This window comes from Neomonachus schauinslandi, chromosome 13 (assembly GCF_002201575.2).
Source record: "Neomonachus schauinslandi chromosome 13, ASM220157v2, whole genome shotgun sequence".
NCBI lineage: Eukaryota > Metazoa > Chordata > Mammalia > Carnivora > Phocidae > Neomonachus > Neomonachus schauinslandi.
In genome coordinates, this window is record NC_058415.1 from 72,031,713 (window position 1) to 72,092,660 (window position 60,948).

At 41.1% G+C, this 60,948-nt stretch overlaps 3 protein-coding genes across 3 annotated transcripts in view; 2 read left to right on the top strand and 1 right to left on the bottom strand.

Moving 5' to 3' along the window:
- Positions 1-4,052, bottom strand: part of PTGR1 (prostaglandin reductase 1) — a 27,108-nt gene extending 23,056 nt beyond the window's left edge. The window contains 3 exon segments of the mRNA XM_021691393.1: positions 176-221; positions 1,854-1,969; positions 4,020-4,052. Coding sequence (XP_021547068.1) covers positions 176-221; positions 1,854-1,959 — 152 coding nt within the window. The 5' untranslated portion in view covers positions 1,960-1,969; positions 4,020-4,052.
- Positions 4,053-22,391: 18,339 nt separating this feature from the next.
- LOC110581441 (dnaJ homolog subfamily C member 25) lies at positions 22,392-44,542 on the top strand. The gene is made up of 4 exons (XM_021691290.1): positions 22,392-22,800; positions 38,748-38,900; positions 40,573-41,043; positions 42,889-44,542. The coding sequence occupies exons 1-4, from the start codon at positions 22,468-22,470 to the stop codon at positions 43,009-43,011; spliced, it is 1,080 nt and encodes a 359-aa protein (XP_021546965.1). The 5' UTR covers positions 22,392-22,467; the 3' UTR covers positions 43,012-44,542.
- Positions 44,543-53,592: 9,050 nt separating this feature from the next.
- Positions 53,593-60,357, top strand: GNG10 (G protein subunit gamma 10). Its single transcript, XM_021691292.1, has 3 exons — positions 53,593-53,749; positions 58,356-58,487; positions 59,510-60,357. The coding sequence occupies exons 1-2, from the start codon at positions 53,669-53,671 to the stop codon at positions 58,479-58,481; spliced, it is 207 nt and encodes a 68-aa protein (XP_021546967.1). The 5' UTR covers positions 53,593-53,668; the 3' UTR covers positions 58,482-58,487; positions 59,510-60,357.
- The last annotated feature ends 591 nt before the right edge of the window (positions 60,358-60,948 follow it).

Sequence of the window (60,948 nt, forward strand, 5' to 3'; positions counted from 1 at the left end):
CCTCATCAAACTTCTCAAACCTTTGCTGGCAAAGATGAGCAACCATGAATCTTAATGCTGATATTATACTGGGACAACTGGGGGAAGAGACAATCAGTTGGATATTTTAAAAGATGGACTATTTCAAAACAGGATCCAAAGCACAACACATGAATTTTTAGGAGGAAAATCATACCTCATATAAGGATCCACAGTAAGGAACAGAGCTTCCAGCAGGACCTCTATAAAATAAAGCATTCCATAGGCAATTAGAAACTCAAGGCTTGATGCCTTCCTTGACTTTGGCATTCTAAATAAGCACTCAAAATTAACATTCTAAATAAGATTATCTTTCTGCTTCACGGTTGCCCTTCTGCGCTTGCTATTAAAGAGACAGACAACAAGAGGGGTCCAGCCCCGATTATCATCATCCTCACCATCACCATCATCATCATGTTATGTACTTAGAACTCACTCCATGCTTTACATGGATTATTTCACATGATATTCCCAACAACTATTGTTTCCATTTTACTTAGGCTTAGGTTAAGGAACTTGCTCAGGGCCACATTTGTAATCACTATATTACAGTGCTCATATAAGGTTTCACTGACAGCCCCCATTAGTATTAAAGAATATATATTTTGCTGGAGTGATCCTCATGCACACATTCTCTGGAATTTTGAACCGGACTCCTGGCTGTCTATCCCAACTTAGATGGGACTGAACTTGGCCAAGCTCTTTGACTGCATGCCCCTTTCTCAAAGCCTGCCTTCCTACCTGAAAATACCCCATATGGTCTGCTCTACAAAGCTAATCTCCAAACACGTTACAGTGGTGCCGCTGTTTCTCTCCCCTAGATTTCCTTAGGGGTTGCCTTGTCCTTCCACTTCCCCCCATGGGATGGGAGACTCCTCAACAAAGGAGGAGACTTTTTCCCTCCTGTCTGTGCACAGGATAATCTGAAATCTGCACACAGCTGCTAGGCCCTGCTTACCCCCTTGCTTACCCCATCACCAGGCTTGCCAGGACAGAGAGGAAATCCTCCCCAGCATTTGTCAAAGTCAGGAACAATGTACCATTTCAATTATGAAAGAAATCAGAGGGATCCTCCTCCCACATGACATCAAGGCTTCAAACAGAAAACCTTGAAAAAGTCTCTGTGGAAGATTGCAAAATTGTCACAAATACCTCCCATCGCTGTGTGGGGCCTCCTTGCCACTCCTCCCATCAAGAAGTCTATGTCTCCGGGGCGCCTGTGTGGCTCAGTCATTAAGCGTCTGCCTTCAGCTTAGGTCATGATTCCAGAGTCCTGGGATCGAGCCCCCCATCGGGCTCCCTGCTTAGCAGGAAGGCTGCTTCTCCCTCTCCCACTCCCCCTGCTTGTGTTCCTGTTCTCGCTGTGTGTCTCTCTGTCAAATAAATAAATAAAACCTTTAAAAAAAAAAAAAAAAGAAGTCTATGTTCTCACTCCTTGAACCCGGACTTGGCTATGTGACTTGCTTTGCATATTAGCAAACATGATATAAGTAGAGGCTTGAAAAGTACTTGCCAACACCTACTGTTCTAGATCAGTGGGACCACTGCAAAGACAGATCTCACAGCCTGCTAGAAAGGCCACCCAGAGGACTGAGACATGCACCTCTGCAGAGAGCTTGCTAACCACCAGACAAATGAGTGAGGTCCAACCTAGATTAAACGGTCAACCCAGATGAAACCTACAGTTACCACCAACTTAACCCAGCCCAAATTGCTAACCCACAGAACTGTAAGCCAGTAAATGATTGCTGTTAGATGTCATTGTTGTTTGAGGTAGTTTATTATGCAGCAAAGGCTAACTGATAGTCTTTTCCAGCTGAAATCTTATGACTTACCTCCATTTTTTAAGGATGGGAGTTCAACTGTCTTTAACTCAAAGTTACTATGAGTAGGGCTGCCTTCAAAGTGCTTCTTCAGGGTCCAGCTCTTAGCATGAACCATCCTGAAGTTTCTGGAACACAGTAAACATGTAGTCAACTGCCATGACGTAACTGGATTATTATGACTTCCTAGACCCCGCGAGGAAGCCAGGCAGCAGGGTCCACTCACCATCTACTTCTCTTCATGATCATTTAACGCCAACACATTTATTGGGTATTTACTACCTTTCTATTCCTGTGCTAAGCACTTCATATGCACTATCTCATTTTACCCTCATAAATTTTAAGATAGGCATTATTATCATTGCCAGTGTACAGGGTACAAATGAGGAAACTGAGGCTTCCTCAGAAATCTCTAAGACAAGGAAAAATATTAAAACCGACATCGAAATTCTTCCCAGCCACCACTGGGGTTTCACAAGGGCACTGGACAGCTCCGTGGTGTGTGAATATTCCCTTCCTCACCTCACATAAAGCGAATCCTGAGAGAGCGTCAAACACAAAGAACCGCATAGAAGTGCACGCACACCTTTCAGACGGATTTAACAACTTTCTAAGGCAAACAGTCTCAGCCTCCTGAACGCCCCGGCGTGGCGCTACTGCTCAGCTCAGTGGCGAGTTGACTTTGGCACTAAATGGGAAATCCAGGGTTTAAACTTGCCTCCACAGGAAACCAAAATAGATGATTCAGACAGCCCTGAGCTTTGGGATCAGGACATTTTCTTGGACAGATCTCCCCTGCATCATGAGGGAGCCGCTCCTTCCCCACGTCCAGCAGACGGGTCTGCAGTCGCTGGCAATTTCAACGGTCCCACAGCAGTGTAAGCAGAAAAGAGTTAGGGGTCCCCCGAAAAAGAAAACTGAGACATAGATTTCCGGCCACAGGAGAAGTCATTTTAGGCCGTCAGCTATTCTTGTGACCTACGCCCTACTGACTCTACTTGCCCTCGCTCCCTTCCTGCAGAACTTCCTCTAGGTGTTAAAATTACAAAGGAATGCAAGAACCTCCTTAGTTTAGGATTTTATGGAAACAAAGGGAATGCAAAAACTAATCGCTTTGACGGGGCCGATAATAGCCCAACAATATCAGAGGCAACAAATCAGTGGTAAAACTCCCAGCGCTGTTTTAAAAGCAAAGACTGATCTCACGAACGTTCTTCGGCTGTTTGAGCACTCAAACCCCGGGGGAACTGGTCAGGGAGCTGATGATGCCCACCCTTGCTGGCTCTCAAGACTTCAATCAACTAGGACCTGGACTCTGTTGATTTCGGATGACCTTTGCCCCAGTTCCATACTGAACTTTCTTTTGCGAACCCCCTCATGAATATGCACGTACCCTTAGCTTAAAACTTCCCCAATTTTGTTTTTCGGGGTGACACTACGTTGGGAAATATCCCTGGTGTTCTCCTTTACTCTTGCAAGTAAAACCCTTCCTTTTCTTATGCTTTGGCTTGGTTGTGTCTTTTGACTGGACACCCACCGAGAGGCGACCCCAGTTGGGGGTAACAGCAGTGCCCTGGACACTTTTGCATTGCAAATGGAGCGTTCCCGACGGTCGGATCCTCAGCCGGGTTTTTCTACTTGTCTCTTTTCCCAAAAAGGCAGCCAAGGGCGAATTCCAACCTCGCTGGAAGTCCAGAAGCTCCCCCCCACCAAAGGACATGGCCTCGGGCAACCGAAGTTCAGGGAGAGTCCCACCCACCAGAAGATGTCCGGGTGCACTGCCCCCAGGCACACTTGCCCCTGGCTCCCATCTCCTCTCCCTGCACACACCCGTGTCTAACCGAATTCCGACCCCTGTCTTTCATCTCCTTCCACACTTGTTCCAGTTTTGCAGTCCTGAAAGTTTCCTGGCCAGCCGCCGCCCCGGCTAAGGCAGCTATGCCGTGCACCCGAATGCAGACAGGCCATGCCCTTCCTTCCAGCATATCTCCGAACTCTCCAAGAACAAGCAGGGTCCGGTAGGCATCGATCGGGACATCTGGCTTTCACTTTCTTCGTAGTGCAAGACTCAGAAGTTATTAAGCAAGAGGAGACGGGGGAGCAACGCGCAAACGTTCTACAATAGGGAATTCTAGGAACTCAACAGGAAAAAAGAGTGGGACGGAGATGTTTACTTACCCCAGCCCGCAGGTTCCACTACCTACACAGAGAATGTGGTTGGGACTGTGCGGCAGAGCTCCCACCGCCTGCATTTAAGGCCGTCCAGGAGAGGGTGGAGTTCCCCCTCCCCCCAGGGGCGGAGCTGCGCGGGCGCGGGCGCGTGCGCGTGCGCGTAACTATACCTGCACCAGCTTCCTAACTGGGAACTGGGTGCAAAGATGGTGTGTGGGAGAACCAGCCGCTCAGGCAGGAAGGAGACAAATGCAGGGTCCCTGAGCAGAGCTCAGAGTTTTCTACTTTTTATTTATTTATTTGAGAGAGAGAGAGCGCGCGAGCGTGCACGCGTACGGGGCAGGGGCTGAAGGAGGGAGAGACAGAATCTCAAGCAGACTCCCCACTGAGTTCTGATCCAGCCTGGGACTAATAAGCCTAATATATTACCGGTAATTTCTAAAAATTTCTAAAAATATAGCAGCAATTTACATTCCTACCATCAATGTAGGTGAGTTTTTGTTACCTAAAGCCAACATCAAAACTGGTATTATTGTTGTATTCACTTTTTGCCAATCTGATCAGTGCAAATGAATTTATGCCCCCCAAGGGATGAGATCTGACTTTATTAAGATTTATACGCTGTACCTACCTGTATCATTTAGAATGGTTTTTTTTTTTTCCAAGTTACATAAGACTCATATTGGCTTAAAAAATAAGACATTTACTGGTTCACGTGACTGGAAAGTCCAGAAGTAGGATGGGCTTCAGGGTTGGTCTGAATCAAGATCCGGCATATTTCATCCTTACATACAAGGCTTGCTTCCCTCATGCTGACAATGGCAGCCATAGCTCTACTAACCTAAAGCAAAGAAAAATATCCATGTCACAAAATTCCTAGCAAGACTCCTCTACCTCTCATTGGTTGAAATGTCTCTAAACCAATCAGTGGCCAATTAAAGACTGAAAAGCTTGGGCCTGGGTTACCTAAACCAATCATGTGTCATCAGGGGTAGGATTCCAGTCTTCTCTTTGCTAGGCTTTCAATTTACAAGGCACTGAGTGAAAGATTCAGAACTCCAAGAGACAGACTTCTCAGCTTTCAACATAAAATAGCATTAAGTAATAATCAGATGTAAGCTGTATAGTATTGTCAGTTTTGCAGGAAAGCTGGTTTGTTTGGTGGCTTGAAAAGCTTTCAACAGAAGAGTTGAAAAAAAATCTGGGTGTCTCTGAGAACGTATATTGGATTGTTATGGCTGCCATAACAAAATACCATAGGTTGGGTAGCTTAAACAACAGAAATTTTAAGTTTCTCGTGGTTATGGAGGCTGGAAGTCCAGATTAAAGTGTTGGCAAGTTTGGCTTCTCCTGAGCCCAAGCTTCTTGGCTTGCTGATGGCCACCTTCTTTCTGTGTCCTCACGTGGTTTTCTCTGTGCATGCACATCCCTGGTATTATCTCTCTTCTTTAAGCCCCACCTAACAGTCTCCATTGAATTAGTCATCTTTTTGAAGGCTGTCTCCAAATACAATCATGTCGATTAGAGCTCACCCATTCATGACCTCATTTAACTTCAGTTACCTCTTTAAAGGTCATTTCTCTGGGCATCTGGATGCCTCAGTTGGTTAAGCCAACTGCCTTCAGCTCAGGTCATGATCCCAGGGTCCTGGGATCCAGCCCTACATCGGTCCCTGCTCAGCAGGGAGCCTGCTTCTCCTTCTCCCTCTGCCTCTTCCATCTGCTTATGCTCTCTCTCTCAAATAAATAAAATATTTTTTTAAAAAAGAATTATATCAGACACTAACCAAGTGCATAGGAGGGTAGGAAGAGGGACTAAGAGGGGAAACCAGGATGAGAGAGTGACATTCCAAGACATACAGTATATTTGTCCAAAATAACATTATTAATAGTTGTTTACAGAGGTCCCATAAGTGTGACCTTTCCTAAATTTGTTCTTACCTACAAAAGGAACCCATCTCACCTATATTGGGAGATAAAATGGAACAGTGAAAAGTGCAGGGCTTTGGAGAATGTTAACTTGGATTCAAATCTCAACCCTCCTACTGACTAACTCTGTGATCTTGTCTAATTGATTTCACCTCTTGAACTTCAGATCCCTTAGGCTCTGAGGAAGATAATAGTAATATTTGCTTCCCTGAGCTGTTGTGAGGCTTAGAAATTAGGTACTAAGGACTCCTAGTTGGTGCTGCACCGGCCACACTTCACTGTGCTGTGGGAAGAGGCATAATCATTCTCTCTCCAAATGTAGTATCTTACATGTATTAAAGGATTCTTTCAATTATGAGAATAATATTCTATCCAGTTCTATAATTATTTCACAAGCATTATCTCACCAGATCAATGCAATGGAAGTTGTAGAAAAGAAAGGAAAGAAGGTCTATTTTTAAAGTACATTGCCATAGAAAAGCATCAGAAGTAATTTCCACCAAACAGATAACAATGACTTTTGCTTTTAACGCTGTACACATCTGTATTATCTGAATTATTTGACGAGATACATTATCTTATTACTTGCATGATTGTATTGTTTTAAGTGAAGTGCTCCCTCAACTTGCTAGATCAGAGCTCTTTGAAACCTAAGGTCAGAGCACTGAATTGAATAAGATTTTGGCTTAGAGCTAAGTAAAGGAAAAATCTTCTTCCTTGATCCTCTAATCCATATTCTAACTGACTCTGTGTGATGATGCAACAGCCAAGATTGAGCTTTATCATCATGACAGTTCCTTTCAGTCATTAAGCCTGAGTCACAATGACTGCCTGGGAAAGAGATCCTGAGTGACCCGGCATGGTCACATCTTTTTTTTTTTAAGATTTTATTTATTTATTTGAGAGAGAGAGAGCTCGTGGGAGAGAGAGCATGAGCAGGAGGGAGGGGCAGAGGGAGAGGGAGAAGCAGGCTCCCCACTGAGCATAGAGCCTGATGCAGGACTCAACACAGAGCTCCATCTCAGGACACTGCTCAGGAAGAAACCAGACACCTTTTCTCTTCTGCTGCCATCTGTAGTGAAAGGCTTTCTTCCATGGTTACAAAATGTTTATTGTACCACTGGGTAGCATCTCCACTTTCCAGGCAGGAAGAAAGACAAAGGACAAAAGATACATGTCTAGGGGTGCCCGGCTGGCTCAGTTGGTAGAGCACGTGACTCTTGATCTTGGGGTTGTGAGTTTAAGCCCCACACTGGGCTTAGAGCTTACAAAAAAAAGATGCATGTCTATTAAGTTTGTTCCTCTTCATTTTATTTTTTTATTTTATTTTTTTAAAGATTTTATTTATTTATTTCACAGAGAGAGACAGCGAGAGAGGGAACACAAGCAGGGGGAGTGGGAGAGGGAGAAGCAGGCTTCCCGCCGAGCAGGGAGCCCGATGTGGGGCTCGATCCCAGGACCCTGGGATCATGACCTGAGCCGAAGGCAGAGGCTTAACGACTGAGCCACCCAGGTGTCCCTGTCCCTCTTCATTTTAACCAGGAAAACAATAACTTTCCTAAAAGCCCTACCCATTAGATTTCTGCCTATATCTTATTGACCAGAATTGTGTCTCCATCTGCAGAGGGGTCTAGAAAGCAGAGTTCTTTAACTGGGCACCCTGCTACCGTGAACAAAATTGGGATATGTATGTAGGAAAGATGAAGGGGAAAGTGGATATTGGACAGGCAATCAGCACGGTCTGCCTCTAGATATACCAAGCATGAAATCTTTTTCAAAGTCTTTATATCTGGCTCTCTGCCATTAATTGTACCTGCTTGTTACTTTGGTTACTTTGCAGTATTTCCATTAGATAGTAGAGAAAACCACAAACTCTCTGTGCCCCAAATAGAAAAGGAAATGTTGCAATTGGATGTCATCATGTGGGCCAAATATCTCAGATTAAAAAGAGGGATATAAGGGGCACCTGGGTGGCTCAGTCGTTAAGTGTCTGCCTTAGACTCAGGTCATGATCCCAGGGTCATGGGATCGAGTCCCGCATTGGGCTCCCTGTTCAGCGGGAAGCCTGGTTCTCCTTCTCGCATTCCCCCTGCTTGTGTTCCTGATCTCACTCTCTCTGTCAAATAAATAAATAAAATATTTTTTAAAAAAAAGAGGGACAAAAGAGGGACATAGGTTGTCTTGTGTCCATGGAGCTGGACTGTAGCAAAAGCTTTCTGTCACCCTGCTAAGAAAGGTGTCATGGTTTCTTCACTGTTCATATTTGATTTTGGATCTCAGGGCCAGAGGGTTGAGTTCTTCATACTCATAATTTATGGTGTATTATCACCACTGGTCTGCCAAAAATTCTCCATCAATAATTTATGTGCTTAAAAAAAAGCCCCATTCACTACTCTTCTCTTCCTGCTACTATAGACAACTGTTGTGATGTGTTTAATGTATAGTTTATCTTTTTTGTAAATGTTCTTGCACAGTGTGCACTGGGGGATATCTATTTATTTATTTCGAGATTTTTAAAAAAATATTTTTATTTATTTATTTGAGAGGGAGGGGAGAGAGAGAGAGAGCATGAGCAGGGGGGAGGGGCAGAGGGAGAAGCAGGCCCCCTGCTGAGCAAGGGGCCTGATGTGGGACCCAATCCCAGGACCCTGGGATCATGACCTGAGCCGAAGGCAGATGCTTAACTGACTGAGCCACCCCGGCTCCCCTGGATTCAGAGACATTTCAAATCTGTTTTAGGTTCTCATTATCATAGAATAAAATCTGACTCAAAGCTTCTTTTGTTTGCTTTAAACCAAAAGAATTTTGGGTGAGGGCAAATTATTTTTACAATGTTGTTGCTATTCAAGTCAAAGTTACTGGTGCTATAGAACTCATGAATTATACAGTAACAATTTGGCTTTTTCTTATTATAACATTAAAAATAATACAAGTAGGTGTAGTATTTTTGTGACTAGGCATTTGCGGAATGAAAGGAAGGTAAATTTACTGCCACCCTGCCGTTCTGGTCAAGTTAGCAGCCTCTCTGACTTGGCAATTTTCTGTGAAAGAAACTCATTTAGGGGAATGAATAAGGAATTCATTGGTTATTATTTGGTTAACCCTAACCAAAAGTTTTTTTTTTTTTAACTACCCCTGCCTTCTTAATTTGCTTCTTTTAAATTGCTTCATTTGTATCACAGGATGATACATGTTTATGTACCTGACAGAACTGTGACATAGTGTACTTGAAAACAATTTCCAACCTCAAAGGACTATACAAGTAAGGGTTATAATTATTAATATAGGGACCAAAGTGCTCTGCGATAGGAACAAGCAATTGAAAACACTAACGTTCAAGGAGAGACAGGTGCAACTCTATTTGATTTTCTCCATTTGCCGTCCAGATCCACTCTCCACCCTGTTTTTCACAAATCATACCCCCTTCCCTCAAACTTCTGCTTGGTTTTGGTGGGTCTGGTGTTGATTCTCCCTGTCAGGTTACTTTGGCCTTGTTAAAAAGCATACCTCCTGGGGGCGCCTGGGTGGCTCAGATGGTTGAGCATCTCCCTCCGGCTCAGGTCATGATCCCAGGGTCCTGGGATCGAGTCCCGCATCGGGCTCCCTGCTAGGCGGGGAGCCTGCTTCTGCTTCTGCCTCTGCCTCTCTCTCTCTCTGACTTTCATGAATAAATAAAAATAAAAACATTAAAAAAAAAAAAAAAGCATACCTCCTTCAGGCAGCCTCTGGGCATACCTCTGTCCCCTGACCCCTTCAGGCTCAAGTAGGAGGGTGTCTTCACAGGCACCATTGGTTTTTCCCTTTCCCCTGCATACTGCCCTTTGGGTGGGTGTGCCCTCTGTCTCCTGATAGGAGACTGCTCAGTCTAATTAACATATGTAATTATTGTTTTAAAAAAACAGATATGAAAGTACATGGACTTTGAAAGAGAAAGTAAATTTCAAAGGAATTTTAGACAAATGGTTTAAATTAATAAAAATTGGAAAAAGGACATGCACACTCCCAAAGGTATATGGAAGCAAATGACACCCTCTCCTGGTAAATATGCATATCACATCTCTCAGTCCTGTAGAGAAAGCTTCGCACTCCGAAATGTAAACAAAAAGAAAAACAGGGTCATCACCCTACATACTTTTTTTTTTACCCTGCATACTTCTAGTCCCCAAAATGAATGAAACTTGAATTTTTCCTGTAAGTCATTTACTTACTAACATAATTCCATCCCTGACATTTTCAATACTGATCTTTTATGGATTTGCGACATTTGTGGCTATCGTAATCATGTGAGAAAGTATGTTTTTCCACCAAGAACTTGGAAATGTTGGCAATTTTTTTCTTTTCTTTTCTTTTAAATACATGTTGTATTTTAAATTTAATGAGCCAGTCCTTTTAAAGTCTGTACTTTCTCTAAACATCTTCATTGGAAAGAAATTGGTTTCATTTCTTTTGGTTCTAAGTCTTCCTTATACAGCAAGAACTCAAAAATCCTGTGTTTTAAGTAAAAGGAAAAAAATTGTTGGCTTTATTAGGTAGGCATAAATTTAGAAAGGAATAGAAAGTTTTGCTAAATATTTAAGGGAATTAGATGATGCTTGGGGCGCCCAGGTGGCTCAGTTGTTAGGCAGCTGCCTTCGGCTCAGGTCATGATCCCAGGGTCCTGGGATCAAGCCCCACATTGGGCTCCCTGCTCAGTGGGGAGTCTGCTTCTCCCCTGCCTGCCATTCCCCCTGCTTGTGCCCTCTCTCTTCCTCTCTTTCTCTCTCTGTGTCAAATAAATAAAATATTTATAAAAAAAGAAAGATGATGCTTATCTTTATTTTATTTTTAAGTAATCTCTACACCCAACCTGGGCCTTGAACTCACAACCCTGAGATCAAGAGTCTCACACTCCAGCCAGCCAGGCATGATGCTTATCCTTGATTCTCAAGCTTTGGTGTCTATCAGAATCACCTGTGGGCTTATTAAAATTAAACATCATGTTGGGGCACCTGGGTGGATCAGGAGGTTAGGTGGCTGACTCTTGATCTCAGCTCAGGTTCCGATCCGAGGGTAGTGAGTTCAGGTGCTGCCTTGGACTCCATGCTGGGGGTGGAGCCTACTTTAAAAACAAACAAACAAACATCAAACATCATGCCCCTTTCAGGCCTTAGGACGTCAGAGTCTCTGGTGATCTAAATCATTACAGACTCTCTACCTTCTGTATTATTACAAAATTCCATTTTCTCATTTGTGAAAGGAGGGATAACCTCATAAAATTGTTGTGAGGATTAAGTGACATAGTGTATACAAAGCACTAAAGTGCTTAGAACGGTTCCTAACGCACAGTAAGCACTATATAAATGTAACTACTATTATTTTTGTCAGGAGACAATTCTCCTTGTTTCTTCATGCTTGTGAGCAGGGGCACTGACCACTTGTGTTCTGGACTATTTTCTCCAGAGTATTTGTACGGCAAACAGCCTGGGAAGACATAAGGTCTCCCTCCAGAACAGAGGGCAAGTTTGTTTTCTGTCTAGTATAATGTCTCCCCTTGGTGCGAGTATCTATTATAAAAGATTTGGGTTCCCTAAGCTCAGAGTTCCTCAGCTGTGATGCAAATCCACTTCATGCCCAGCATTCACCTGGGCTCCCCTATGTTACCTCCTGTGGGCTGGGGGGTACAGGTGGGGAGCCAATGTGGACATGAACCTTGTGCTGCCTGCTGTGCCATGAATGATAAAGTCCTGTGTTTCTGACCCAGGAGTCTGTTTTCTGCCAGCATCTGTGAAACTGTGGCAGGCTAACTTGCTAGTTTGCAAAGGAAGGTAAAAATCTCCGCCCCTTCACAGTTCTTGACAATTATAAAGTACAAAAGCATGCAGTCATGTATAAAGAAGCACAATTTGGCAACCAAAAGTGATTAAGAAGTAATTTCATTTTTCACTCCAATCTCTAAATGAATATATATTTTTTAAGATTTTATTTATTTATTTGACAGAGAGAGACACAGCGAGAGAAGGAACACAAGCAGGGGGAGTGGGAGAGGGAGAAGCAGGCTTCTCACCGAGCAGGGAGCCTGATGTGGGGTTCGATCCCAGGACCTTGGGATCATGACCTGAGCCGAAGGCAGACGCTTAACAACTGAGCCACCCAGGCGCCCCTAAATGAATATTTAAAGGATTCAATTCATAATTACCTTATTGCACAACCATGGCACCATCTAGCCTCTCCCACATACAATTATGGTCCCCATCTTATCTCCTGGTTTGAAGGATACTATTAATGAGCCATGGAATCTAAATCTATTTGGCCATTATCCAAACCACTGATCAGTGACCAAGTGATAAAGTTGCAGTGTTTTAAGAGAATTGGCATTTCTGAACTCCCTCCAATATCTCAATTGACCCCTTCCTCAGCATCCTAGCATGTGATGCACAATTCCCAGCATCTTCCTCCCAAACACCCAATTTCATAGCAACAATAGAGTTTTGTCCCTGTCACTTCCTCAGCCCACTCAGTACTACTGACATCCTGATGGCTGACCCATTCCTAAACGAAATGCAGGCCACCAAGCAGGACATCTAAGAGACTCAATTTTCATAGCCTATAGATCTTTTATTGCTGTGCTCTTCTTTCCCTGCTTTTGACTTGCTGGCCTTTCATTACCATTATCATAGTGGGTATGAATTTTAGTCCAATTCAGTTCACATAAGATTCCAAGGTGCTTCATTATAATTACTGCCTGGCAAATGCCTTCAGTTTCTTGCTTCTCTCTTCCCTTATCAGTCACCTTGGCATAATACTAACCCTGAATAAAATCAACTCTTGCCTTTTCCACGCCTTCTCGTGAGCAGCTGAACATTAATGGAGAAAACTGTACAACCAGACTGACTGGTTTTACTTGAATGATCACAAACAACATATTGGCACACTCAACCCCACCCTGCAATCCCAGTCATTCCCCAATAAACCTGCTTTCTCACACAGTGTGATAACAGTTTTACACTTTTACTTCTGTTCTCAAACCTCAGCTCTCAAGAGATAATCTTACCTTAGGCTTCACTGAGAAAATAGAAACCATTAGATCAGAGACCTTGTCTTTTCATGGTCAAAGTTACAAACTTCTCTTCATCTGTACTCATCTTCCCTTTTCTTCCTCTGATGATGGGGGAAGCTATCTCCTCCTACTAAAGGTTAATGAACATGGACTGTATCTCTTCTAACTTTCTTAGGCTACTTGGATTATTTCTTTTCTCCTGCATAATCAACCTCTTCTGTATCAACTAGAATACTTTCCATAACAAATAAGAAGACAAAAACCATTTGTAGACAAAAGGCTCTCAAATTTATATCACCTGCCCACACTTAGGAGCCAGACAGATCTGAGTGGGTATTATGCTAATTAGTAGATGCGTATGTCCTTAAACTTCCCGTGTAAAACCGTATCATAGAGAATATTTCTGAAATGACTCTTTACCTAATTTCACACATTATTTAGGCAAAAAGTAAATAGATATACGTTTGCATATCGGAGATCTTTCTTTGCAAATGTTTTTCCTCCTTTTGAAAACAGAGCCAAATGCCAGTGTTTAAATTACATGGTTGGTGCAAAATCCTTGTAACTGCCATCCCGTTATGGAGCACGCCAGGGGAGTGGGCACTGGAGCTATGTTTAGCTTTCCTCTTTTGTCTATGCAACCAATCAGGTTTATTTTCCCTTCTTAGACCCTTGGTTTTAAAAAGTGCTTCATTCAAGAATTCTGAGGGAAGGCTAAGAAAAATTGAAGCCATTGTAAATTGTGGAATTTAGCCATCAGACATCTATAACAGACTGTGCAGAAATGGGTAGCACCCTCTGGTGGACAATTTGGAACTGGCATAGTCTCTGTCTACCCATTGGAAGCAATCAGAGGTATAGGGCCAGGATGAGTTCTCTCCAGAATTTCTGCTCAACAAGATTTTATCTGTGGCTCTCTGGTGGTCAACAAATAAAAAACTGACTTCTGTGTACCTGATGACCTAGCGGGTCCAGGATATAAACCCAGTAGGAGTGGGGTATGAGAGTTGTGCGAGTTGTGTGATTTTTCTTCTTGCCTTAAATAAGAATGCTGGATGAGGGGAGAATTGCAAAATGAATTTCTCCACAGAAGTGACTGAGTGGGCTGAACAGTTAAAAGGCAAATGGACGTGAGAAACAACAAGAACTAATACAGTCAGAAACTTCCCCTCTCCCATCCTTCAAGTGGATGGCTGATAGAAGAGATGGGAAGAAACAGATATTACCTCTTTTTAAAAAGTAGGCATATATCAAGAAAGCAGACGAGAGGTTATATTCATAGAATTCTGACAAAATTTAAAAATGAGTTTGGCAGGGGTGCCTGGGTGGTTCACTCAGTTAAGCATCCAACTCTTGATTTTGGCCCAGGTCATGATCTCAGGATTGTGAGATTGAGCCCCAAATTTAAAAATGAGTTTGGCAGGGGTGCCTGGGTGGTTCACTCAGTTAAGCGTCCAACTCTTGATTTTGACCCAGGTCATGATCTCAGGGTTGTGAAACTGAGCCCCAGGTTGGGCTCTGTGCTGGGCGTGGAGCCCGCTTAAGATTCTCTCTCCCTCTCCCTCCGCCCCCCTCCTAATAAAATGAGTTTGGCAATGAAATTGGTGGTGTTCCAACTCCATAAACCACCTTGTTCACACCACCAGACCTCTGGGCTAGTAGATATGACTTAAAGAAGATCAAAAGCAATGCTGGTTTTGAATTAGCTTTTTTTTTTCCTTCCTAGTTTTATAATATTCTTTAATTTTTTAAAAAAGATCTTGTAGTACCTATTCCTTGCCTTATAAGTATGGAGAACTTCAAAATAGTATAATATTCCAAGTTGTATATGGAATGGTTGTTTTTCAACCATTTATTGATTTGTGGGTATGTAGGTGTAACTTTTATTTACGTAATTCAAATCAACTTTTGAACCAAGCAAGTCAAAGTAAGTATGAAAAAAGTATGCTCGATTTGAATGGAAAGACCTTTTAAAAGTCTTATAGCCAGAAGTTATAGTGAGGTTTTCTCTCATTTCAGGTAAATGGAGATTGTAGATACATTCTTTTTTTTTTTTTTTGGAAATTTATCAACATTTCCTTTTTTTCTCTTTTTATTAACATATAATGTATTATTTGTTTCAGGAGCACAGGTCTGTGATTCATCAGTCTTACACAATTCACAGCTCTCACCATAGCACATACCCTCCCTAATGTCCATCACCCAGCCACCCCATCCCTCCCATCCCCCTCCACTCCAGCAACCCTCAGTTTGTTTATTTTTTTTTATTTTTTATTTTTTTTAAAGATTTTTTTTTTAATTTTTATTTATTTGAGACAGAGAGAATGAGAGACAGAGAGCATGAGAGGGAGGAGGGTCAGAGGGAGAAGCAGACTCCCTGCCAAGCAGGGAGCCCGACGTGGGACTCGATCCCGGGACTCCAGGATCATGACCTGAGCCGAAGGCAGTCGCTTAACCAACTGAGCCACCCAGTCGCCCCCTCAGTTTGTTTATTGAGATTAAGAGTCTCTTATGGTTTGTCTCCCTCTCTGGTTTAGTCTTGTTTCATTTTTTCCTCTCTTCACCTATGATCCTCTGTCTTGTTTCTCAAATTCCACGTTTCAGTGAGATCATATGATACTTGTCTTTCTCTGATTGACTTCTTTCGCTTAGCATAATACCCTCTAGTTCCATCCATGTCGTTGTAAATGGCAAGATTTCATTTTTTATGGCTGCATAATATTCCATTCCATTCCATTCCATAATATTCCATTCCATATATATATATATATATTTATAGCAACAATGTCTACAATATCCAAACTATGGAAAGAGCCCAGATGTCCATTGACAGATGAATGGATAAAGAAGATGTGGTGTGTATATATATATATATAATATTCCAGTGGTGTGTATATATATAATATTCCATTCCATATATGTATATATGGAATGGAATATTATATATATATATGGAATGGAATATTATATATATATATGGAATGGAATATTATATATATATATGGAATGGAATATTATATATATATACACACCAATGGAATATTTTATATATATATATATATATATATACACACCACATCTTCTTTATCCATTCATCTGTCAATGGACATCTGGGCTCTTTCCATAGTTTGGCTATTGTAGACATTGTTGCTATAAACATTGGGGTGCACGTGCCCCTTCAGATCATTTGTATCTTTGGGGTAAATACCCAGTAGTACAATTGCTGGGTCATAGGGTAGCTCTATTTTCAACTTCTTGAGGAACCTCCATACTGTTTTCCAGAGTGGCTGCACCAGCTTGCATTCCCACCAGCAGTGTAGGAGGGTTCCCCTTTGTCCGCATCCCCGCCAACATCTGTCGTTTCCTTGTAGATACATTCTCACTGGCCTGACTTTTGGTCAGACGGATCAGTAGTCACCCAGCACAGCGGTACAAATGTCAGCTGAGAGTATGAATCATGACACCCACTGCTCTAGTTGGACAGTGTAGACCCACTAGGCTAAAATCCACGGTTGGAGTAGTTTCTTATCTTTACTGTCTCACCACTGGATACATAGAAAAAGCCAATCAACTCCAAATTATTTTACCCAGATTATTCACCTGGTAGGTGAGTCAATTTGTTCATCAGTTGGAAAATATTTATTGAATACTAGTTACATAAAGATACTATAAGAATACAAAGAATTACAAGGCATGGCCTTAGTGGTTTTTTTACAGACTTTTTTTTTTTTTATAACAGTTTTAGGTTCACAGCAAGACTGAGGGGAAGGTACAGAGATTTCCCATATACCCCTTGCCCCACACATGTACAGCTTCCCCTATTATCAACATGCCCCACCAGGGTGACAGGTACATTTGCTATAATTAATGAACCTAAACTGACACATCACAATCACTCCAAATCCATAGTTTATATTAGTGTTCATTCTTGGTGTTGTACGTTTTATTTGTTTGGACAAATGTATAATGACATGGATCTGTCATTATAGTGTCATATAGAGTATTTTTACTGCCTTAAAAATTCTCTGTGTTCTGCCTTTTCTTCCCTCCCTCTAACCCCTGGCAACCACTAATCTTTTTATTGTCTCCATAGTTTTGCCTTTTCCAGAATGTTACATAGTCAGAGCCATATAGCATGCAGCCTCCCTGCTTGTGCTCTCGTCGCTGTCTCTGCCTCTCTCAAATAAATAAATAAAATCTTAAAAAAAAAAGATTTTATTTATTTATTTATTTGAGAGAGAGCAACAGAGTGAGAGAGCACAAGCAGGGGGAGCAGCAGAGGCAGAGGGAGAAGCAGGCTCCCCGCTGAGCAGGGAGCCCGATGCAGGGCTCAATCCCAGGACCCTGGGATCATGACCTGAGCCGAAGGCAGACACTTAACCTACTGAGCCATCCAGGCACCAAAGAGTTTTAATTTTTTAAAAGTAATCTTTATACCCAACGTGGGGCTTGAACTCACAACCCCAAGACTAAGAGTCACATGCTCTACTGACTGAGCCAGCCAGGTGCCCCAGAAATTTTTAATTTTAATTAAGTCTAGCTTATCAATTATTTCTTTCATGGATCCCTCCTCTGGTGTTTATCTTTAAAGTCACCACCATACTCCAGTTGAATAAGCTTTTTAAACGATAATTTCATTTTTAAAATATATGTGAATTAAGGCAGGGCTTGAACTCATGACCCTGAGATCAAGACCTGAGCTGACATCAAGAGTTGAGATGCTTAACCAACTGAGCCACCCAAGTGCCCCATTAAACTGTAATTTCTTTTTTTTTTTTTTTTAAGATTCCATTTATTTATTTGACAGAGAGAGACACAGGGAGAGAGGGAACACAAGCAGGGGGAGTGGGAGAGGGAGAAGCAGGCTTCCTGCCGAGCAGGGAGCCCGATGCAGGGCTCGATCCCAGGACCCTGGGACCATGACCTGAGCCAAAGGCAGACGCCCAATGACTGAGCCACCCAGGCGCCCCTCATTTTTTAAATATATGTGAATTAAGGCATTTCTTCGTTCACTTTGAAGAGAAAGATTTTAATTTTGGGACTTCCTGCCATGTGTGTGAATTAATTGTGCTTGTACTTGCAAAATTTCAAATGTTACTATTAATAGAGACTTATATTTTAGAATAAGTTTGTATACTTATTCCAAATGTAACAAGTTAACATCAAATGAAATAAAGCTAAGTTTATGGAAGTCTCAAGATTGTGTTGACACTATAAAATCAATTGTGTTCCATATGACCTTCCGATATTGTTTATCAAAACTTAGAAATGCTGGGGCACCTAGGTGGCTCAGTTGTTGAGCTTCTGCCTTCAGCTCAGGTCGTGATCCCAGGGTTCTAGGATCGAGCCCCACATTGGGCTCCCTGCTCAGCAGGAAGCCTGCTCTCCCTCTCCCACTTCCCCTGCTTGTGTTCCTTCTCTTGCTGTGTCTGTCAAATAAAAAAAAAAATCTTTAAAACTTAGAAATGCTGTAGAGATCAATCTCAATTACCAGAATCCTAAATACAGTTGTCATCAAGGTTATGATTATGAAAGCAAGGTATTGGCGGGTTGGTTCCTTCTGGGGCCTCTGAGGAGAGAATCTTTCCAGGCCTTTCTCTTAGCTTCTGGCAGTTGCTGGCAATCCTTGGCATTCCCAGGCTTGCGGTAGGTAGCACACCTCCAATTTCTGCCTCTGTCTTCGCACAGTCATTTTCCCTGTATGTACGGCTGTTTACTCCTCTTTTTTTTTAATTTATTATTATTTATTTTTATTTATTTATTTATTTATTTATTTATTTATTTATTTATTTATTTATTTATTTATTTTTAAAGATTTTATTTATTTTTTAGAGAGCAAGCGAGAGAGAAACAGCATGAGAGGGGAGAGGGTCAGAGGGAGAAGCAGGCTCCCCGCTGAGCCGGGAGCCTGATGTGGGACTCAATCCCAGGACCCTGGGATCATGACCTGAGCCGAAGGCAGACGCTTAACCATCTGAGCCACCCAGGCGCCCTATTTTTTTTATTTTTTAAAGATTTTATTTATTTATTTGACAGAGAGAGACAGCGAGAGAGGGAACACTAGAAGCTGGCTTCCCGCCCAGCAGAGAGCCCGATGCGGGCCTCAATCCCAGGACCCTGGGATCATGACCTGAGCCAAAGGCAGACGCTTAACTGACTGAGCCACCCAGGCGCCCTGTTTTCTCTTATAAGGGCATGAGTCATTGGATTAGAACCCACTGTATCCAGTGTGACTTCATTTTAAGTAATTACATCTGCAAAGCCTCTATTTCCAAAAAAGGCCACATTCACAGGTACCAGAGGTTAGGACTTGAACATGTCTTTTTGGGGAGACAATTCAACCTAAAATAGGAGCCATCACCAATGTGGTGACAAAGAAACCAGCACTGAACAGGGAACACTGCACATTGATCTGTTTGAGGGGGAAAAGAAAAAAAGTCCCTTTTCTTTCCCAGCCTTGCAGTGTGCCTCAAGCACCCTCTACAGGCAGAGTTTAACATTCAGCCAGCTGGCAAGGGGGGAAATGCAGTCTGCAGAGTACTGTTCCCCAGGGCAAAGAATGGTGAATTTGCAGCTCAGAGGCAGTACATTAATAATGGCCACAGATAAAAGTCCCGTCTGCTTTGAAGTGAGCCTTCCCGTTGCTAGTTTTATCTTGACTACAAAGCTCTAAATCAGCTGTGGGACTATGTCCTGACAAGGGAAGTGTCCCAACAGGAGAGAACTTGGGCTAGGTCCTACAGGATATAGGGGTTGAAGGGTACTGCAGCAGGGGAGGAATGGTATTTTAGGCAGAGAGATCAGTATGAGCAAAAGCAGAGCATGTGAGACCCTAGACTGACACAGAATCCTGAAAGCCTGTTAAAGTATTTGAACTCTAATCTAAGGGTAAAGTTGGGTGAGAGCAACATAATCAAATTTGTAGTGTAGAAAATTTCCTTTAACTCAAGGTAGCATGGGAACTTATTCCACCTGGGAAGCTGAGCCCTGAACAAGTATCAGTGAGCTTCTATAAGAAGAGCTTGCATGGAGGAAGTGGCTAGGAAGCCTGTATATCTGAAGAACCTCATGAGAGGCAAGGTTCAATGAGAATCATCAAATGTTTCAAATATGGACATGACACACTCTGATGTGGACGTAGCTGTGATCTCAAACACAACATGTCTCAAATGGGTGCATCTTCTTAACCATAAGCCTACTTTCCTTCTGTGATCCTTATTTTAGAGATGGCACCTGGTTGCTCAATCCAGAAACCTGAGCATTATCATGATTTATTCCTCTCCTTCACTCCTCCGAACTGATGACTCCAAACTTCTCATTTTGCTTCACAAATGTGTCTCAACTTTTCACTATGCTTTCTCCATTCTCAGTGCTACTACCTTGAAACAGGTAGCATCTCTTACTTGGACTCTTAAAACTGTCTCATAATGGTGGTCTTGACATCTCCCAACTCATTCTCTTAGTAGAGTAATTGTTCTGATGTGCAAATTTGAAGGTATCACTTTACTACTTAAATTTCCACACTGGCTCTCCATTGCTCTTAGGATACAGAGCAACTTCTTCAACATGAAAGAAAATGACCTCTCACAATGTGGCTTCTTCCAGTTTCATACCCTCCACTCATCCCCACTCCCAGGCACATAGGCTTTTATTTCTTGAAAAGCTTCATGTTCTTTTCTTGCCTCTGCCTCTTTTCCCTTCTTGGTACTTACTTCACAACTCTCTTATCCCAAAACTCCCTCACACCCCTCAAGTCATCTTCTATTTGTCCTTTGAGTCAGTTTAGATGTCCTGGAATTGACTCTAACGATTGACCCTGACTCTAATAATTTCAGCTTGGTGACTCTCCTATGTGTTTGCATTAATTCTCTTGCTCTATCTATATCTATATATGTATACTATATGTCATATATATCTTTCCCTTGTTTCATTTTCTTAAAGGAATTTATTATATCTTAAAGTTTATTTGCTTATTTATTGTCTGTCATCCTGCACTAGAATATATATTCCCTGAGGGGCGCCTGGGTGGCTCAGTCATTGAGTGTCTGCCTTCGGCTCAGGTCATGATCCCAGGGTCCTGGGATCAAGCCCAGCATCGGGCTCCCTACTCTGCGGGAGGCCTGCTTCTCCCTCTCCCACTCCCCCTGCTTGTGTTCCCTCTCTCGCTGTGTCTCTCTCTGTCAAATAAATAAATAAAAATCTTAAAAAATATATATATATATATTCCCTGAAATCAACATCTTGTCTACGGGGGCGCTGCGTGGACCGGGAAGCCTGTATATCTGAAGAGCCTCATGGGAAGCAAGGTTCAATGAGAATCATCAAATGTTTCAAATACGGACGCTCAACTGATTGAGCGTCTGCCTTCGGCTTGGGTCACGATCCCGGGGTCCTGGGATGGAGCCCTGCATCCCGCTCCCTGCTCAGCGGGGGGTCTGCTTCTCCCTCTCCCTCTGCCTGCCCCTCCGCCTGCTTGTGCTCTCTGTCAAATAAATGGATAAATAAAATCTTAAAAAAAAAAAAAGAATCTTGTCTACCTTACTCACCATGTCCTCAGAGCCTCCAACAGTGCTAGCTTATATTAGAGACTCAATAAATACGTGCTGAATGAATGATAGGAGCACATTTTTTTGAAGCAAAATTCTTCATGCTGTTGTAGAGTCCCATGCAATATTTGGGACATAATTATACCAAAAAATTATTCGTTGCTGTCAGAAATTCGAATTTAAGTGAGTGAACTGTTTGTTCTGGCAACCCTGCACCCCACACACATTTAGCAAAATCTGGAGACATTTTTGACTGTCACGACTGGAGTGGTGGTACTACTGGTACCTAGTGTGTGGAGGAATGCTGCTAAACATCTTACAATGCATAGTCCAGCTCTTATTTAGCAAATAATTATAAGGTCCAAAATGTTAACAGTGTGGAGGTTGAGAAACCCCGAACCAGATGGTCATGAACTGTGAGGGTCCCTAGCAGGCAGAAGACAGCGCCTAGAACCTCTAAATTCATCTTCCTTTTGGAAAGACAGCATGGGGTTAGTGAAAGGAAGGCGTCCGGGGCTGAGGACTCGGCTTTAAAATTCTGTGCACACATCTTCACATGGATAACCAGACGGCAAGAGAACCAGACTACCAATTGCGGCAGGTGAAGTAATGATCGCGCGTGACGGCCACGGTGGGCGGTAACGCGCTCTGCACACACTGGTTACGTGTGCCTCAGACACTGGGACATCCTTTAGATCCGACTAAGAACAAATCCTCCAGCAGCTGGGGCTAGGAAGGCAGTGACACACCGGAAGCGGCCAGGCGGCTGAGGCGTCCTTCTCCCCTAGCAACGATCGTGAAGGAAGTGGTTGTTGCAGTCGCGCCCTGTGCGCCTGCGCGGAGGCGCCGCCTGCTGACGTGGAGCTAGGTCCCGGAGGCCGAGTCCCGCTCACGGCGGAGTGCGGGAGAGTGGCCGGGGTGGTGGAGCAGCGGCCGAGGCCGGGATGGCTGCGCGGCTCGCTCGGCGCTGGGGAGCCGGCGTTGCCGGCCGGTGCTGGTTGGTGCTGCTGCCGCCCCTGCTGCTGGCGCTGCTGCTCGCGCGGTCCGCGGCGGCCCTGGTGGAGGGGCTCTACTGCGGCACGCGCGACTGCTACGAGGTGCTGGGCGTGAGCCGCACGGCGGGCAAGGCGGAGATCGCGCGGGCCTACCGCCAGCTGGCCCGGCGCTACCACCCCGACCGCTACCGGCCTGAGCCTGGCGACGAGGGCCCCGGACGGACGCCGCAGAGCGCCGAAGAGGCCTTCCTGCTAGTGGCGACCGCCTACGAGACTCTTAAGGTGAGGTCTGGGGACGCGGATGGGCAGCGAGGACTCCTGGCCGGCGGAGAGGGTTCTCGGTGACCCCGGCTCCGAGCGCGGCCACCGTCACGACCCCTAGGATGTTCGTGATTTCCTACGTGGCCTTGCTAAAGAACCCGCACGCGGCTCATTGACAAAGATGGGAACCCCCTCGGGTCTTGGAGGACAGCTAGCCCTCTCCTTCTTGTGACAGTTTTTGTTATGCAAAGCTTTGGGCATCTTACAATTTAAGAGAAAGCACTTTAAAAACGTGCAGCTCACACTTGGAAAGCAGGGTGATTATTATTACCAAGATCTGTGATAGAACACAGGAAAGGTCTCCAATATTGAATGACTGTGATGGCGCCAATTTGACATGACAAAAACTAGATTTCTGGGGATGGTATTAAATGTGACATTTAGGGGCGTCTGGGTGGTTCAGTGGGTTGAGCGTCGGACTCTTGATTTTGGCTCGGGTCATGCCTGATCTCAGGGTCGTGAGATCCGGCTCTTTCTCAGTGGGGAGTCTACTTGGGATTCTCTCTCTCCCTCTGCCCTCACCCTGCTCTCTCTCTCTAAATAAATAAATAAAATCTTAAAAAAAATAATAAATTTGACATTTAGCTTGGGTTTAAGGACTTAGAAAAACACTAAGAACAATGAACAAGCCAGTCAGAAGACCGAATATTTGACTCTTGGCTCCTACACCCCAGTATGACCTTGGATAGTGACTTAATATGTCACAGTAGCTGTTTCTTCATATGCAAAATTAAAGCCATGATACCTCCTCACAGGGTTCAGTCCTCAATGAGAACTGAATAAGTGTGAGAAATCCCCTATACAAGACCTGCAAATACATGCTTAATGACTTGGGGTTCAAGACTCAGAAGTTCTGTCAGGAAAAATTTTGTGAATATGGATGTAGTCATTTGACAAAGGTTTTATTGAGTCCTTTGGGGATGGGGAGATTTAGCCTGTTCCTGTTCCTGTTTTCTTCTGCTACTGCAAAAAATCAAACCATGTAAGGAATCACAGAGTATAAATCATATTTGATGGAAGTGTTAACTGCTTCAAGGGCCCCATCATGCTAATGTAACAGCAGTTGTAGTTGTAAGGTGTTTCTTTATGGCCTTCCCCCGCCCCCCTTTGGAGGCGAAGTTTTCCATGTTGCTATGTAATGTTTTTAATGACTACTTTGAGTGGGTATGCCATAATTTAATCATGGATTATTTGTTCAGAATAGCTTTCCAGAACTGAAAATACTGAATCAAGGAGCTAAAGGCTCTTCGTTCATGCTTTCCAGAGCAGTATATATAATATGCAGTCCTATTAATGAATATGACAAGTCCACTGTATTCTCCCTAGCATTGGTGAGACTGTAATTCTTATTGGCAGTTGGCTGAAGAGTGGGTGGGGGCTGGGGAAAGTGCAGACACCAGAGGGTTAGTTGCTTATTATTTAGGATATAGAGTGATTGAGGAAAGACTTCAGAAAAATGGGAAAGAACTTCTCCATCCAGGGCAACCCAGCATCTAAAGTCCCAATCTTTGTTTTTCTGCAGTGAAGAAAGATAGTGCTCCAGACAAGCAGCCAGAAGGCTCTGGTGACACATAAGGAAGCACTGGGAGGATGGAGAACTTCCAGAAGAGAGGGCAGCAGAAACACTGGCAATTGCTGCCTTCTGTTGGGGTTGGAGATGGGTAGGTTTGGCATGAGAGTGGTGAACATGTTAGTAAGACATGAACGAAGAAAGAGAGACAGTAGAGAAATTCTTGCTGGGAGGAAGCGCAAGACTCTATTCTTGCCATTTTCTTGAAGAGACAAATTTGGAGGCTGATTTGATGGATCTGTAATGGTTGACTCTAAAAGTTTCTGCCCCTAAAATTTAGTGCTGATTTGTTAGCGAATAAAAGCTTGATAAAATAATTTGTCCACTTTTGGGCTGTTAAAAACTGGTATGTCTGGAGAAAGTAATACTTTTAATCTTGATTCCAACAAGAGGTTTGCGGTACTACAAATGTCTCCCAAGTAGGAAACAAAAATTGGAGTTACACCGATGGATGAGGGAGTAAGAGAATTTGCTGTAGTTTCCTCAGCCTCATTCAGTGTTACTGTCAGAGGAAAGGGATGTCTGGGGATGGTTTGGGCCCTTGAAAACCAGACCTAACTGAGCTCCATGAGAGCTGTTTTAAAATTATAGAAATGGACTTCTAAGTGGAACACCTCCAGAAACTTTCTTTTTCAGACTTCATTGCAGATGCTCTCTCCTGAAATAAGGAAAAGGACTTTGATTTGCTGTATGTGGAAATTATTAAAAACAAACAGGATGGTCAGATTTTATTTCTGTTATAATGGAAAACTGTGAGTAAGCTGCCAGAGAGTATCATATCTGGGTAATGCAGAGATCTAATGAACTGGAGTCATCCATTGTGGACAGCCTCAGCCTTCCAAATTATCCCCTTGAGGCAATGAGGTTTTAACCACTACTTTACTCGAATTATATCTGCAGGCTAGAATGAGGGCAAGAGGTCCATGTGGCTAGTCAGATATTATAGTGGGAGAAGTTGATGAGTTCCAATGGCTCTGGAATAAAGAGGAGATACAGAAGCCTATATAGAATTCCACAAATCATCTCGTGGAGGTAGCAGATGCCTACCTGGGACCACTTCATTTCTGTTTGCTATTTTTGTTATATGCTATATCTTTCTCCATAAAGAATAATAGTAAACCCTGTGAAAGGTGTACTTATTTACAGAGCCAGCAAAAAAGGAGGGAGGGACTCAGGAAGACTATGTCATCCTTCACAGCCACATGCAATTATTGCTGGCATATGGAAGAAGCAGCTGATTTTACGTTTGTTTTGTAAAATACGCAGGTAGATTCCATTTCTGGAACAGCGTATCTAACAGAAATTGTTCCTTTCTTGAAATCTGAAATAATTTAGTTGTAAATTCACTGGAGTGGGAGTTTTTTCTCCCCCCGTAATTTTTTAAAAGATTTATTTATTTATTTTAGAGAGTGAGATCACGCTCGCACGCACACGAGTGATGGGGGAGGGGCAAAAGGAGAGGGAGAGAGTGAGAATCTCAAGCAGACTGCACACTAAGCGCATAGCCCAACGAAGGGCTCAATCTCGCCACCCTGAGATCACAACCTGAGCCGAAGAGTATGAGGCTCAACCAACTGCACCACCCTGGCACCCCCTCCCCCCATAATTTTTTGATAACCTTTTTATTTCTCTTATTAGTTTGTTCAAGTCTCTTAATATTTTTAATGTATGTTATATAAGAAGCTATATTATATCTTCATTATAACCTTATAGTGGTACTCATCAAAACTCCTAATAACCAAGGATCTCTGAATGTTGATAATATGTACATCACCAAAATGGGAATTTATATTCGAGAAATATAGTGGATTTATGACTCTGAGGTTGTATTGGTCAAATACATGCCTCTTTGAGAGAGAGGGTTTTTTTTTTTTATGGTGGTTGTTAAAAAGTACACTAACATGATTTAAATACAGTTGGTAAGAGAAGAAGATACTATCACCCTTGATCATTGTTATTTTAGCAACACAGATTCTACCTGTGCATAGAGAGATTGAGGAAAACCAGAAAAAGAAGGATGGGTAATAATGGAAGGTAAAGGCACTGGTCAGATGCTTTCATCAAGTCGTGCTTAGTTCATAGTTTCAAATAACTTAAAATTGCAGTTCTCAGCAGGACTTCAAACCATTATGATTTCACACACTGCTTTATTTTTGTTTCATAATATAAGCAAAGTCAAGACAATGAAATAGTATTTAGTGTATTTGACTACTGGGGATTCAGGGAATTCATGGACTTTGGAAGTCAAGTCAATGGACTCTACTTGCTCTGTCAACATTGGATCTTTTTACGTGGATATAGCACTTATCACACTGAACTGTAAATACTGAGTAGCCCTCCCCTCTCCACTAAACCATCTCCTTGCCTTTTTGTTTGTATATCCATGGCACCTAGCCCAGTGTCTGGCACATCAGATAATGAATGTTTGTTAAATGAAAAACTGGTATCTGGAGATAGATTCAGTGGATTTCTGACATTTTGACATTGTTATGTGAAGCCTGCTTTGGCATTTTACCCTAAATGTAGTTTTAAAAAGTGGTACAGATAAAGTAGATTGGATGGCTATGAATGAAAAATTCCCACGAGAGAAAAATTGCACTTCTATTTTTAAGGAGAAATTCTGTTTTTTAAAGTGAGAACATTAATCCTTTTTGAATATAGATTGAGTTGGATGAAGTAGGTGAAATAAGGATGGCCTAGAAATAAACAGATGATGGAACAGGTGGAAAGAATGCACTTAGAACATGGGAAAATAGACTTTGACAGTATTTTGCAAAAATCACAAAAGAAGAACAGAAAAGGTCTTGGCAGTACTACTGGCATGAAGGGTATCTGATAAGGTAATAGGTAGTGAGAGCCTTTTACTATTCTAGCCTTGTCTTGGCAGGGAAGTCACACAACACTTCAGTTTCTTTTTATCAGCCTGATTGATGTAGCAGGGCTTTAGCACTTATGAAGAATTTGGCATAAGGGGGGATTCTGAATGCCCTGCCCTTTTATGTTACTGTTCATTGTTCTTTCCTAGTTTATTCTACTCAATCCTTTCTGTAACCTGTACTGAGGTGGGCGTTGGGGGAGGAAACCAATGAAGAAGGCACAGTTCTTGCCTGTAAGCTTTTACCATAACAAGAAGACAGGTACTTATTGTTCGGTTATTATTTATTTAAGTTATATAATAAAGATATGTGTAGATTATATTACAGCACTGAGAGGGTACAATTATTTCTTCTTCAGGGATTGGAAAAGAATGTACTCTTTGGTCTGGATCTATAACAGTCACCAAAGGTTGACAGTGAAGGGACATTTCTGGTAGAGGGAAAACTTGATCAACAAAAACATGGAGTCATGAATGTGCAAGACTTGTCCAGGAACAAGATGTAGTTTCGTGAGGTATTATAGTGTTTTCTCCACCAGTGATCATTTTTGTTATATTTCTCCCAATGACTCCTTGTTTTGGGGAAAAACAATTAACTGCACTTCTTAGTATTATTGTTTTTCTTTTTCAGCATCTATCCGGATTGATCAGTCATCATAATAATTGGGTATCCATAAAAATAATAAAAAACATGTAAATTTCTATTACAGTTGTGATGCTGATAAACAGCGAAATTAAGTAAGCTTGATGGCAGATAGTTTTCCTTTCACATGTCAACTCTGATTGGTCATGACTCCCTGAAACACTTGCCAAGGTTTTGAGGACTTGTCTGGGTTTAGTGGGAAAAATAAGATGTTTGATAGTGATTTCTCCCATGGGCCTAGAAGAAAGGTGTGGTACTTTACCACAGCTGCTATTTCTGCTGTGAACCCATAAGTGCTCTTTATTTTTTACTGATACCGTAATTTCAGCTGTTATTCCCTACTTAGGGCAAAGGTTGACTGTACACCAAATATGTTCAGTTTTAGTTCTGTGATGACACATGATGTCATCAATAACCAGTCAGAGCTTCTGATTAACATAAAAACTACTGAGTTGATATAATTCTGGCCAGAAACTGAGCTCTTGAGATTTTAATTTAGCCTGTGTGGATTTATCATAGATAAAAGAACATTTTGAGATATTCACAGCACAAAGACCGTTACTGCATTTTTCACAGATATTAGAGGATCTACTGCTTCTAGGGTAGAAGCCTGTCAGGTGCATGGTGGGGAGAATGTTTCAGGAGACTGGAACACAGTTGGGATCGGGTGATGAACAACCCTTTAATCTGTGTTCAGGAATTTGAACTTTATGTATTGAATAGTGACCAGAGGTTTTAAAGTGGAGAAATAACACAATCTGATGTTTCTTTCAGAAAGAAAACTCTGGGAACAATATTGAGAATGGGTCGGGGAAGGCTGGAAGGTTCTTGTCTGAATTCATTTCCACCATTTTCTGGAATCTCAATTCCCTCTTTGGTAACTTGAAAACCTCTTAGTTGATGCATTTCACATTCCTTTTGCTTAATTTTGCTTCTTTTAAAGCTAAGGTCACATTTATCTTCTTTTTTTACTGTTGCTATCTTCACTTCATCTCCTTTTCTTTCAAGCTGTTGTAGACTGACGTGCATCAGCACACGTAATGGAATTGTTCTTAACGCGAACAATGGTGTTCTAAGTGTCAGATTTGAATACTGCTCTTCATTTCTCCCTCCTGGCAGTATCTGTGGCATTTGATATTGTTGATCATGTAGCTCTTTAAGCTGCTCTCCCTTGACTCCCTCAGTGTTATTCTCTCCTGTTTCTCCTATCTTTCTAGTCATGTCTTTTCAGTCTTTATAATCTTCTTCTGCCTACACCTTAAACATCGCTTTTCCTTAGAGTTCTGTCCCTTGGGTACTCTTTTCTTTTTGTTTTCTAAGCTCTTCCTGATGAAACTCAACCACATCTGTGACAATTCTAAAATCTGTGTGGTCTCTAAGTTCATATTTTCAGTTGTGTCTCATTTGTAGTACAGTTACCCAAAATTAAACATTTCGGAAATCAATCTTGTTATGTTTGTTAAAGCATAACAGAGGAGTGGGGTGCCTGGGTGGCTCAGTTGTTAAGTGTCTACCTTTGGCTCAGGTCATGATCCCAGGATCCTGGGATTGAGCCCCACATCGGGCTCTCTGCTGGGTGGGAAGCCTGCTTCTCCCTCTCCCACTCCCCCTGCTTGTGTTCCCTCTCTCCCTGTGTCTCTCTGTCAAATAAATAAATAAAACCTTTAAAAAAAAATTAAAAAAAAAAAAAGCATAACAGAGGAGAGAAGCAGCCTCTGCGCTGAGCACAGAGCGTGACGTGGGGCTGATCTCACCACCCTGAGATCGTGACCTGAGCTGAAACCAAGAGTTGGACACTTACCTGACTGTGCCACCCAGGCACCCCTCTCATGAGAATCTTAAGAGATTATATACATGTGCTTTGGGGCACAGAGTAACATGGTCCACACAGTAACTATAATTAGAAACTTCACTGTTAATCCTCAACATGATTGGTTCTTAAACTCCCTTGATCATTAAATCTTATTTATTCTACTTTTTAGTCTCTAAAATCTCTTTCTCCCTCATTCTATTCTTTTTTTTTTTTTTAAGATTTTATTTATTTATTTGACAGAGAGAGACACAGCGAGAGAGGGAACACAAGCATGGGGAGTGGGAGAGGGAGAAGCAGACCTCCCGCGGAGCAGGGAGCCCGATGCAGGGCTCTGCAGGGCTCGGGAATCATGACCTGAGCCGAAGGCAGCTGCTTAACTACTGAGCCACCCAGGCGCTCCTCCCTCATTCTATTCTTTACAATACTGTCAGAGTTAACTTCCAAAAATAAACACACCTACTCAGTGCTATTGTTCTCATGCTTTAAAACATTTCATTTTTGAATAGCACGGACAATAACACTCTAGCACTTTAGCATGGCATATAAGGTCCCTCTACAGTTCTTATCCAAATCAGTCTTCCTAGCCACATTTACTACACCTTTCTTCCTAAATTACCCTAGTGCTCAAGCTTCAATGAATCCATCCTATTCACTGATGCTTCTGTACCTTAACACTTGCTGTTAACCTTTGTCTGAAACAAGTTTTACTACATCGTACTTGCTTTTCAAGATCCAGTACTCATTTCTTCTCTGCTGTGGATCCCATTACCAGTGATCTCAGGCAGAGTTATTCAGTCCTTTCTTGCGTAGCACATCAAATTGCATTTTTCTTGCTTGCTAGATTCTTCTAGATGGGAGAGTTTTTGAGACCAGGATATTATCTTTTCTTTTTATCCTCCGTTGAGTCCAGCACAAGGCTTAATGCTCTGCATAATTATTTGCTAGAATTGGAAATAACTAAGACACAGCGAGAGAGGGAACACTTTTAGAGGTTTCTAAAAGCTCAAGTAACCAAGTAGATGATGATACTCTACTATTAACTGAAACATGGAGGGACAGATTTGGGTTTTGAGCATGTTTACTTTGAGATATTTATGTTACATTTAGGAAATACTTAGGAGATATTTGAAAATAGGACACAGGAAAAGCAGATCTGAGTGTCACTAGTAATTAGGTGATACTGCAAATTTTATTCATTTATTTGACAGAGAGAGACATAACGAGAGAGGGAACACAAGCAGGGGGAGTAGGAGAGGGAGAAGCAGGCTTCCTCGCAGAGCAGGGAGCCCAATGTGGGGCTTGATCCCAGGACCCTGGGATCACGACCTGAGCCGAAGGCAGACGCTTAATGACTGAGCCACCCAGGCGCCCCTCTACCAAACATTTAAAGAAGAAATAATAACCTATTCTTCTGAAGCTGTTTCAAAAAATAGACATGGAAGGAAAACTTCTAAACTCTTTCTGTGAGGCCAGTATTACCTTGATCCCCAAACTAGACAAAGACCCCACCAAAAAGGAGAATTACAGACCAGTATCCCTGAGGAACATGGATGCAAAAATTCTCACCAAGATACTAGCCATTAGGATCCAACAGTACATTAAAAGTATGATTCATCATGACCAAGTGGGATTTATTCCTGGGCTCCAAGGGTGGTTCAACATCTGCAAATCAATCAGTGTGATACACTACATTAATAAAATAAAAGAAAGAACAAGAAGCATATGATCCTCTCAATAGATGTAGAAAGAGCATTTGACAAAGTATAGCATCCTTTCTTGATTAAAACTTCACAGTGTAGGGTTAGAGGGAACATACCTCAATATCATAAAAGCTATCTACAAAAAGCCCACAGCGAATATCATTCTCAATGCGGAAAAACAGAGCTTTTCCCTTAAGGTCAGGAACACGGCAGGGATGTCCACTATCACTTCTGTTGTCCAACATAGTACTAGAAGTCCTAGCCTCAGCAATCAGGCAACAAAAAGAAATAGAAGGCATCCGAATCAGCAAAGAAGTCAAACTCTCACTTTTCCCAGATGACATGATACTCTATGTGGAAAACCCAAAAGACTCCACCCCAAAATTGCTAGAACTCATACAGGAATTCAGCAAAGTGGCAGGATATAAAATCAGTGCACAGAAATCGGGTTGCATTTCTATACACTAACAATGAGACAGAAGAAAGATCAAGGAATCGATCCCATTTACAACTGCACCAAAAACCATAAGATACCTAGGAATAAACCTAACCAAAGGGGCAAAGGATCTGTACTCAGAAAACTAGAGAACACTCATGAAAGAAATTGAGGAAGACACAAAGAAATGGAAAAATGTTCCATGCTCATGGATTGGAAGAACAAATATTGTTAAAATGTCTATGCTACCTAGAGCAATCTATACATTCATTGCAATCCCTATCAAAATACCACCAACTTTTTTCACAGAGCTGGAACAAATAATCCTAAATTTGTATGGAACCAAAAAAGACTCCGAATAGCCAAAGGAATGTTGAAAAAGAAAACTAAAGCTGGTGGCATCACATTCCAGACTTCAAGCTGTATTACAAAGCTATAATCATCAAGACAGTATGGTACTGACACAAAAACAGACACATAGATCAGTAGAACAGAATAGAGAACCGAGAAATGGACCCTCAACTCTATGGTCAACTAATTTTCAACAAAGCAGGAAAGAATATCCAATGGAAAAAAGTTTCTTCAACAAATGGTGCTGGGAAAATTGGACAGCCACATGCAAAAGAATGAAACTGGACCATTTTCTTACACCATACAGAAAAGTAAACTCGAAATGGATGAAAGACCTAAATATGAGACAGTAATCCATCAAAATCCTAGAGGAGAACGCAGGCAGCAACCTCTTTGACCTTGGCCATGGCAACTTCTTACTAGACAAATCTCCAAAGGCAAGAGAAACAAAAGCAAAAAATGAACTATTGGGACTTCATCAAGATAAAAAGCTTTTGCACAGCAAAAGAAATAGTCAACCTATGGAATGGGAGAAGACACTTGCAAATGTCTTATCAGGTAAAGGGCCAATATCCAAAATCTATAAAGAACTTATCAAACTCAATACCCAAAGAATAAAAAATCCAGTCGAGAAATGAGCAGAAGACATGAACAGACATTTCTCCAAAGAACACATACAAATGACCAATAGACACATGAAAAAATACTCAACATCACTTGGCATCAGGGAAATACAAATCAAAACCACAATGAGGTACCATCTTCCACAACAACTCAGGAAACAACAGATGTTGGCAAGGATGCGGAGAAAGGGGAACCCTCTTACACTGCTGGTGGGAATGCAAACTGGTGCAGCGACTCTGGAAAACAGCATGGAGGTTCTGTGACAAGTTAAAAATAGAGCTACCCTATGACTTAGTGATTACACTACTAGGTATCTATCCAAAGGATACAAACATAGTGATTCAAAGGGGCACATGCGCCCCAATGTTTATAGCAGGATTATCAACAATAGCCAAATTATGGAAAGAGCCCAAATGTCTATCAGCTGATGACTGGATAAAGAAGATGTGGTATATATATCCACTGGAATATTACTCAGCCATCAAAAAGAATGAAATCTTGGCCATTTGCAACGACGTGGATGGAACTAGAGGGTATTATGCTAAGCAAAATAAGTCAGTCAGAGAAAGACAAATACTGTATGATTTCACTTATATGTGGAATTTAAGAAACAAAACATGAACATAGGGGAAGGGAAGGGAAAATAAGATAAAAACAAAGAGGGAGGCAAATTATAAGAGACTCTTAACGTTAGGAAAGAAACTGAGGGTTGCTAGAGGAGAGGTGGGTGGGGGTAAGGGGTAACTGGGTGATGGGCATTAAGGAGGGCACTTGATGTAATGAGCACTGGGTGTTATATGCAACTGATGAATCACTAAATTCTACCCTGAAACTAATAATACAGTATATGCTAACTAAATTGAATTTAAAGAATTTTAAAAAAGAAAAAAAGTGAACAAAATATTACTACATTTTCATATATTATTGATTCCTGGCCTTTAACATCCTAAAAGGGTTTCTCCTATCCGTGTAACTGAAAATCTTTAATGTAAACGTGGCTGCAATATCAAATTATTGCAATTATGTATATTGAGATCAAACAATTCATTATTTCTTTCAAGGGCAAGAATGTAATATATTTTTGCCTCTGGGGAGGGGGGAGAATGATCATTTTCATAAGAGAAGGAAGGATTCAGTGCTTTCTTTGTTTGTGGGTTTCCTCTTGTTCACTTTTGATCTAGATATTGGTGGTTATGTTCCAGTCCTCCTGCATGTGCCCAAGAGGATTGGGAGTGGAGTGGACACCAGCAGAAGCACCATTTTTTCCTGTAGACATTAGAAACAAGGAGCTTATTGCCCTGCTTGTCAAGGCTCAGGACAGAGAGGAGGAAGAAACAAGTATAAAGGTTTTGGTTTTGGAAAGAAGTTGGAATCTCCTGACCCTGGGACCTTAAGATCCACAAAATTGCTGAAAGAAAAAGTACTACCTTATTGAAAGGTAAGACATTAAACTGTTTTAAGGTTTAAGCCGTTTTAGCCACAGTAGCATGTCTTCATAAGCTGTGAAATCAAGCAGTCATTTCTGCTAAGCCAAAGTTTTTGTGAAATAATCACCCATCCAGCATTCCTGGTGAGAGAGAGATCTGTATTGCTCAAGGGACATTTATAGTGAGGGAGAGCCTTTACAAAATTGTACTCATTTTTAAATTGACATTTACTGAATGCCAGGCACTGTGGTAGGCCTTGGATATACAGAGATTAATGTGTCAGTCACCCTACCTATCTTCCAGTAGTTCTCATTCAAGGAAAAGAAAAAACTGATATTTGCAATGTGATAAGTGCTATAATAAATAGGTCACATGTGTAATAAGAGTGGTCTAAATCTGAAGCAGTAATGTTTGTGTCCTAAAGGATTAATGGAAGCTCATGAGGTTGGAAGAAAGGGATGGGCATTTGAGGTAGAGAGAATTATATGTTTAGACATAGGTATGAAAGAGTGTGCTGTACTGGAAGAACACACCAAATTGCAGAAATTACTATCTGATGTTCGCTATGGGGCAGAAGGGGGGCACGTGATGAGATGTTGCTAGGTGAGAATGGACTAGTTATGGAGGTCTTGTTGCATGCTAAGGAAATTTTAACTTACTTATTAGCCATGGGGAAGCATTGAAGATGAAAAAAAACTGTGGGACTACCTGAGTTCCAAGATGGGTAGAAGAAAAAATAAGTATAATGGTTTTAAAATAAGTATGTACCTGTAGCTCTCAATTGGGTCCCAGTCTCTTGTCTTTCCTTTTTTGCTAATAGTCCTCGTATCCTTGTGTTCTTACTAGGTTGATTCTAAACTTTGTAGGTTACTGGAGAGTAGGATTTTGATTTAGACTATTGAGAACTAACTCTCCAATTTGTGCCAACCTTGAACACCTTCCAAAGTGTATTCATGTCTCAACCTAAAATAATTTTCTTCATTCTGGAGAGAAAGCTATAAACCCAAGAGTAAAGATTCTGGCTGATTAAATGCTGTAACAAGGAGGTGGCCAACCTTTCTTGTCTTTAAAAACAGGGTCATAAATTTATGGTGACCTCAAGGAAAAGAAAACCATCTTAAGAGAAGTCAGACTTGATCCTGAAACCTTCTGCAGGAATTAATTTGAGGACTTATTAGAGGGCCCTGGTTGCAGTAGAGAGGTCAGACACAAGGTACAGATTTTGGAGTGGCTGGTTGCTGGAGCATTAGTTGACTATCCTATTAGAGGAGCTCAAGACTCAATGAAGTAAGTCACACATTTAGGGACCAGTGAGAAGATGGTGACCCTGGTGGATGATCTGGGTAAAATGTTTGAATAGGGATATCTGCATTCTATGGATTGTGACCTTCACTAAGATAAGGAAGGATAGTTATTGGACCCATGACATTCAAATAGTAGATTTCAATGACACTCAAAGATCTTTTTTTTTTTTTTAAGATTTTTTATTTATTGAGAGAGAGAATGAGAGAGAGAGAGCATGAGGGGGGGAGGGTCAGAGGGAGAAGCAGACTCCCCGCCGAGCAGGGAGCCCGATGTGGGACTCGATCCCGGGACTCCAGGATCATGACCTGAGCCGAAGGCAGCTGCCCAACCACTGAGCCACCCAGGCGCCCGACACTCAAAGATCTTGCTGTATACTTTAACCAGGAGGAGTATAGTCAGGCTGGGCAAAGGGCTCTGTATAGGTAATGATGCTGGAGATCTGTCAGAATCTGATCTCAGTGTGGCAGTTAGTTTCAAAACTACATGTAATCTAGTTGGAGCAAGGAGAAGAATCGTATTTGAAGAAATACATTTCAAAAGGCATCTGCCAAGATTGGGAGGCTGAAATGAAAGTCAAAGATCTCAGGCCAAAAGCAGAACATTTCTATAAAATTAGTCCAAAAAACAAAAACTGGAGGGAGAATCAAAAATTCTTAAAAGATGTCTTGAAGTACTCAAAATGAGATACATCAAGAGTTGTAGGCTATCGTCTTCAGAGCTATCTGTGACCTATAAAGTTTCTGTATGTCCTATAAAGTTTTACCCTCTTTAGGTTAGAAGCTCCAAAGTATGATAATGGCTTATAGGAAGAATAATAGATTGACAATTGAGGTATGTGGCAGTTGACACAGAAAATCTTTTTTGACAGAAAGGAACATTCAAGGTGTGAATTTGAAAATGATTAACAGCCTGAGCTCAGCCCTCCTTATATAACAGACAGTTCTCATACTGGCCCTCTAAACAGTGCTGTGGAATAGACTTTAAATATATTTACATTTAATTCTACTAGATACTAGTTTATCTAGTTTCAAATTCTAGCCAGAGGTAAAAAATATTTTGAATGGGGGCGCCTGGGTGGCTCAGTTGGTTAAGCATCTGACTTCGGCTCAGGTCATGATCTCAGGGTCCTGGGATCGAGCCCTGCATCAGGCTCCCTGCTTGGCGGGGAGCCTGCTTCTCCCTCCCCCTCTGCCTGCCGCTCCCCCTGCTTATGCTCTCTGTCTCCGTCTCTCTAAAATAAATAAAACCTTTAAAAAAAATATTTTGAATGTACTGAACCTAAGAGAATTGTCATTCAGATTCAGAATTAAAAAAAAATTTATTAAAAAATTTTTTAAATTTAAGATTTTATTTATTTGAGAGTGAGAGAGAGAGTGGGAGAGAGAGCACAAGAGGGGGGAGGGGCGGAGGGAGAAGCAGGTCCCCACTGACCAGGGAGCCTGACGTGGGGCTCAATCCGAGGACTCTGGGATCATGACCTGAGTCGAAGGCAGACGCTTAACTGACTGAGCCACCCAGGCACCCCCAGAATTATTTTTTTAAAAGATTATTTATTTATTCATTTATTTATTTATGAGAGAAAGAGAGAAAGTGCGTGCGCACAGGGAAAGGAGCAGAAGGAGAGGGACAAGCGGACTCCATGCTGAGTGCAGAGCCTGATGTGGGGCTCGATTTCAGGACCCTGAGATCATGACCTGAGCCAAAACCAAGAGTCAGATGCTTAACTGCACCACCCAGGCACTCCACAAATTCAGAATTCTTAATAGAAAATATATGATTTTAATGGGTACAGAGGAGATTTTGTTATTAGCAAACTTATTTTAAATCTAAGAAACTGCATGTTGGAGGATCAGGAGGTCCTGAATAGACCTGAGAGCCTCTGTCTTTGGTAGGAAAGCACTAGGTGTAGATTTTGAAATGCCTTTAGTTAAGTATTTGCAACTTTATGAGTGTTGAATAATTCATCCTAGAAAGACATCCTCTAGTTAAAAAAGTTTTTTTTTAATTTTCATAATGATTTGTATTGTACTCCCTTATAGAAAGTAAAGAATTTGTTGTGGTTTTACTCTTTAACATTTTTTGGACATAAGACAAAATGGGGGTGCCTGGCTGGCTCAGTTGGTAGAGCATGCAACTCTTGATCTCTGGGTTGTGAGTTTAAGCCGCACATGGGGGTAGAGTTTACTTAAAAAAAAAAAAAAAAAAAAGACAAAATAGGTTTACTGTGTGATAAAAAAAAAAAAGCAAATCATAACCCAGTGTAATAGTTCTTCAATGTATGTAGCTCAGTAAGAGATTGGCATTTCTCCCTATTTGAAATTGATTAAAATTTAAGGTTTTAAGAAATGTTTTATTTGTGAACATTCAGAGCAGCATTTCAGAATGCTCTGATTTTTTTCAACATGTTTGTATGATTAAGAAAGATGTGTATGTTAACTTATTTATGAACTGGGCTGGGACAATATGGGACAACATATTTGTAACATGTTTTTGTGTAATATCATTTGATACTCAAAACACTAAAATTAGTAGAGCAGATGTTATCTCTGTTTTACAAATGAGGAAGAGTGAGGCTCAGAGAGGCTAAAAATATCACTGGAAGTCACAGAGTTAAACTTTCAACATTACTGCATCAGGGTTTCTTTGAGATGAGCATAATTCAGTTTTATAGGCACAGACTGGCTTTGTCTCCTTTTTATTGTCTAATCATTGCCTTCAACAGACAGCTTTCTACACAAGCCTGGAAAATGATTGTGAATATCTGTAATAGGGATAAACATTTGTTCCCATCAACAGTTACTGAGAGAAGGTAGCAACATGTTCTGAAGTTACAAGAACACAACATCCTTATTACCACCACAACACTGGCTAAAACGGCATGGTTAATTGTTATTAAAATATTTTTCTTTTTTCCAGGAGGACTAACAATACTTAAGAATTTGGGGAGATCACTTTTATTATGCTTATACCTAATATTAAAGTTCTAGAAACAAATTTATGTGTGCTTTTGAAGAGTGGTAGGGAATTTTTTGGTTTTGATAGTTTCACTTCTTTTGTTCAGATTAATCTTACATGGTTATAAAATTCTGTTTGACTTAACAGATGATAAACTACAGCCATTTTCTGAAATATCCTATGAAATTGGGTATCTTGTTATTTTACAGGATGAAGAAACACGAAAAGATTATGACTACATGCTGGATCACCCAGAAGAGTACTATAGCCATTACTACCACTACTACAGCAGGCGCTTAGCCCCTAAAGTGGATGTTAGAGTTGTGATTTTGGTCAGTGTATGTGCTATTTCAGTGTTTCAGGTGTGTATTGATGGAGGAGTGTGTCTACATGTGCACGCTGCCTAGTGCTGGTCATTAAAACTGAATTAGAAGTACCTTTTTATAAAATTTAACCTGTACTTGAGACTAATTTTTTTAGAGTAGAAAAATATTCATTTATTCAACCAATTGATTAACATTGGAATCTGTGTCAGTTGCAAATCCAAGAAATTGATGATAAATGTCATTATATAATAAGAAAACCCAACAACAGATCTTTTTCTCATTGTTGCCTTTAGAGTATTTCCCTCCTAACCTGATAGTATTACTTTTGTAGGACTTTTCAATGATTTCCCATTAAATTTGTGAAAAACCTGAACTTCTTAATATGACCTGACAAGTCTTGGCACCTATCCACCAAATGCCAGCCAGGAGTGCTTGCCATCACTGTAACGACCAAAAATGTTCCACGCATTTCCACTGTCTGCTAAGGGCAGTTTTGCTTTGATTGAAAACTACTGAAATAGATTAAAAGAGTAGTAATCTTTCATGTTTTAAATGTCACACAAATTTAACTTCAGCTTGAAATGAGTTTTTCCTACTATTATTCTTAAACTAACCACAGGTATCTTGTCTTCTTTTAGAGGGAAAGAACATGTCAGGTGACTAGAATGAATCAATTTGCTAGTCTGAAAAATGCTTCTCTAGTTTAATTCCCAGAAATGAGATTTACTTTATATGACAAAAAGAATTACTATTGAAAACTAAGTTGTGGATTTTAAATGTATCTACTTTTGCAGAAATATTTTCCTTTCAAAGGGGAAAGCAGGGATAATTTTACCTTCCTGTTTTAGATAACGTAATACCCTGGTAACATTTTTTTCCCCTAGTCCTAATAGAGTGCTGCTATAATATTTCAAGATATTATTGGTGTAACTGCAATATTCATTCAGTAAAACAGCAAATTAAATGTGTGGAAATGTGAATAGGACTTTTTCTGACAATTAACAAAACCCTTTGTGTATATTTATGAAATAAGTTATGTGTTTTCCAGTCAGATAAGAGTTCAAACATATTAGAATCCTTTACTTCAGAATATGATGAGCATTACTGTGATAGATCGAGACGGTTTAGGGAAGAGATGGGAATGAATATAGTTGCCTGAGTCTATATCCTGTGATTTTTCTTTTTTTTAAACAGGTTCGTCACTGGCTAGTTTTGCCATGTAACTGCTCTCCTAGAATGTAGGTCACAGTCTCACAGTCTTAAAAAAGAGAGAGATTTCTTAATAGTGATCTAGGGAAAGCCAAATGGTAGATGTGAAATCACAGGTGTGGTGTGATTCTATTGATTTATCCCCTAATCTTGGGTATCTCCTGTCTGAATTAATGGCTTTTTGGCCTAGCTTAGGGCTTACCTGATTTATCCAGCCTCAGGTCCCTTGTACATGTGGGCATTATTCAATTTTATCTTTTACTTACAGAGAAAGATGATTGAGGTCCCTATTTTTTTAAATTAAGTAAGCTCTGCACTGAATATGGGGCTTAAATTCATGATCCCAAGATCAAGAGTTGCATGCTCTACTGACTAAGCCAGCCAGGCACCCCTTGAGGTCCCTATTTTTAATCAGAATTGCTTTGGGTGGGGGGGATGGTGTTCACCAACGTGCATTTTGGTAGTAAAATGACCCATTTTTGTTTGTTAAATATTTCAGTTTTTCAGCTGGTGGAACAGCTACGACAAGGCAATCAGCTACCTAGCCACAGTGCCCAAATACCGTATCCAAGCCATGGAGATTGCCAAGCAGCAGGGGCTACTCAAAAAAGCCAAAGAGAAGGGCAGAAACAAAAAGTCCAAAGAGGAAATTCGTGACGAGGAGGAGAATATCATAAAAAACATTATAAAAAGTAAAATAGATATAAAGGGAGGCTATCAGAAACCCCAGATATGTGATCTTCTCCTGTTTCAAATTCTCTTAGCACCTTTTCACGTGTGCTCATATGTAGTTTGGTATTGTCGATGGATCTATAATTTTAACATCAAAGGCAAAGAATATGGGGAAGAAGAAAGACTATATATCATACGAAAATCCATGAAGATGTCAAAATCTCAGTTTGATAGTCTAGAAGATCATCAGAAAGAAACTTTTCTTAAACGAGAGCTCTGGATAAAGGAGAATTATGAGGTGAGTAATTATTTGCTGGGATTTTTGTGTCCTCTTACTTATGAAGTTAAAATTTGGTGTAGGGGAAGGGATCACAGAAATGCACTCCAGTTTCTGAAATCCAAGATTTAAATAATGAATAAAGATCTTATTTTTATTGAAAGTGTGACTGTATTTGGTAGTGGGACAGTGGGTTTTTAACCTGTAATTTGTCTTAAAAGATGAACTTCAAATACTTTAACTGACTCATGCTGAAAATCTTAAGAATGGTCTAATTTGTTATGTTAAACTGCAGTGGGATAATATGTATGTTTGCAAGGATGTCACAACAACTTTCCGTTAATTGCTCTAATTAAAATTTGTTCTTCCCCAAATTTTCTTTCAGTCATGTAAACTTAGCTACAGGGATTAAAAAACAAAACAGGGAAGGAATAAGACATGGAAATTTTGTTGAAATAACTTCATTTCAAAATACAGCACAGAATCTTCTGTATAACTAAATTATATATGAAAAGTTACTTTTATTTTTTTAAAAATGCCTCTAAACTTTGGGCAGTTTAATAAATGTTATATTCTGTAATTGTCAGCTACACCAGTTACCTTGAGGTGATCACGTGCTTAGCTAAAGTCTTAGAGGAACTATTTATCTCATCATAATGATACTATTTTAGGTTTTGGGTAAAATTAATTGGCTAATGTATTAAAGATAAGAATAAAGCACAGTGATGGGGCACCTGGCTGACTCAGTCAGTAGAGCATGTGACTCTTGATCTTGCGGTCCTGAGTTCAAGCCTCACATCAGGGTAGAGTTTATTTAAAAAACAAACAAAAGAAAAAGAACACAGCACAGTAAAATCTTCCTAAGAAATCTGAATATATTTGTGTTTTTAGTTTCATAGACATTCCTTTTTATATGTGGTATACTAAATATATTTTACTGAAAGTAGAGTTCCAGTCTGAATTATATTTAAGTAACTTACTATGAATTGCCAGAATGTTTTGGCAAGTAGATATAGTTAGCCTGCTTGTAAATCACATAAAAATGGAAGGTAACAAACTATTTTGCTCCTAAAGTACTTGAAAAGTTTTCTCTTAAGTAGGGTAAGCAGTCCAGTTCACAAAACTGTATCTTTCATGGAGGACTATCCTGGGCTGAATTACCATGTTATTATATGAGGTGATCTTAGTCATTACTTCCTAAAATTTGGAAGTAAAGTCATTTCTTTCTAAAATTTGACGCAACTGGTTATGAAAATTTGTCCATTTAGTTTCAACTGACATCCACAAAAAGTTATAGAAATGAAGATTTTCTTTGTCCTTAACCTGCATGGTTTGTTTAACCCTCTTTGGGAACCTTAATAAAATATTTTGAAAAACCAATAATTATCTTTAAATTTGGAGACAGTTGTATATATAAAGGTCATTTTATTCCTTGGTTAGGATCAACAAATACTGAAAGTCATCAGTTAAATTTTCAAAGTACCATATTAAAGAAATAGTGTGATTCTTTAAGACTGGACATTAGTTTTAGAGAGGAAATGTTTAAACCCTTTAAACTCAGCTGATGGATGATATCAATGAGGAAAAGAATGTATTCTCAGGTTACAGAAATCAGTGACAAAAATTACTAAGTTCTTGTACAAGTTTTTTTTTTTTTTTTAATTTAACACCGAGTGTTAAGGTGCTTAACTGCTTGGTATTTTTAGATGCATGGTCTACAGAAGACAAACCAGTACATTCATAGGAAACTTTTACCTAAAATGTAATTTGAAAAACGTATATTTGAAAAATGTAAATATGCATAAAGGTAATGACAAATGTTTCCCTTTGGATGGTAAAGTAATTTAGTGTTATTTATACTTACAGGTTTATAAACAAGAACAAGAGGAAGAACTAAAGAAAAAATTGGCAAATGACCCCAGATGGAAGAGATACAGAAGATGGATGAAGAATGAAGGGCCTGGACGGTTAACGTTTGTGGATGATTGAGGATTGCTGAATGCTACTATGCCAAACCTTAATTGTGATATTTTCATAACTGAATTATTTTAGAAATGTATCAGCTGCTCCTCAGCAGTACTTAAAACTCCTCAAATATTTGATTAAACAGAATAACGTAGAAATTTAAACTTCCCCTTAAAACTTTATATACATAAGACATTTATGATTGTTCAACTTTTATAATCTATTCGTGGATTTTGTTAAATGATCTGACCTGAAGATTTACTTGTTGCCATTTAAAATTTTTATATGTTTACTTAAAAGATTTGACATGAAAATTTATTAGATACCATTTAAAATTTTTATGTGTTAAGTGTTTATTCTTTACAAGTGCTTCCTTATTCTTTGTTATAGTGCTACATTTTTCTGCTTCCATGGCCTCTAATATTTTCACAAAACATAAAAAATTATAACAGCATTTAATTACATTGTGTCTTTAGACATGAACTTCTTCAGCAAAATGATTTCAACTGTCATGTCATCTTCATTATAGTCATTCTGGGATTGAAATATGTTCAAAATATCTCTCTAGGAGAGTCTTCTGCCAGAATATGCTGATACTATTTTTCCCCCTGTCATAATATTCTTAATAAGATCAGAAACTCTCCAGGAGAGTGGATCAACCTTCATGTCCTTGTAGGATGATCTTGATTACAGTCATTATAGGACTATTAACTGTATTCTCAAACATTTTTTCCAGAAGAGACCTTAAAAAGGTCTTTGTACCACAGTATTGCTTTCCCAACCCCCTTCAGTTAAAAAAAAAAAATGACAGAGCAGAAATAGCATACTGAAAAGTTGTTCATGTATTATGAAGTCCTTGAGCCATGAAAAATCCAGCGTATGTGAGTGTATTTACGTGCATTTAAACCAGAAAGAGGAGGTGCATGGCTGTGTGCTGTTCTTTCAAACAATGAAATATATGTTTTATACATGTGGAAGTGAAAGTAATTCACACATAAATTGACTAAAGCAAGTATGATACTGCGTCAAGGTATCGATACACAATCATGATAGTGAATCAGTACTCCTGTTAAAGGATTTATCTCATTGCTTCATATTAATAAAATGATTGCAATATATCACAAGTTTGTTGGTATGGCATTTTGAATCAAGGATGAACATAACTGCTTTTGCATTATATAGTTTTAAAAGATTAGTGTAGATAACAGAGATACAGAGTCTGTTTCTAACTAAAAGAAACTAGGGCTTTCAGGAGCTCAGCCCAAATATGTGATATATACAGAGGCAGGAGGGAAGAGTTTTGACCTTGTGAGTCATTTAGTCTGTGAGTGAGGGCCTCAGTTACCTTAATAGATAGAAAGTTGGGGGAGGACTTTAACTAGATTATCAGTAGGACCCCTTTGCTGTTCTAAAATTCTGAAATAGTTACATTTTTCTAAGGCACTTGCCCGTCTGTTAAAATTTCAAACTTACGGTATTCTAAGTATTTTTTTGTTACACCTAGTAATAAGGAATAATAAAAGGACTGGGTATGTTAGCATTCATAAAGGTTGACTGATACAAACAATGTGTGTTGGAAATTATTTTGCATATCTGCTAAATTATTGTATTTTTCCCTGGCTTTACTGAAACCTCATTTCTGGAATAACCCCCAGCAGCCTTCTCACTTGGTAAAAGTTTGGTCGTTCTTTTGGAATCAGGGTCATTGCATGGGTCAAGATAATGGATTCTCCTCATAGAAGGACTATGATTCTTCTCTTTCCTTCCCTCAACAAAATATGCTTCAAAATCCTAGAGTGAAGGAAGAGCCATTAGTTGTGTCATTCAAGTACTATGAATAATCTTTATTCATACTCTGTCCATCCCCCACCAAAAAACCAAAAGCTTCTCAATTTTAGAACCATCTGGAGGAGAATCCTAGGTGGAGGATCCCACAACCTCACTAGTTAGATATTTTTTCTTGTGCTCCTTTTTAAAGCTATCCTATCACCATTTCGTTTTGTTTGACATGTAGGGGTTTATAGTGCATAGTTGTTTACTGCTATCTATTATCACTCTATATAATTGAGGTCTGTGCTAAAATTACTCTTAGGATCATATTCATGTCAAATATCTTCGTAAGAGATTCCACTGCTAGCCCTTTCCTCAGTGGTCTTTCTTTCCCTCCCTCCCTTCCTTTTTAAAGCCCTTTCCTCAGTGGTCTTCTTTCTTCCTTTCCTTTCCTTTCCTAAGATTTTATCTATTTATTTGACAGAGAGAGAGGGCACAAGCAGTGGGAGCGGCAGGCAAAGGGAGAGAGAGAAGCACGCTCCCCGATGTGAGGCTCGATCCCAGAACCCTGGGATCATGACCTGAGCCAAAGGCAGACGCTTAACCAACTGAGCCACCCAGGTGCCCTTCAGTGGTCTTACTTCTTTATGAATTCTCCAAGTTCTACAAATCAGAGGTTGCTGTTTCATTGAACATCTATACATACAATCTTAAAAATTATGGTAGATAGGATTTTTAAGTGTTACATGAAAAAAAATAGTTGAGATTAGAGAATAAGTATTTTAGTACTACTGAATTTATGTTTAGAAAATCATACTTCATTTTCTTTGAGATTCTTTTTTTTTTTTGACTTTGGACAGGGCAATAAACTTTTAACTCCCAAACCCTGGAGATACTTTGCTTGAATGGAAGCCATCGCTAGGAAGCTAACATTCAGCTAGTATTATGAACCATTCTACTGGCCCCAAACCGAAAGTTTTGTGAAAAGTAAAGATAAATGGCTTTTATTAGACGTTATAAATAGATGTAGCTACTTTAAGACATTAAGTCAGACATGATCTCGAGTTGCAGCTGTGCATCTGAGGGAGATAAATACTGGTACTGACACAGACTAGTGTATGGATGAAGTATTTAATCTTATTTGCAAAATGTGATACTCTTCACATTAAAGAATGGGTTAAGGCCAAATCTAGAACCTAATAAACTAAATAAAATTTGCTAAACAAATTATTTTACCTTTCTGGTTTCCTCATCTGTGAAATGAGGGAATCTTTTTAGATAATTAGGATTTAACATTCTAATATAGCCTGCAAATTCATATAGGTTTAGGGTCTGAAGTAGATTAGATTGCCTGCAATTGAGAAATGTTATGGGTATTAAAAAGCCTACCTAATTAGTTATAAACTTTAATCAGATTCTTAGTATTTGAAGGATTCAGAGTATCCCTGACAATTATGTATGGAATGGATCACATGGTCTTAGGTCAGTGACAAATGGGGTTTCTTTTTTTTTTTTTTTAAAGATTTTATTTATTTATTTGACAGACAGAGACATAGCGAGAGAGGGAACACAAGCAGGAGGGGTGGGAGAGGGAGAAGCAGGCCTCCCACTGAGCAGGGAGCCTGATGCGGGGCTCGATCCCAGGACTCTGGGACCATGACCTGAGCCGAAGGCAGACGCTTAACGACTGAGCCACCCAGGCGCCCCAAATGGGGTTTCTTAATAGACCTATCCTCCTGGGTGTCATTAGGGATGGAGAAACTTCCTCCCATTCGACAGTTCTCCTTTTATAACCTCAGGAAGAGTGAGCCAGATGCAGTGGAAGGGCTCAATCAGGCTTTGCAGCCGGATAGACCAAGATTTGGTTTCTGACTCTCTAAATGACCAGTAACTTGACTTTGGGCAGGTTAACCTCTGAACCTCATTTTCCCATTTTTAATAGCGTTACTAACTACACAGGATTCTTGTGAGAATTAACCAAGACAGGGGTAAAGCATTGGCATATGTTAAGTGCTCAATAAATGGGTTTTCTTGCTTTTAGAGGAAACAGGGAAGAGTCATTTTCATTTGTTAAAATCCATGTTAACAGAAGTGTGTTTAGTGATGACTAAAAACCCCTTGTTTCTTTATTCTTTTAATCGGTATTTGAATCTCTTACCTTGGGCAGGGTACTGTGCTAGAGTGGGAAAGTGATGCCCCTTAGGGCTGGGATTATATATTTTACAGGCAGCTACCTGCCTCTTGTTGCCTTTGAGGTAAGTGTTGAAGCAGCTGAGATGACAACTCAAGAAAGACTGAACTTTCAGGGACAACAAACAACATCAGCTACTTGCTAGTTTACGGCCTACATTCACTGCAGGGAGACTGTCAATGAGATACGGAGGCAGGCTTGGAACAGCTGTTCAAAAGGACAAGTAGCCCTAAGTTCCACTGCCTCCCAAAGTCTCAAAAATGCCTGTGAAAATCTCTCTGGAGAAGCTGCACCTACAAACCTGCTAGTGAGCCTTTAGCTCTTGCTTCATTATTCTAGGTTCTAAAAATAATGCAATGGGTATAAGAAGTGAAATAGTTTTTTTTATGGTACATTATACTGTGTCACATGAAATACAGTTGTTAAAGTGTTTTCCTGTTTCTTTTAAATCATTTTAAAAAACTGAAGGTATATATTATTGTCATTCTGACAATGTTGGCAGAAATACATACCTTCCCATTATATATCATTTTTTATTCTTCTTTCTTTTTTTTTTATTTTTTAAAGATTTTTAATTTTTATTTATTTGAGACAGAGAGAATGAGAGACAGAGAGCATGAGAGGGAGGAGGGTCAGAGGGAGAAGCAGACTCCCTGCCGAGCAGGGAGCCCGATGCGGGACTTGATCCTGGGACTCCAGGATCATGACCTGAGCCGAAGGCAGTCGCTTAACCAACTGAGCCACCCAGGCGCCCTATATCATTTTTTAAAACATGTATTTATTTACTTGAGAAAGAGAGTGAGAGAGCAAGTGTGGGTGGGGCAGAGAGAGGGGGAGAGAGAATCTCAAGCAGACTCCCTACTGAGTGCAGAACCCGACTTGGAGCTCAGTCTCATGACTCTGAGGTCATGGCCCGAGCCAAAATCAAGAGTCGGCTGCTTAACCAACTGAGCCACCCGGTCACCCCTCATTATTTTTATGGAGAAGAGTTATTTGAAGGTCCTTTTCTGGAAAAATAACCCACGGTTAGTAAAAAGGTGACAAAAACACAGGTCAAAGGAGTGAAGAATTGTATACATTATAACAGAGAAACAAAACATTTGTCTTTACAAGGACACTGACAGGGTGCCTGGGTGGCTCAGATGGTTAAGCATCTGCCTTTGGCTTAGATCATGATCCCGGGGTCCTGGGATTAAGTCCGCATCGGGCTCCCTGCAGTTTGGGGAGCCTGCTTCTCCCTCTGCCTCTGTCTCTCATGAATAAATAAAATCTTAAAAAAAAAAAAAAAAGGGACATTGACATTTCTAAAGACTACTGAGATTCCTAAAAACAGTGGAAATTAATAAGTTCTTATTTTTTTACTTCAAGTTTTTAAATTCTAATTGACTATATGGTAAAACTGGTTTTAGGTGTAGAGTTGATTAATTCATCACTTACATAAAACACCCACTGCTCATCACAAGTGTCCTCCTTTAATCCCCATTACCTATTTAGCCCATTTTCCACCCACATCCCTCCATCAACCCTGTTTGTTCTTTATAGTTGAGTCTCTTATGGTTTGCCTCCCTCTTTTTTTCTTCCCTTCCCCATGTAATCTGTTTTGTTTCTTAAATTCCACATATGAGTGAAATCATATGGTATTTGTCTTTCTGACTTCTTTCGCTTAGCATAATACCCTCTAGTTCCATCCACGTCATTGCAAATGGCAAGATTTCATTCTTTTTGATGGCTGAGTAATATTCCAGTGGATATATATACCACATCTTCTTTTTTTTAAAGATTTTTATTTATTTATTTGAGACAGAGAGAATGAGAGACAGAGAGCATGAGAGGGAGGAGGGTCAGAGGGAGAAGCAGACTCCCTGCCGAGCAGGGAGCCCGATGCGGGACTCGATCCCGGGACTCCAGGATCATGACCTGAGCCGAAGGCAGTCGCTTAACCAACTGAGCCACCCAGGCGCCCTATACCACATCTTCTTTATCCAGTCATCAGCGGATAGACATTTGGGCTCTTTCCATAATTTGGCTATTGTTGATAATGCTGCTATAAACATCGGGGTGCACGTACCCCTTTGGATCCCTACATTTGTGTCTTTGGGGTAAATACCCAGTAGTGCAATTGCTGGATCGTAGGGTAGCTCTATTTTCAACTTTTTGAGGAACCTCCATACTGTTTTCCAGAGTGGCTGCACCAGCTTGCATTCCCACCAGCAGTGTAAGAGGGTTCCCCTTTCTCCGCATCCTTGCCAACATCTGTTGTTTCCTGAGTTAATTTTAGCCATTCTGATAGGTGTGAGGTGGTAACTCACCGTGGTTTTGATTTGTATTGTAAGTTCTTATTTTAACCAAGAAAAAATGTGTAACAAATTTTTTAAATAATATATTGGTGATCTGCGCATTTTAGCTGGGGTAAGGAGGAAAGGATTCTCTGTCCCTGGGCCTCACCTATTTTCAGAGCTCTAGGAATAACTACATCTGTGGGAACAGACTCTACTCCTCCAGATGAGCAGTGACTTCTCTTGGAAGCTAAAATGAAAGTTCTTTTCCCTACTCCCACTTTGTGAGATACTACATAAGTCACTTTCTTTCCTTAGTGGCTCTTAGTTTCCTCATCTCTAAAATTGGGATGGATTACATTATATGAAGGTCTCTTCACTCTGAAGTTCCATGATGCAAAAATGATGGATGAGAAGACATTTTGGTAAAGTATAAAGCAAAACACAGATGGTCAGTGGCACCAAGCTTGCCTGTCTATGGATCACTGTGGGGGACTCTGTGCTAGAACCTTGCTGTTTCTTTCCAAGTCAGACCATTCCTCTCCAAAAGAGTAGCACAATCAATCATACAGAGGTGGGCAGATTAGTGGGTGTGTACAGCATGAAAAAGGGAGATGAACTCACCTCTAAACATTTTCTGCTACCTGTGGTTAACACACAAGTATTACATTATGTGTCCCCTCACTGTGGGCAGCCCCAAAGCTGCCTTTTCTAATTGGAGATAATCTCACTGCTTCAGCTGTCATTGTGCTGTGCAGATGTCTCCCATATCAGCATCTTGCCACTTAACATTTCTAACCACCTAGAGGCACATAGCATTACAGCTGAAGACTTGGTTTCTCCTAAGCCAAACTCATCTTTGTTCTTTACTCCTCCCTTCAAGCCTAGGCCTGTTTCCTAACATCTGTCACAGGCACCAGTTCTAGCCTGCTCTCTGCTTCAGAACCTTTACCCCATTTCCTTTGCATTTTATAACCGCCATGGAAAATACCTCATTTAGTCTTTTTAATTTGTTCTCCATCCCACCTTTGTAGTCCTACCTAGGGCCTCATTCCAGCCACTCTCCCCACCAAAAAGACAAAACCATTATTGAAGTCATTTTGTTTCCCCACTTTCAGTTTATTTCGTATCCTCATCCCAGATTAATATTCCTAAAATGTGTTACCATGTGGCTATGCTACTGTTTGCTCCAAACTTTTCTCTTTTGAGGTTTTCTGTGACTTCCAGTCTTATCAGCTTTGTATCTTCTATTGCTCACTAGAGCCTTCTCCATTCTTCATTCATTCACTCCATATATATATGGCCTGCTTTCCCCTCACTGGAATGCTTTCCCTGTGCTCTGTGCCATGTGCAGGATTCAGATTTTGGTCCTGCCATTTATGAGGAGCTTTCCCTAACCCTTCCAGTTTATATCTTTGCTCTGAGTTCTTTGCCACACCTTTTTGACACATGACCATTCTACTTTGCCTTACTCACCAATCTAGTAATGTTCCCAACATGTAGTTTCATCTTTTGACTAGAATATAATTTAAGTTTTGTGGCACGGAAACTTGTCACTAGAGAGGGCTTTAACATTTGCAAATCTGCTCGTCATAAGAAAAACTTTAACACCGCAAAGACTGAACACGTAGCTCACAAAATAAAAAGAAATGTTCAGTCTCAACACTTAAGATACTTAAGAGATTTGAGATGCAATATTTCATCTATTAGGTTAGTAAAGATAAAGAACCACAACATAGAATTGTGAGGGTGCAGAGAAATAAGCAGTCTTCTGGTGGGAATAGCAGTTGATTGCTACCACCTTCTGGAGGATCAAGTTGGGAAAAGTGTAAGAAATTGTTTATATTTTTAGTCCATCAATTCCACTTTTAGGAATGCATTCAAACCCTGCTCCCAAACCAAACATGCACAAAACTGTATATTTAAGGAGGTCATCACAGTGTTAAGTAATAGGGCAGTAGGTAAGTTATGATCCAGTTGTACAATGGAATATCATGCAGTCATTAAAAGTAATAGATGTAGGGTATATCTTTTCTGACTGCTCTTGGCCCCCTTCTGGGATCAGCATCCGGTTTTCCTTTGGGGAACCACTCTTCCCTTACCCCCTCAGTCCATGTAGTTTGGGTATCTTAGCTTGGGTTCCTCAGAGAAACAGACTCTAAGAGATTTTCATGCAGAAAGTTTACTGGGGAGAGTGTCAAAATCAACCCCTGTGGGAGAGGCTAGGGAGTGAGGATTGGGAGGAGGAGGGAGGAGTTGAACTGTGAAGTAGTTGCCATAAAGGCCTCAGATGATCCCAGCAAGGAGCTGTAGAGGTGGGATCTTTCGGTGTTGTTCTGACTCGAGGCAAGGGGGTTAGGGTTCAGGTCTTATACATCCCACATCAATTTGGATGAGTGCTGACACTGGGAGGGATGGCTATCAGCTAAGGGCAGTTTCCAGAGAGGGATTTAGCTGAGACATCAGTTGCAGCTACTCCCAGCTGCTGGGGGAATGAGTGCCTCAGTCCTAAATGGGGAAGTTGGGTGGTGCATCCCTCATCCTCCTCCTGGCTAGGCACAGCTAATCTGGGCATTCCAACTCTACATAATGCTTGCTTTCAAATAATGATTGGTTCAGGGTGGGCACATGACTGAATAAGGTTGGTAAGATCCAGTATAGGGGTTTTTTTGGAACAATGAGAAAGAAAAGAGGCGCTCTTGCTCCTAAGTTTGCTAGGTTGGGACAATGAAAGCATGGAATGGACCTTCCTTCACAGTACCTCTTAGAGAAAGTCTATTTGCCACTGAAGAAAATGAGGCCAACACCCAAAAAAAAGCAGAGCCAAAAGGTAGAGAGCCCCAAAGCTAGTATTTGGGCAATTAAATCCATACTTTAAAGTCCCTGGGCTTTTCAGTTATGTAAGCCAATATATTACCTTTTTGCATTACTCAATTTAAACGAGTTCTGACATATACAGCTGACCTTTGAACAATGGGGGAATAGGGGCACTGACCCCATGCAGTCAAAAATCCACATATAAATTTTGACTCCCCCAAAACTTAACTACTAATAGCCTACTGTTGACTGGAAGCCTTACCAATAACAAATAGTTGATTAACAACTATTTTGTATGCTGTATGTAATTTTTACTGTACTCTTCCAATAAAGCTAGAGAAAAGAAAATGTTAAGAAAATCATAAGGAAGGGGCACCTGGGTGGCTCAGCTGGTTGAGCTACTGATTCTTGGTTTTGGCTCTCATCATGATCTCAGGGTGCTGAGATCCAGCCCCGAGTTGGGCTCCATGCTCTGCAGGAAATCTCTTTCTTTCCTTCTCCCTCTGCCCCTCCACTCTCTCTCTCTCTCAAATAAATAAGTAAATAAATAAATCTTAAAAAAAAAAAAAATTATAAGAGAAAATATTTTCAGTACTGTACTGAAAAAAAAAAGTATAAGTGGACTCGCACAGTTCAAACCTGTGTTGCTCAAGGATCTACTACTGTACAATGGTGTACAATGATAAAGGCAATATGCACAATACATTAAGTGAAAAAATTTAACACAAAACATACATTTTACATATAGTAATGATGCCGGTTTTGTAAAACAAACTAATGTACACAATTAAAAAAAAAAGAGGGGTGCCCGGGTGGCTCAGTCAGTTAAGAGTTGCCTTCGGGTCAGGTCAGCCCCCCTCCTGGTGGAGTCTGTTTGAGATTCTCTCCCTCTCCCCTCCCCCTGCTCTCTTTCTCCGATAAAATAAATAAAATCTTAAAAAAAAAAAGAATGCAGCACAACAGAAACAATGTTAGAGTTAAATGGTGAGATGGGACGGGGGGTGGGGGAAGCTGAAGTTAGTTTTCTTCTATAGGTTCTGGAAAGATGTCAAGGCCTGGGATTTGAGCCCTGCTTACCCTACTTACCTACCGAGTCAACTGACGGGATTCCCACGGAACAGTAACAGATGACTCACAGACCTGTTACCGTTTCAGGGGCTCCTACCAACCGTCCTCCCTCTCCCCCCAGCCCCATTACAGCAAGGCACCGAAGCCTTCACGAGCTTATTTCAACTCCTTTGCCACCTGGGCTCCAGCCACACGGAGTCACAGTTCCGACTTCTCAGGAGTGCGTCTCCACCTTCCCGAGCCCCAGAGCCCCCAACCCCGCAGGTCGCGCCCGCTCCTCCGGAAGACCCGCGGCGCTGAGGAGATGGGCCCACCGCGCCGCTCCGCGTCCAGGCGCAGCTGCGGGCACTAACCACGTGTGGAGATCGGGGCGACTCGGGACCCGACGCCATCGCTTACCTGCGGCTCCTGTCGCGCGGGGGACGGCCACCGGGAGAGGCGGGGCAGCGGGCGGCGGGGCGGGCGCAGCGGCTTCCCCGCCCCCGGGCGGTGCTCGCGCTCCGGGCCTCGCGGCTCCCGCAGCCCGGCTCCCCCGCCTTCGGAACCCAGTGCCGCCGCCATGTCTTCCGGGGCCAGCGTGAACGCCCTGCAGCGCCTGGTGGAGCAGCTCAAGCTGGAGGCCGGCGTGGAGAGGATCAAGGTGAGGCGGGCGGCGGGCGCCCTTTCCTTAGGGCGCGGTAACGGCGCGCTCCCGCCGTCGCCTGGGAGACGTGAGGGGAGAGGCCGGCTGCCCCTCGCCGCGGCTAGGTCGTGGTGGGCGGCCGTGAGGACGGCGGCCCGGTCCCGGCCAGCTGCCCGGCCTCGGCGGGGATGCGGCCGGTAGGAGGAGGCCGGGCCTGGTGGGCCGGGGGAGCAGGGCGAGTCCTCCGGAGCGTGGCCGGGGCCGAGTGCCCTGGGGGCGTTTCCCAGTCGGCGGTGCGGACCCGAACTCGGGGTGGGGGCGGGGTGGGGGCTGCGGAGCGGGGCGCACGCGCGCAGGCCAGGGATGCGGGCGACGCGGGGCCGGCCTGGCTGGGTTGTTTCGGGAGGATGCGGTCCGGGCCTGCGGAGGCGACGAGGACCGGCCTTAGTGAAGGATTGATGGGACGAGAGCGAGAGCTCGGAGGAAGACGGGGCTCAGGTTTCTGGCGTGGTGACCGGGTGTAGGGCGCTGCCCTTCGCCCCAGCAGAGAGGAGGGAGAGCGGGTTTGCGGAATGAGGAGTTCAGTGTTGGACATGTGGACTTTGCCGAGATATCCAAGTAGGGCTGGAGGCTCAGAGAACAAGGCCGAAAGAAGTCATGAGAATGTATGGGAGTAAAAATTTATTAACGAAAAAACCAGAGTGTGGAACCCAGGACCAGCCAAAAGATGGCTGAGAGGAGAGGAGAACCAAGGGAAAGCAAGGAAGGAGGGGTTTTCAAAAATGTGGGGCTTAGTTCTTATGTCTAATGTTTAGTCAGTTGATTGAAAAGCATCTGTTGTGTACTGTGTTGAGCAGCTAGGGTAGCATTATTTATAGAATGTATGTTCGTGTGTATGAATGAACACTGCTGTGATATTCCATGTACCTCCATAGTGCCTTTTCTCTGTAGTTGGCACTATTCTAGGTACTGAGAATATGGTGATAATAGTGGCGAAGATCATCAATAAACACATTAGCCAATAAGTAAAATAATTTCAGACCATAGTGAAGATTATAAAACAAGGTAAAGAGAGTTATGGAATGCAGAAGAGGTTTTAGTAACATATGTAGTAGTAGAAGCAGAATCTAGATTGTAAAAGGGTAGACAGGCCTTTTTAAAAAAGAAATCTGGTTTTAAAGAGGAAACAACTTTTTTTTAATTTAGGAAATGAAAAGCTTTATTTCGAGGTTGAGGGAAAGGAACAAACTATTTTTAGATTGAGGGGGACCGAATAGAGAAGGAGAATTGGAGGTAGAGGAGACAGGCAGTCTGCCTGTGGGGACATGGCTTGGGGGGGCACCTTCTGAGATAGGAGGAAAGGAGATCAGGACGTGTGTGAAGATAGATGTTTCTAGACATATGGACTTAAGGACTTGTATGATGACAGTTTTCTTTGTGAAATAGGCCAAGTTTTCTTCTAGGGCAAAGGAGAGGGAGCTAATGGAGTCACAAGAGTGAGGGTGGAAGAGAGTGCTGATGGGAATGGGAGAGGAACCCCTACCAGGCACATCCATAGACACCTTGTGACTCTGAAGACCCAGCTCCTTTGAGATTGGAGACTGATTGCCCTACTTGTGGATTTTTTTTTTTCTCCACTAGCACTTAGCCACCCAGGAATCTGAGTGTCCAAGGTGGATGGTAGTTGATCCAAGTAGTGGGTTAGCAGAGGCGGTATACCGGAAAGATGGAAGTGGGGGCAAAGGGCAAGGAGCTTGAGGGGTTGGCCAGAAGGAGGCTAAACATAGGCCGGATAGAGAAGGAACTGAGCCAGCCTCCTGGTGATGGGCGGGGCAAAAGGGGAGGAGGAGTTCTCCTTGAGGTCAAAGAAGGGATGTAGTAAGAAGGAAGTAGCATTCTGGCTGGGTGGGAGAGATTGTGATCAGAAAGTAGGAAGTTGAAGTGTAAAATTTCAGATGTGGAGCAGTTATACGTGTTGGCATTGAGGAGAAGGCTGTCTGAGGAAAGGAGGTCAGGGAACTGAAATTAGGGTTGTTGAATATGGTCAGGATGATGTTGGCACCTGAGAGGAAAAGGAGAACTGTGGGCCAGATGCCTGCCTACCTTGTGGAGTAGCTGGGCAAGATGTTTTCTACATTTAAAAAATAATTTTGGGTGATGAAACAGACCCAGAGAATTCAAGTGAATTGCTCAGGGTTACACAGATAGTAACCTTATTTGTGAGGTGTTCTCATGGTAGTATGGTTTCAGGTGTTTGGTGGGCTTCTCTCAGGCAGTAGGAGTCACAACATTCCAGGGTCTAGTTTGCCTCATTGCAGGGCTCAATAATGAATGGATGCGCTCAGCACACCCACAGATGTCTTCTCTTTAGCGGACTTGCTAACTAGTAAATAAACCAGGACACCAGTTTTCTAGCATATAATGGAGGGCATCCCTTCCCAGTGATTGGAATGCTTGATATCCTTCCAAGGGCCCCTTCTCTGTTTTGGAGAAATCTCTGAGAAGTTGCTGGGTGAGCATGGACTCAAACCAAGGAAAGCCATATAATTTGGGTATCTTACCTCCCATGGCAAATGACAGCTTCTAAGTGTTTGGGCTTATACTCCACCCTCTCCCCACCCCCAGAGTCTTTTTCCTGTAAAAGTGCTAGAGAAATGCTGACCACTTTTATTCTTCTCTTATTTTCTCTGCATATCCACTCGTCTTAACTTTTTGACCATGTTCTTTAGGCCAGGGTCCAGTTAGTCCCATTTCTCCAGGGATCTTGGAGGATAGTCTCCTTCTGCCCATCATGTGTGAGTTCATCTGTTCCCTCTGTTGGAGAGATAGTAAGCATGAGCATAATTGGTTCTAAATTCCTGTGAATTAAAAGCTGCTATATATAACCATTAATTCCAGTTATAATTAACATGAAAATGTCAGAACTTCTTTTGAGGGAAAAGGAAGCTTAACCATTAGTTTGATAATATTATTTTGTTTTTATATTTATATAATAAAAACGTATTACATTAATGAAACCAGAATTCCTAAAGCATTCTAGAAACTTAGATGGTAACCATAACATAAGGGGCTGATTTTCCAGTTATTTAGAAGCTTGGAAAATTAACACAAACTAGTAGTAATACTTGAACAGCAATTGGAACCATTTTTGTATGATAGGAGTGAGATTTTATACAAAACACCTTCTCAGTGCACATAAAATGGAATGTGAGGAAAGCCTCGATGTACAAATCTGCATCAGATGGAGGCTAAGAAGAAAGGTAGAATAATATTTATCAGTGCTGCCTAATAAACTTCTCCAAAACTTAGTGATTTAAAGCAACATTCATTAATTCACAGTTCTTAAGTCAACAGTTTGAGCTGGGCCCAACTGTGTACTTTTGCTGATCTTTGCTGGGCTTTTCAACGCATCTGCAGTCAAATGGAGGGTTGGTTGGTAGCTGGATGATCTTCTCCACAAGATCTCCAGTAGGCTAGCCTGAACTCATTAGATGGTCTTAGAGTTCGAACTACAACAAGAGAGGTAGCAGCAAGGGCTCTTGAGACCTACAGCTTAGAACTTGCCCATTATTTCTGCCACATTTTCCTGGTCAAAGCAGGTCACAAGGCCAACCCAGATTCAAGGAGTCTTAGGTAAAGACTCTACTTCTTGGGGCATCTGGGTGGCTCAGTCGGTTGAGCGTCTGCCTTCGGCTCGGGTCCTGATCATGGGGTCCTGGGATTGAGTCCTGCATCGGGCTCCCTGCTCAGCGGGGAGTCTGCTTCTCCCTTTCCCTCCGCCCGCCGCTCCCCCTGCTTGTGCTCTATCTCTTTCTGTCAAATAAATAAAATATTAAAAAAAAAAAAGACTCGTGCTCGCTTCGGCAGCACATATACTAAAAAAAAAGACTCTACTTCTTGGTGAGAGGAGCTGCGAAATATTGTGACTATTTTTGTAGTCTGCAACAACTGTATTGCTGACCATGTGTCAACACTATTCTAAGTGTTTTACATGCATTTAGCTCATTTAATTGTCTCATCAACTCACTGAGTCAGGTACTATTACAAAATACATTTCACAGATGAGAAAACAAAAACTGAGAAATTAAGTTAACTTGCCCAAGATCATACAGGTAATGTTGGAGCTAAATAGGAGTCCAGGCATTCTGGTTCCAGAGGCTGCACTCTTAACCAAAAAGCTATCTTGCCTCAAAAGCTTGGTGGAGAAAACTTGTCACTTGTTTTGGGCAGACTGGATAAGGCTCCAGCCTTGTAAACATTAAAACAGTTTGCTCACATGGCAAACCTGACTATATAGTGCACGCTTTGTAAGTGAAAATTTGTAAAGGAAGTACTAGAATGAGCTCTTTCTTTACCAATTCAGTCTCAAAACTAGGATTCTAACTGGGTAAAGATACAGCTTTATTTTTCCTTTATTGAGGAAGCAACTGAATAAAAAAATACCCTTAATCATGGAAATTATAACATTCCCTCTTTGAAGTTCAGTTATTAGAACTTTCAGCAAAAAAGAGACTTTTGGAGATCACAAGATGTGGGACCTTTATCAAGTGGTAGGATCATTTTTTGGAGTATCAAATGGCTCTGGCTGTGAGCAGCACGTCAAGCTGTTGTCCCTTTGTTTCAGGTCTCGCAGGCAGCTGCAGAGCTTCAACAGTACTGCATGCAGAATGCCTGCAAGGATGCCTTGCTGGTAGGTGTTCCAGCTGGAAGCAACCCCTTCCGGGAGCCCAGATCCTGTGCTTTATTCTAAAGGCTGGTGAGTAATGATACACCATGCTATCTTGGGGCCATGGCATTATCACAGGGCTTCCCAAGGGATCGGGCAACTGAGTTTTGAATATCTACTATAGTTGGGGAAATTAAAATAAGAAACAGCAAAATGCACCTGAAGGGTGACTCTAGTCAACATGCCTGTGGAATACATCTCATTAAGGGAGTCTCAATCCTCTTGGGCACTAACTCATGAGATGTTAATATCCTTATGTACTTGAGCTCTTTAACTGAGTTGGCTGATAGTAATTTCATGACCTTAATCCTACCATCTCTGTCCTAACACCATCCCGGAGTTGTGATTTGCTGCTTGGTGCTATCAGCAGACTTGCTGCTCTCTGGACTAAGGACTCCCCAGAGGAGACTTGTTCCTACCACCAGCTATGATTTCTTTCCTGGAGGCTTTCAGAATATATCTGTTTTAATAGAGGAGGAAATGCAGCTAGTAGGGAAAAGCGTGGGTAGAGTTAAAAGAGCTTTACAAATTGATTACTGAAATGAAAACACCTCTTTGGTGGCATATTAGAAATTTCATGGGTCCTAAAGTGTTGTGTTTCATTCATTCACATTTTCTTTTTTTTTTTTTTTCCTTTTTTTGGAAGAGGTCAGGGCATAGGTTACTGCAGTCTTTTGGGGCCAGCATATTTCAAATTATGTGTTCTGAGGGGTTTTCATACAGTAAGTAATCATCTTAGGTCCTTTTTCACATATTTGCAAAAGGAAATTATTCATATTAACGGAAGGAAATAATCATGCTATCAGGTACTATTGTACCTTTTAATGGAAAATGTCCACATTTATGGTATTAAAATAATAGTCTTATGCTGGCATAGCATTTTCCTTTTTACAAAGCACCTTAATGGGTGGTACTCATTCAACAATGTAGCTTAGATGTTTTTTATATCGTTACTTTCTACTTTGAGAACACTAAAGTGACCTGTAATGATAACTAGTTAATTATATGTATAAATCTTACTAACGTGAAAACCTACCTAATTCTCTTTCCAGTAAGGAAGAAGTTCACTGAGGAATGCTTTTAAGCGCAAAGTGATGAATAACTAACTGCCTCCAAGTCTCAAGAAAACACTTTTCTCCAGACAAATGACTCTTAGATATTTCAGACCTTTCCTTGGCCTCGTCCTATAGCCAAAATTCTATAGAAATTGATGAGTTTCTACTCAGATAAGGAAACTGGGTGAGGGGGAAGACTTTAGATAATAATGGTCAGACTCTTGGTAAAGTGCTTTTATATTAAACAAAAATGTTACCACCAAATACACCTCTTTCATAAGCGAATTACTGGTGTTTCTATACCTGGAATATTACGTTTGTTTTATTTACTGGATGTTTACATTTTGGGAAGGCAAACATTTTTGTTTGTTAAAAAATTGAATATTTGTAATTTGTTGTTCCTAAGATTTTTATACCATAACAAAACTGTTCTTTTCTCCTGAATTTACAGTTTCTAAATGAAGACAAGCAAGTGTAAAACTGGGGGAAGAATAGGCTTTATTAATAAAATGATGTCTTGATTTTTCTAAATGAGAAGATTGCTTTATTTTTAACACTAAACATGGGAGCTGTTTCTTAGCAAACTTGTTTGGAAAGATTCATGTTGTGTTGTGTATTAGATTGCCCCATCTTGTGTATCTTCGAAGCAGATTTGGTCTTTGTCTTCTTAAGTTCCTCTACTTTATAGTTGTGGTTGTACTTAAAAAACAAAAAACAAAAAAACACACCATTATCTCATGTCTTTAAAAAAAATGTTTAAATATGCTACTCGAACATTGCAAACGATTAAAAACAAAATAATGTGAAAATATTACGACCTAAATAAATTCTTAATGTCACAAGTGTTTTACGTTGATGATGTGCCTTTGATTTAATTTGGGACACTTTTAAAAGGATACTTTGTGTTTGTGATAATCTTTGATGAGCTTGGAAATAAAATTTCTGCTTAATTCATCATTTTCTATGATAGCAACATTTTCTGTCTGATTTTGTTTTCAGGCGTCATGGATTTTTGTTTCCTTGTGAAATTGAGTGCTAGAAGTGGGAAGTGAGATTTTTGCTTGTAAGTCCTTGTAGAACTTTGTAAAAAAAAAAAAATATATATATATATATGTATAATTTGCAGAAACATCTCAATTTCTGGTGACATTTGCACTTCGAAATAGTTATGTATAAATCCATAAATAAATAAATGAAAATATCTTTTAGCATAGTGTTACCGAATAGAGAAAATAGAAGCCATCATCATATGGAAACTCCCTTAATTTCTGGCCACTAAACTTCCAAATCTAAGTGATCTGAATCTCTCCCTTCAATCAAAATTCAGCTGTCCCTTTTCTAACCCTGCTATTTATTCTCTGGATCTGTTTCTTCTCTGAAATCACACTATCAATTATCCTTTCTCCTTTATCTTCAGCTACTTTATTGGATCCTTT

Excerpts from the sequence above, each read along its gene's own strand:
- LOC110581441 (XM_021691290.1), top strand. The coding sequence starts at position 22,468 with ATGGCTGCGCGGCTCGCTCGGCGCTGGGGAGCCGGCGTTGCCGGCCGG. Across the intron at positions 22,801-38,747 it reads CCGCCTACGAGACTCTTAAG|GATGAAGAAACACGAAAAGA; the intron begins GTGAGGTCTGGG and ends GTTATTTTACAG. Across the intron at positions 41,044-42,888 it reads GGATAAAGGAGAATTATGAG|GTTTATAAACAAGAACAAGA; the intron begins GTGAGTAATTAT and ends TTATACTTACAG.
- GNG10 (XM_021691292.1), top strand. The coding sequence starts at position 53,669 with ATGTCTTCCGGGGCCAGCGTGAACGCCCTGCAGCGCCTGGTGGAGCAG. Across the intron at positions 53,750-58,355 it reads CCGGCGTGGAGAGGATCAAG|GTCTCGCAGGCAGCTGCAGA; the intron begins GTGAGGCGGGCG and ends CCTTTGTTTCAG.